Source organism: Adiantum capillus-veneris, chromosome 23 (assembly GCF_014529385.1).
Source record: "Adiantum capillus-veneris isolate H3 chromosome 23, ASM1452938v2, whole genome shotgun sequence".
NCBI lineage: Eukaryota > Viridiplantae > Streptophyta > Polypodiopsida > Polypodiales > Pteridaceae > Adiantum > Adiantum capillus-veneris.
The window spans coordinates 128,567,980-128,640,068 of record NC_140953.1 but is presented as its reverse complement, the minus strand read 5'-3'; the positions used below and the strand labels follow the sequence as shown (position 1 = coordinate 128,640,068).

General features: G+C 38.3%; 2 protein-coding genes across 4 annotated transcripts; both read left to right on the top strand.

Moving 5' to 3' along the window:
* The first annotated feature begins 24,176 nt into the window (after positions 1-24,176).
* LOC147428528 (uncharacterized) lies at positions 24,177-25,706 on the top strand. The gene has a single exon (XM_086497404.1). It carries the CDS (start codon positions 24,244-24,246, stop codon positions 25,483-25,485), a length of 1,242 nt encoding a protein of 413 aa, XP_086353530.1. The 5' UTR covers positions 24,177-24,243; the 3' UTR covers positions 25,486-25,706.
* Positions 25,707-26,015: 309 nt separating this feature from the next.
* Positions 26,016-42,258, top strand: LOC147428527 (uncharacterized). Of its 3 annotated transcripts, none has more exons than XM_086497405.1 (4): positions 26,016-27,094; positions 27,639-27,688; positions 27,827-27,867; positions 28,116-29,352. In XM_086497405.1, the coding sequence occupies exons 1-4, from the start codon at positions 27,001-27,003 to the stop codon at positions 28,639-28,641; spliced, it is 711 nt and encodes a 236-aa protein (XP_086353531.1). In that variant the 5' UTR covers positions 26,016-27,000; the 3' UTR covers positions 28,642-29,352. The 3 variants fall into 3 exon arrangements, 1 of the variants encoding a protein (XP_086353531.1); XR_015186051.1 differs by lacking the exons at positions 27,827-27,867; positions 28,116-29,352 and adding exons at positions 30,718-30,766; positions 42,172-42,258 and having other exon boundaries at positions 27,009-27,094; XR_015186050.1 differs by lacking the exons at positions 27,827-27,867; positions 28,116-29,352 and adding exons at positions 30,718-30,766; positions 36,853-37,662 and having other exon boundaries at positions 27,009-27,094.
* Positions 42,259-72,089: the final 29,831 nt, after the last annotated feature.

Sequence of the window (72,089 nt, the reverse complement as noted above, 5' to 3'; positions counted from 1 at the left end):
AACCTAACAGTCTTTTCAACCTTCGGTGATATTTGGACACCTTGACCAAATTCATGCAGGAATTTGTTGTTCAAAGAATCAATTTTAAGTTTTCCAGGTGCCTGTGCATCTTTCTCCTGATTTTGAACTTGCAATTCTTTTATTGGTGCTTGTAATGGTAATGCAGAATCATCTAATTGCATTAAAAGTGACAAGTTAGATGTACTTACATCGAAATTTGCATTTCCAATTTTCTTTGTACCTTGCTTGGCAATTGATGTGTCCTTGTTGTCTAGATTTCTTGGACAATCTTCAAAAAAATGTCCACCTTTTTGTCCACAATCTGATCAATACGCCATGATTGGTGGTATTTCATTTGGTTTTGTCATGTCAAGCTCTACTTGAGAAGTTTTTGTTTCTATGCTTGCCAAATTGTCGGCATTTTCTTTTAAAACACTGAGCATCAAGTTGTAGAATGTTCCATCTTGACCTTTGTACTGTCTTTGACTCGGTTCTCCAATTTGATTGGCTTCTATTGGTTGATCTATTGGATCTTCCATTTTTGGCTCTCGAAAATAGATTTGACCACTGTAATCCATGTACAATGACCCTGATTGCATATGCACCAACTGTATGTTTTGCTGGCTTGTACGGATTTTTGGATAACCACTTTGATCTTTTTTTTGCACTTCTATCTGCACTTCATCTTTGAGCTTGCAATACCTGGCTCTAGTGAAATCAGTGAACATCTGGGAGTTTTTTGAATCCGACTTTACTCTGATCAATAGGATCATGGCTCCTATGCTGCTTTTGCCACTCAGAAGATATCTATGGCCTTCCGGATCTGTATACAAAACCTTATCTCCAATGTATCCATAAAGCTATAAAATTTGGTCCATTGAAGATGTGCATGTGTTGCTACTGCTATTGGCTTGCTTTGCTGTACTTGAACTCTCGACTCGACTTGAGTCCATGTTGATTGGTTCTGTAGAAGCTGTCTCTTAGCAGATCTTGGTGTTGATTAGCAGAATTACTCCTGCAAAATAGATTGTTATCCATTTTTCCACTTGACTTGAATTAAGCTCTTGTCAAGCTCCCAATTCTTTGCCTGCAGTCTTGTTCTTCAATCTAAGCTAAGTGAGTCAGCAAATGAGATTTCCAAATTCTATCCTTGCAAGGAGCTAAAGGACTAATTTGCAACTTGAAACCTGAGTTATCATGTATTAAGTTTGATCCAATGGAACCCAAACTTGTTGACCAGTGGATTTGTATTATGTTGTTCTAACACTGTACAAGCTCAAAAGTCCAAAAAATTGTTTATGGGGCTTAAAAGTAAATAATCGTGATTATTTACTTCTCTCAATTTTTAGACTTTTTAAGCTTGTTTTGCCAAGTAATCACCTTGTTGTGGTCTCTCGACAAGTTTGGTTGAGTTTGAACAAGATTTGTCCAAGTTATCAAGTGTTTAGTGTCCGGAGACTCTGATTCCAAGAATCTGGCTTAAGTCTCAATTTTGTGATCCAAAGTTTAGCAAATTTGATTTGTGGAGTCTTCTTGATGTGATTGACCTTGTGGTATACTCAATTGTGCAAAATTTCTCAGTTCTTGAGCAAATGTAAATAATCGCGATTATTTACTAATGGTTTTTTTGCAACTTTTGCCAAAATGTTGATACCAACTGGTTAAGCAACTAAACTTAAGCTCCCTAGCCAAGTTTTACCAAGTTTGGATAATTACTGCTCAATTTGTCAACAGTTGTCTATTCACAGACTGCCTTTATAAATCTGGCCACAATTTTCACTTAAGAGATCCAAATCTTACCAAATTTGATATGAGTGTTCAATATAACATGATAAAACTGGTGGTATTCTTAGTTGGTAAAAAAAATTGAGCTAAATGCAAAAAATATCGAGCCAAATAAAAAAAATGCGATTACTTACTTTTGACCTAAAATGAACACTTTTTGTAATTTTTCACTCGACAGTCTTTTTATGACCTGTTTTAAGCCTTTGAGTCAAGTCAAAACTTAATTTGAACAAGATTCATCAAGTCAGATACAATTTCTCGACAATCAGTACGGATTTCAGTTTTTGGTCTATTTTGTGATCCAAACTCTATGAGCCTTCACAAAAGATGTTGAAATCATGCATAGAGTCTCTGGTATCAACCTTGATCCATCCTGAGTCAAATGCAAAAATATGATTATTTACTTTTGACCTAAAATGAATTTTTTTTGTAATTTTTTCACTGGACAGTCTTTTTATGACCTGCTTTAAGCCTTTGAGTGAAGTCAAAACTTAATTTAAACAAGATTCATCAAGTCAGACACAATTTCTCGACAATCAGTACAAATTTTAATTTTTATCAAGGTTTTGGTCTGTTTTGTGATCCAAATTCTATGAGCCTTCACAAAAGATGTTTGTAATGATGCATAGAGCCTGTGGTATCAACCTTGATCCATTTTGAGCCAAATGCAAATAATGCGATTATTTACTTTTGACCTAAAATGAACACTTTTTGCGATTTTTTCAGTGGACAGTCTTGTTATGACTTGTTTTGAGCCTCTGAGTCAAGTCAAAACTTAATTTGAAGAAGATTCATCAAGTCAGACACAATTTTTCAACAATCAGTACAAATTTCAATTTTTGTCAAGTTTTTGGTCTGTTTTGTGATTTAAACTCTATGAGCCTTCACAAAAGATGTTTGTAATCATGCATAGAGTCTGTGGTATCAACCTTGATCCATTTTGAGCCAAATGCAAAAAATACAATTATTTACCTTTTGACCTAAAATGAACACTTTTTGTAATTTTTTGAGTGGACAGTCTTTTTATGACTTGTTTTAAGCCTTTGAGTCAAGTCAAAACTTAATTTGAAGAAGATTCATCAAGTCAGACACAATTTCTCGTCAGTCAGTACAGATTTTAGTTTTTGTCAAGTTTTTGGTCTGTTTTGTGATTTGAGCTCTATGAGCCTTCACAAAAGATGTTTGTAATCATGCATAGAATCTGTGGTATCAACCTTGATCCATTTTGAGCCAAATGCAAAAAATACGATTATTTACTTTTGACCTAAAATGAACACTTTTTGCAATTTTTTCATTGGACAGTCTTTTTATGACATGTTTTAAGCCTTTGAGTCAAGTCAAAACTTAATTTGAACAAGATTCATCAAGTTATATACAATTTTTTGACAATTAGTACATGTTTCAGTATTTGTCAAGTTTTTGGTCTATTTTGTGATCCAAAATCTATGAGCCTTCACAAAGGATGTTTGTAATCATTCATAGAATCTGTGGTATCAACCTTGATCATTTTTGAGCTAAAAGTAAATAAACGCGATTATTTACTTTTGGTCTAAAATGAAAACTTTTTTCAACTTTTTCAGTGGTGGACAATCTTTTTATGATCTTTTTTAAGCCTTTGAGTCAAGTCAAAACTTAATTTGGCCTAAAATCTCAAGAAAAAGTAAATAATCTGAGTTTTTGTAAACTTTTAAAATTTTATCTCAAATGCATCCTTAAGCTTACCCACTGGTTCATACAACTTTTATGAGCATAATCTCCAGCCAGTTCAATGATTGACAGACTTTTGGTGCTGTTTCAAGCCGTAGATCTGAAGCTCTGCAACTTCACATAAACAACTCACAGATGATTCCTTTGGAGTGAGCAATGATTTGAGATCTCACCTTGGATTCTACTTACCTTACTCCTAGGTTCTACTGCACTGGGTTTTGGAAAGTGTCCACAAAAACTTGTTTTCTTGTTTTTTATGGTTTCTTGAGCATTGATCTTAAGACTTGTCTTGTCCATCAATCATTCTCAAAATCCTAATCTAATCCTACAATCCAACAATCCTACAATCCTATAAGGTACTTAGTAAGTACAATCTACTCCCAAGCTATCTCTACACAACAAAAGACGACACTCTTAATCTATGTGGTTTTTAAGAGAAAGTTTAACTCTAGGTGAACCTAGAGGAAGTTAATGGACAACTACATAAGACGTTGTGTTTACCCTAGTTTAGGTCTATTCATCCCCCGCAACAGCGCCAAATATGGGACGGGTGTCTAACCTCACTCCTATCTTATTGCAGACGTAACGAGAACGACGATTAAATTGTCAATCCATGGGACGAACTTGACTTAACTAGTGCATAGAGGCTACAAGAGGTTGTCAATCTCTTGGAAAACAACAAACAACTCGCTTCTAACTTAAGCTACACTTAAGTGATTGAAATCACCAAAAGCTAATCGCTCATTGGCAAACAAATCACATCCGTTATAGTATCAAATGACATCCAAACATAATGAAACTTCTAGGACATGTTTATAAGACCTAAGCACACATGCTTATGGTCTCAAATCTCACTTTACGTCAAGTGTAAAAATCACGATTATTAACAGCAGTGGATTTTTGACCTAGTCGTTTTCGACCTAGAATGCATCTAAATGCTTAGCAATGATGCCCCAATACCCCGCCTATGCTTAGTTTTTTATTTTGAAGTGTAAATTCCTACCTATGATGAAAATAGACCGCGGGTCGGTGATGCTAAAAGCTACAAAATATCGTGAAATGCTTACGTCAATGCGTAGAGCTCTTACCTGCGATTGCAACGCAACAGACGTGACTGCAATGTAATAATTGGGGAGGGAGTAGGAAGCGCGAGAAGGAGAGAAGTGAGCGGTTTTATCTCACACTATGTATTTCATTATCCAAAAGTTAATCACAAACTTTACAAAGTTGGCTTTTACACCTTAGCCAAGGTCTAAAATGTGTAATGTCCGGCACCCAAGACCTTTGAAGCTCCACACTTATTGTTTCTACAACCCAGGTACACTAAGTGACCTATGCTTTACATCTTGGAACTCTTATTGAGCCCGTAACACGTTACAATTATCACAATGGCTAAATAAATCAGAAAATTACAATACATGACCATTTTGGAAAAATGTGAAAAATATGTAACTCCAATCTTTACTTCTTCTTGTTGTTGGTATTCGATGTGCATTCATATGTCTTCGGTCTTTTGTAGATTCTGTTAACTGAATTTGACTCAGTTAACATCAAGTATCTATCTCTTACAATTCTCTTACACACTCTTACAATCTTGTCTATGTCAATTCCATGCTCTTTGTGTGTGTGTGTCATAGTCTAGGTATGTGTGTGTGCTTGGATATTGGAAAAAGAGATTGACAGGTTGATGGTGATGTTTGTGAGCAAGGTTGAATTGTTTTAAGCAACCGGTCTCCCCCTTTCTCTGCACATTGGGACCATAGGGTGCAAGCAATAGGTGTCGTGTGGCGGATATATAAACATGAGGCCATAGGGTGCTAGCTACAGGTGTTTTGTGGCAGGGTATATGTACATCCTATGACCTTGGGACCATAGGGTGCTAGCAATAGGTGTTGTGTGGTGGATATATGTTCCACCGTCTACTTCTCTCTTCTCACGTGCTTCGCCGAGTCTCATCTCTCTCCATCGCTTGTCTGTTCTCAATTGGCACTCAAGCTCACAAGTAATTGCATTCTAGTTACTATCTAATTACATTCTGGTCGCATCTTAATTTACTTCTAATTAATCTCTAATTAGATTCAAGTAATCCTCACTCTAATTACATTTTGATGGCATCTTGTTTCACTTCTAATTAAGATCTAATTATACATGGCACTTCTACTTTGCAATTCACTTTACCATGGACAATCAAGTGCATTGAAAAGAATTTGGAAGGGATTGAGCTTCTTCGTGCAGTGAGAATAGCTCTACAATTCATGTTGGTGTCTATATCATAGATACAACACACAAAAGTCTAATATCTAGTGTTTGGAGTGCTATCCAATTTGCTAAAGTAATTGATGGAGTATGTGGTGTGGCACATCAACCATCAAAGTTTGTAATCGTTGGTTAGTTTGTTCTTTTTCTCAATTTATTTGAAAAATGTTAGCTTTTGAGTTTGAGTTTTTCCACAATAAATGTATTGAGGCAAATAGCACCTTACATATATATGGTCATAAGATATATTGTGTAATACTTTAAAGCTAAGTGAACATATACTTTAAAGCTAAGTGAACATAAGATGTTTATTATAATCTATTTATAGTGTGTCAGATAAAGCTATGGGTTTGGTTAGAGCGCCCTATGACTTGAGGATCATAGAGTTCTTTGTAGACATGTCCCCTTATATGGACTTAGGGTCATAGGATCTCCCAAAAGCGTTTGGACTATTCTACAACCTTAAGGCCATAGGGTGATGACATAGAATCTCTAGAAGGGTACTTGACCATTTGGGATACCCTATGACCTTAGGGCCATAGGGTGCAAATCACTTGGCTCTCTATGGAGACACCTTATAACATATCACATGACACCCTATGGCCTGGTTATTCTAGCTCACCTAAAAACTATTTCAGAGTCTAAAAAAAATGTCCTTTGGCCTAACTATCTTGTTAAAGATCTTAGGGTATTACTGTGTTGATTCTAAACCAAACTTATGGAAGAAGATATGTGAATTTATTGCCTTGGAATCATAGGGGTCATATACAATAGGGACATGGATTCTCTAGCTTGTCATTAAGGTTTTAATATTCTTGTGAGAATAAAAATGAGCTAAAAACTCTAACAAGGTTTTTTACTATAAAATTACAGAATGAGAGTGTGAATAGCTAATTTATAATCATCTTAAATCATATTTTAGGTTGAGTTTAATTTCTTCTATTGTGACTTGATGGTGTAAACATCTCAAATAATTATCTTTGTATCACAAATAGCTAGATTAAATGTATATTCAACATTCATTAGAGATGTCAATACTTGCTTAGATAATGAACATCAAGTATCAAAACGCACATGGTTTATAAAACATTTGTTTGTTGGTTTATGTGAAGATCTAATTCTTCAATTGCAATAGGGTTTTATTCAAAGAAAGAAATGGTCAGTATCTTGGTCAGAATTATGGTTTTGTTTTTCTTATGGATGATGTATAGAATTAAATGGATATCTTGAATTTATTTAATAGAGAGAAGCTAGGACTAACATAGTTTTTTATCTTGTCTTACAACAATTAGAACATTGTATCAATGTGTATTAAAAAACAATGGTTGTATAATGTATAAAAATTGTTTAAGTTTGTAAACTGGATTGTATATTTAGTGGGGTTAAATCGAAGACAAGCAAATGCATTGAATTGCAAAGCTTAAACCTACCAGTGAACTTTGTGGATGTGTTTGCACTTTAAAAAGGTTCCTATTTAATTTTGTGACCTTGATTAGTTTCTTGAGGATGCTTTTCTAGCATATTAAAGATGTTCCACCCTTTTAATCCTTTTATAATTCTAGCATCCAATACTTTTGATGATTTTGTCAGACAACCAAATCTATATAATTTATGAGAACATTCAGAAAAGTAAATGTGTTATCAAATTTAATAAAATACAAAAGAATTTTTTGTGATAATGTGACTTTCAATTCAAGAAAAACATGAAGATCAAGACTTGGCAATCTATCTATTGTTTAGAACGAGCACCTACAAAGCTATTGTTGATTCTCTTTTCAATGCTCCCCTTTGCACTTTAAAAACTATTGTTAGTATTATTTGTACTCTTCCCTTTTTATAAGTACATAGGTCATTGTTCAATTTCAAATTCCTTTTATAGTATACACTTGCCAAAGGACCCTATGGTTTTGAGGACATAAGAGTAGCATAATTTAGCTTTTTTTGTAGTCTTCAGCATGTGTATTAATAGCATCATATTTTTTTAGCTTCTTTGGGTGTCTTGTGTGATGGTCCAAGTGACACTTAAGAAGCAAAGAGAAATAGGATCTATGTAATACTACACGGTCTACCATGTTCAAAGATTTCCATGTTATGGTCATAAAAGCATACAATGGATACCCAATTGCCCTTGTCCATAAAGTCTCAATATAGATAATCTACAAATATAGTTCGGTCACCAATGGCCTTGGGGCCATTGAGTATTCTTCACTTGTAGTATATTAGGATGTTAAAGGGCACCTTTGTCAACCTATGACCATAAGTCCATAAGGTTGTCTAGCTATGATTCATGTTATTATGAACCCTTATGGCCCTTGGTCCTTAGGGTTCTCATATACCAATACATAAAAATAAAGCTACAATACGTTAGGCTCAAAACAAAGCATGTTATAGTCATAAAAATCATATAGAGGGTACCCTCTATGGTTCCACAACTAAAGGGTGTTAACATGGATTCTCTAGAAGGACACTTAGTCCACCATTATCCTTGGGTCCATTGGATACTTTTCATAGGTATTATATTATTCTCTTGATGGGCACCTTTGCCACCCTATATTCTTAGGGCAATAAGGCTCCAACAAAAATAGAAGGTACCCTTTGTCATTAGGATCTACATAATGCTAAGTAAATAGGCAAAGGAGTTGTTTCTCTAAACTATATCATATGTCCAAAGGCTATAGATTAGTTCTCTTCATGTATAAAGTAATCCATAAGTGCTATGTGGCCTTAGTGCCATATAGCGGTACATACAAAAACCACCCTATGGCCTTAGGGCCATAGGGTGCTACATGCAAAAAGTACCCTATAATGTTGAGGTTATAGAGTTCTCTCTTTTTTATGCCTGCAAAAGTTACCCTACAATACTAAGGTTTTAACGTACTCCATATATGTCCTATGGCCTTAGGACCATAGGGTGACACATTCAAAAATTACCCTACTACAATCCTAAGGTTATAGACTTCTCTCTATATTATATGTTCAAAAAATCCTATCCCTATGGCCCTAAAGACAAAGATAGACATATTTTAAGCTCTTATAAATTCTTAAAGATACCAACACAGAGCCATAGGATGAAATATGGTTTTCTTAAAGAAACTTATTATCAACACTCTCTGCTCAAAGAAATCCTATGGCCCTTGGGCCACATGGTGCAAATATAGAGGTGTATTCTATAGGTTCTAAGGCTATAAAGTTTTCTCCATTTTAAACCTATAAAAAATATTATCCATATATAGTCCTAAGACCATGAAAAGTTGTATTCTAAGCTCTTGTAAAGTCTTCAAAACATATAAATAGAGTACCTATGTAGTTTTCTTTTGGAAACATATGATTAATGTCATGTGTCCCGAAAAAAACATAGAGTGTCAATGTAAAATCTCTCCAAGAGTATTTAGACCATTCAAGGGCACCTATATGGGCACCATGGTAGCCCTATGGTCCTAGGGCCATAAGAACTCTCAACCTATGGTGCTTGAGTTTATACATTGGTACACTTTGATCCTAGGACCATATTCATGTCTCTCTTTTGACTAGAGGGAAACCTAAGGCTCTTGAGTTCTATGGCTCTTGGGCCATAGGATCTCTCATTACAATGGACTACAATATATGGTCCTTGAGCTTATACATTAACACCCTATGGCCCTAGGCCCATATGATCTCTTATTAGAATAGAGGAAAACGTACATCCCTAGTAGTAGAGAGCAGCTTAGGTGTCAATGTAAAAGCTCTCAAAAAGCATTTAGGTTATTCTAGGGAGCCTACATGGTCATCACAGTAGCCCTATGGTCCTAAGGCTACATGATCTCTCATTAGATTAGAGGGAAACTTATGGCCCTTGAGCTTGTACATAGGAACCCTAAGGCCCTATTACCATATGATCTCTCATTAAAATAGAGAACAACCTATGGCCCTAGGGCCATAGAATCTCTCATTACAATAGAGAGTAAGCTATGGCCCTTTAGCTTATACATTGGCATCCTATGGAACATAGGATCTCTCATTACAATAGAGGTCAACTTATGGACTTAGGGCTAGAGAGTGACCTAGGTGAGAATGTAAAAGGTATACAAGAGCATCTAGGCCATTCAAGGGTACCCACACGAGCACCATGGCATCCCTATGGACCTAGGTCCATAGGATGTCTCATTATAATAAAGGTAAACCCATAGCCCTTGAGATTATACATTCACACTCTATGGCCCTAGGGGTAGAGGTTGGCCTAATTGTTGTAAAATCTCTCAAATAGCATCCAGGCCATTAAAGGGCACCTACATGGACACCATGGCAGACCTATGTCCCTAGGGCCATAAAATCTCTCATTGGAAGAGAGGGCAACCTTTGGCCCTTAGGTTACACATTCACATCTTATGGATCTAACTCCATATGATCTCTCATTAGAATAGAGAGAAACCTATGGCTCTAGGGCCATAGGGTGGCCTAGGTATCAATGTAAAAGCTCTCAAAGAGCATTTATGCCATTCAAGGTCACCTACATGAGTATCATGGTAGACCTATGGCCATAATACCATAGGATCCTTCATCAAAATAGAGCGCGACTTGTGGCCCTTGAATTTCTACATTGGCACCCTATGGCCCTAGGGCCATTGGATCCCTCTCATAAGAATAGAAGAAAACCTAAGGCCCTAGGGCCTGAGGGTGGCCTAGGTGTCAATGTATATAATATCAAAAATCATTTATACCATTCAAGGGCACCTAAATATGCACCATGGTAGTCCTATGGCCCTAGGGCCATAAGACCTATAATTGGAATAGAGGACAACCTATGGCCCTTGAGCTTATGGAGTGTCACCCTATGGCCCTAGGGCCATAATATCTCTCATCAAAATAGAGGACAACCTATGGCCCTAGCACGATGTCACCTATGTGTCAATGTAAAATCTCACAAGGAGCATTTAGACCATCCAAGGGTACCTACATGGACACCATGGTAGCCCTATGGCCCTAGGGCCATAGGATCTCCTATTACAATATGGGGAAACCTATACATTGGCACTCTATGACATAGGCCCATATGATTGCTCATTTAGAATAGAGGGAAATATATGGCTCTAGGGCTAGAGGGTGACCTAGGTTCAAAATCTCTAAATGAGAATTTAGGCCGTTTCATGGCACTTACATGGGCATCTTGGGAGTCCTATAGCCCTAGGACCATAGGATCTCTCATTAGAATAGAGGACAACATATGGCCCTTGGGCTTGTACATTGGTACCCTATGGCCCTGTGTACTATAATAGACTGGACCGGTGCTACATGTACTGGTACTGGGGCCACTAGTGTACTAGTACTATACTGATACTAGTAATGGTATTGCATTATACTGGACTAGTGCTACTGGTGTAAAAATGGGGGGATACTATAAGGATAGTGTGTAAATGTCCTTGGGCATTATTTACTGGGACTAATTGCGCTATGGAGTCCTATGTGTATTATAGTAGGTAATTCAATAATTGATATTTTGGAGGTGCCTTAAATGACACCTAACTATTCATTAATATCTAAGTAACATGAAGAAGCATCGGCGGTCTGGCTTTGCCCTCTTCTGTGTTAAACCATACTGACCCACCTGCAGTCTATGTTAATGTGTTTTCTAATGATCCTATTTATTTCCTTTTTTGCTCTTTCACAACTTCCCCTCCCCCCCCCCCCCCCCCCCCCCCCCCCCTCTCTCTCTCTCTTTCCATTTCACCCACTCTCTATACACGACTTTGGAGCCGCTGAAGCAGGGCCTGCCTCACCACTGTGAAGGAGTGCACTAATAAATGTAGTGGCAGTACCATATCATCGTCCTCTTGAAACTTGGTCTGCCAAACTGTTGTAAAAGGAAAGTGGCCTCAAGCTCTCAACCGTATAAAGGTGAGATTTCATGCTCACTTAGCATTGGTACTGTGTGCCCTAGGTGAGTGTAAGATCTCGTATGCTTTAAGATTGGAATTTTTGCAAAGGGTATCATTTAGTAATCGGCTATATGGAAAAAGACAAGGATAAGCATGCTATTGTGGAGTTGGTTGCTCCGACTCCTTCTCAGGTGACTTATGGAATTACAGTGGTTTATTGTCCATATGGTGTATGTGACTCATTTAATGTTATGTTACCTTCTGCAAATACTAGAGTGTTACTTCTACTATGTCAATTTAAGCTATAGCATGCTTGGTTTAATTATCGTTAGAAAAAACTTTCAATTTATTGTTGATTCATAACGAAATGAAACCGACTGTAGCTACGGCTTAGGGTAGTGGTGTCGATTCAAAAATAGGGTTTCTCTGGTGTTGAATATATATGGTCCTATCAAAGGCTTGGTTTGTTTAAAATAGAAAGAAGATAACCTCATACAATACTGGATGATTGGGGCTGGAAAATGCTTCACAGTATGATTAAAGGTCTCCTACTTGGTCTATATCGTCTGAATATTCTTCTAGAGGGTGATTTTGGTTTGGAAACCGAGATTTCCACTCATGTTCAATTCAGGTCTATATTGAAAACCCTTGCACACTTTGCCATGATAAGGTGGTTGTTGACTAGCTTATGAATGATGGTAGTGGTTATTCTACTGTTCCTAGATAGAGGGGTTGATTGATGGTTTCAGCAAGGTAACCCACTTAGGGAATATTAAACATCGGCATGTAAGGTCTGGTAATGCTCCCATGGTAGTTATACTAAGGGATGTATACTCTCTTTATTTATTATCGAGGGTTTTAATCTGGTTTAGTTAAGGTCCATACTATTGCGTCTTTGGTGATTAAGCATAACTGATTAAATGCACAATATGACTGGTTGGTTATGATGATGGTGGCCGAATATTGTTATGGTTAAGATGGGTGTGAACTATAGTAAATTTGGTTAAGGTGCTCCAAAAGCAGCATGTGGCTGGGAATTACATTAAGAATATGGGCATTTGTGGAACATCCCTGGCTTTTTTGAACAAATATTGAAATATTGAATAATGTAACCTTGGAAGGCGTGTATTGAATAGCTGGTGTATGACCCTATATAGTGGGGTGGTTTGGCCTTATATCATGAGAGCTTGCAAAGCTAAAGGGGATCCAAATGGTGTAACTTCACATTTCTTATTATTTATCTTTGAAAACAATTTAGTTGGGTGACATCTATAACATGTGGGATACCCATGCATCACTTGCATACGGTGTCAATGCTAACTGAAAGTTGTGTTGTTTCCATGGGTGCAGGTGAGGGTTACCTTCTCAACTATGGTTTTCAAAGTTCTTTGGAGTGAATATGGTGGAATAATACATCTTCAGGCTCTTACTCTATTGTACTTATGTATAAGTCCATTCTGTACCATGAGTGGGAATTATACCACCTTATCACTGACATAGTTTCTAGTGTCTTTTGTAATTTGAAAGAATTCTTTGGTGTTTATGTTATATTGTTATTGGAATACACACACACACACACACACACACACCCATGTGTTGGGTGGATAGCAACTTTCCTAGCACTAGTCTCGTAACCTAACAAGACATAAAAGTGTCCTTTTAGGGTTTTGAAAAAAAAATCCAAAACCATAAGCTTATAGTTCAAGAACTTCTACATATGGCAAAAATGAGCAACTTGTAAAGTTTCTCATCTCTTGGTCACAACAAGCCTCCGAAGTTGATGGGCCATTGCATTTTGCCCAAAATAGCCATTTCTTATGGTTGATTGCATATAAATAAGAGTGGAGATTTTTGTAGGACATGAGATAAAATGCCCCGTTAACTTCAATGGATTGGTGATCAAAACATATGGTTTATTTTGCTTCACTAATTATTTTTGGGGCAAAAAAAGGTACAAAAAAGTTACATTTTTGCCATTCTGCAGAGCTATCATCAAAGTTTCTATAGACACGCTCACTACTGATACTATATACATGTTTTCTTAGTTCCCTTTGGCCCTTTGTATTCAAAAGGCGCCATGGAGCATGTCAAAAGAATAATGGATCTCTTATTATAAGTGGAACCTTGGGGACAATGATGAAGTGCTAAATACAGCAAACATGACAAAATTAGGTTTAGCATTATGACCTCTATAATCCCATAAAAACTACTCAATATCTAGCCAAATTTGTAGTTTATGATTAGATATGGTTACTACCTACAAAATACACACAATTGGCCTAAGAAACTAGTGATATTGAGAAATCTATACTTGCTACACTAAATGTCTCGTATTCTTCAGCAATCAAAAAACTCAACCATCATCATATACTATGCTACATAGCGTATTAGGTCCCCCAAAACTCAAAAAAGATTAGCTTTATGCTATACATGCCACTTACACAATCAAAATTGCATGTGGATATCAAGAAAGGCACCAAAAAAATCATAAAAGTGCTAATTTTGGCCAAAAAACAGAATTATGCAATTCTTGTAAGTTGGTCATAACTTTCAATTTTAACACTTAGTTCTCCCTAGCAGCATCAAAACATATTGAGAACTATGAAGACTTATCCTTTAGCATTATAAAACTCACAAACATGAAGTTTAGAGTGGTATAGTTGCAAAAAATTGAGAAAAAGGCAAAAGCAGGACCCGTTTTTTCACACAATTTAGGTTCAAAAATGTTGTGCAAGAGTAAGGTTAATGGTGAGATCGATATTCCAAAAAAAATGTCAAGTTTTTTTCAGCGCATAAGACAACTTTGTGGATATAGAGCACCTAGAAATTCATTTTCATACTCTTCAAACAATTCAAGCACAATGGTCACTTAACAGGATACAAAAGTGTCTAAGGACATAAAAGTGTCGTGTTACCATTCTAGTGCTAGAGCTCATATATGCATGCACATACAACTTGTTTTTTTTGTATATTAGCTGACAAATTGGCATTGCAGTTGAAGAGATGGCCCCAAGTTGATGCGTGGATGGGAGAAGTGATCTTCTTTTTCTCAATATCGTTAAAGAAAAGTATAGATGGCTATGATTGGTCTTCTCTCTCTCTTCTCTCTCTCTCTCTCTCTCTCTCTCACACACACACACACACACACACACACACACACACACACACACACACAGGTCTTGAACTTAAGATCATCAAATAGATCTTGAGATACCATCAAATTCCTACAATATTTTAAATATTTCTCTTATCATGACTTGTGCAGGTCTTGAACTTAAGATCATCAAATAGATCTTGAGATACCATCAAATTGTTCCTACAATAGTTTAAATATTTCTCTTATCAAGACTTGTGCGAGAGAGAGAGAGAGAGAGAGAGAGAGAGAGAGTCAAAAGATAAAACATGAATAACTTCATTCTCACCCAAGTTGTCAGACATATTTTTTGGGATGGTTCCTATAGCATTATAAATTCTCTTCTTCTTCTTCTTCTTCTTCTTCTTCTTCTTCTTCTTCTCTCTCTCTCTCTCTCTCTCTCTCTCTCTATCTATATATATATATATATATATATATATATATATATATATATATATATATATATATATCGCTCTCTCGGGTTGATTTTTGATAGAAGCCATTGCTTGTAAAAATTCAAAGAACTTTTATATTTTTAAGCATGGCCCATAGTTTAACTCTTAAAAATAAAAAGGACGGAAGATCACAAAACTGATGAAAGGCCCGTCAACTGGGCAATATCTCTCCCCATTCGGGGTGCCAATGTCCAGGTTTGTTTTTGCTGCACATTTTACCCATTTCAAGCCATTTTGCTCGTTTTTTATGGATGAAAAATGTTAGTTACCCTTTTATGAATGCATTGTAATACCAAGAAAATAATAGTATTTTGAAAATTTGAAGAGCAAGGGTCCTGCTGGTGAGACAAAGTCCCTACGAGCTCGATGGTAAAGTCTCTCTCTCTCTCTCTCTCTCTCTCTCTCTCTCTCTCTCATGGTCAATAACGTGGATAATAAACCCTTCATTTGCATGCATGTCCTTAAGCAAAACAATCCATCTCTCCTAAAATTATCTTTTTTTAATATGTGGATTTAAATTGGTACATTTATTCTATATAAAGTAAAACATTTATCAACTTTACATTGTCAAAAGGCTTTTCATTTCCTATAAATTTCCCCTTCACTTTTGTATTTTTTTATGTTACCCTTCAATTTTGCATTTTAGATTAGATGTTTTGTAAGCTTTTCTTTGAAGTGACCCTCCGTTCCTTGAAAATTTTAAGTTCCATTTTGTATAGTTATAAAGGTATCTCCTAGACTTTCAAGAGGAAGAGGAAGGCAGAGAGTATAAAGGTTATTGGTAGTCAAATATAGATGTCATTCATATGACTACTACACATGATCAATCAAACTTGTCTATTTTCTAACTGAATGTTGGTGATTGGTAGCATATGAGAAGGTGCAATCTATCATTCTTGGTTTTTGGCGGTAGCTAAGAAAAAGTTCTCAAGAGCCAAGCTTTCAAACAATTTCATTTAAGGTTCAGTAATAGAGTAGGTGTACATTTATTGTGTTTGAAAGTTTCATGACTGGACATTGAGGTGATAGATTCTACAAAGGTGCAAAATCTTTTGTGTCTTTCATGTGAAATTTCTTGGAACGTGTTGTTGTTTCATTTGTTCCTTTTGTAACTTGAAAAATCATGTATAGTAGCCTTGTACAAGCTCAGAAATAGAGCTATCAATCAAAGTGAGCAAAGATGGCCATTGTTATTTGCAAAAAAAGAAAGAGCTCTCTTTTTTGTGAGAAAGCTTTCCAAAATGATTAATCTAGTCTCGTAGAAATCTTTCTAGGATGATTAAGCTAGCTCGGCCTTGTACCAGATAAGGACAGTAGCTGTGAATCAAAACAATGCAAGGTGTCATTGTTATTTGCCAAAACAAGGTGAGGAGTCATGAAGGTATGCTGAAGTTAAGGGTATTGGGAGTAAATCTTAATGAGGTGCTAAAACTATATATCATTTTTTTTGTGTTTCAATATAAAATGTATCATTCAAATACACACACAATCACAAATACTGTAACATAATATGTTACAGTGGGCCCACTTAAACAACAAGGTGAAAGGATCACATTGGCATTCTAAAATAAAATAAAATTGAAAAGAAGTCAAACAAAAACAATAAAATAAAAGAGACTCATTGACAAAGTAAACCGGAACAATATTTTAATGCTTTCATAAGAAAAGGTAGGTCTAGTAAGCATAAGAAATACTAAAACAATTTAATGAAATGGACTTCTAGGAGGTCCTTAAATGAAAATATTCTTTCACAAATAAAAATAATGTGATATCTCACATCATAGGACCGAGCTTCTATGAATGCATTCCCTAATGCCTTTTTTAGGAAGCCAAAAATAGAGTCTCGCTTTTTGCAAGAAAGGTTTCTTTCTAGGATGATTGAGCAGCTCTCTCTCTCTCTCTCTCTCTCTCTCTCTCTCTCTCTCTCTGTCTGCATGTGCGTGTGCGTGTGCGTCTGTGTGAAAACACTAGGCATAAAGGTATTGTAGCATAAAACAAAGTTACTATTGTAGTGGCAAGGCCTTCAAGATTTTTTGGACTCCTACCAAGAAACATCGTACTAGAGAATTTAGGGATGTCCCAACTCCAAATTTTACATCCTAGGAGGCTAATATTTGATAATGTGGCTAAACTTTGATTAATTTTTTGAAGGTATGACTTGAAATTACTACCTAATACAACCTTAAGAAGGTTTCCTCTTCCATAAAAGTAGTTAATATTTGACCATATTGCCAAATCTTAAAGTAATCATGGATTCTCAAACAAGTTGGAATGGCCAAACTCTCGAATATGGTGCAAAGAAGGATTTATTCTTTACAATAGTTGGAAGAAGTTACTTCTATGCATACACACAATTAAGCTTTTTTAGAGGGTTTACATAACAATGGTAGCACCATTGGGTATAAAAATCCCCCCATTGGGAAGAAGTGTTAAGTATCGTGATGAGTGAGACACAATTTTGGATTTGAATGCACTGAAATTTGCAATTTTACTTGGTATAGTAGGATTTTGTGATCAAAATGATATGTGACTTAGTGAGCATGCGCATGGTGGGAAGACCTTGAAGGAAGAATCTGTGACTGCCCAATATGTGTAAAGTTTTAGTGTCATGATATCAAACATTGGTGTAATAGTCACCACATTATGCACTTATAATCTGTGACTTGCCCCACACATTAGACCACATTATGCACTTATAATCAAACTTGAAATTGGAAACTTGCCCTAATATAGTCTTTTGGTCCAAAAAAATATGAATTGCAAATATCTTTACCCTATGAAGTACCCTTGTGTCCAAAGCAACCCCATATGGTGTCAATGAACCATTATCAATGTGCATAAACCCCTGGATGAAGAAAAAGCTGAAAAGCTTAGCATCACGATACAAACATTCCCCTCCTCCTCTCCTTTGGAGGAGTTGGATTAAGGCCTTTCTTTGATTTTTGATGCACCTCCTTTGCACTCATTCCATCCTCGTATGCCATAATAGTAGCAGACACAAACGGAAGATTTTGCTCTACCCTAGAGGGACTCGACATTGAATAACCCAGTATCCACCTTGCTCTTTTGTCAAAAAAAGCAAGTGAGCTTACAAGTAGAGGTGGAGCACCTTCAAGGCACCACTTTTATTTGCAAGATAATCGGCACCCAACCTAACTGAGGAGAGGTGTTTGATCTCCTCCAAGATCACCTTTTAGCGGAGGTGGGAAAGATCATCGACGTTTAGATTCTCCAGCACTGCTACTACCATATCAATTTTGAGACTTTTGAGATGGCATTCAAGGTCATTGTAATGAGCCCCCTGGCCATCCGAGCAACTAGAGCTCACTTTCGACAGTGGTGCCATGGCTTCGATCCAGCTATCGATGTTCTTATGGAGGAGGCAGACTGCTCATTTTGGTCTTCTTCCTCGGCTTAAGGAGAGATTACCTTTCGATACTTTCCAAGATAGGTTCTAAGATTGGGATTGTGTTGAAGACATCGTGCATGGCAGCTTTTGTTGCTGTCAGGGCAACAAACATACCTACTATACATGTTCTAGTTTGAGATGCCCACACCCTCTTGAAGGTTGTTCTACTATCTCGGTTGAGTGGTTATTGGCCCTGTTAGAGCGTGGAGTATTTGGGGCTCCCAAATTGGTGTTTCATTTGTAGACAGATGGGCCATCCTGCAAAGGCCTGTCCATAGGCCTCGACCCGTGACACAGACCCAACCTACTAAGGCTTGATAGGCTCAACACATAGAGATGTAGGGAGCACAAGCGGGTACCTCATCTTATACAAGTGTCCAGGAAGAGGAGGGTTGGTAGCATATTTGTGGCCATCATTGCCAGGGAAGGACATGCATGTTTGGCACCCCTGGTGGTGGACCTGCACCAAACGAGTAGTAGTGGATTCCCACAAGGAATTTTTTTGACTCTCTATCATAGGATGAGCCGGTGGATACCCCTTCCACCTCAGCTTTGCCTCCGATATCCCTTCCCCTTCGCCTACTGTCCCCACTTCTCTACCTCCACCTTCACCTCCTCCACTTGCCCCCTCCGCCTCTCCCACCCCTCCCACTAGTCCCCCCTCTCTGTCACTTGTTCCCTCCCATACCCTATCGCCGGCCTAGGGGATAGGTCAATCTTCAATAGCTCAGAGGTCTCTTGGTAGTGCATTTGCCACAAGCTACTTGGCCTGAAAGGAGCAACCTGTGGACGCCCCTGTTGGTGCAAGCATCCCCTTTTTCAGAAGTCCTTCGTAGGCTAACCAGTTTTGACATACATTGCCTATGGGACTTCTTCAACTACAACTTTACATGTTTTCTCGACGAATCTTCTCCCAACCTTGAGGGGGCTTGCTTCACAGTCCATGTACTACTATTTCTAGCTAGAGGCCATGGATAGAGCGGTTGGTTTCTCTTTTCCATTGTGTGGTAGGGATCAACTGAGGGGACTATCCATACAGTGTTGGAATGTCTCCATGTTCAGGCTCTCAGTTATCTCACCGCACGAGAGACTTGGGTGTGACAGACTTGATACAAACTCTGTGGCTCTTGGCCAATTTCTTTGTGACACCACCATATATAGTAGGATGTAGACATATTGTGGTACATTTTTTTGTAGACACTTAGAGTGCACCCTGCTATGTATATGTTCATGAGGACACTTGGATAGAGGATGTCGTTCTACAGACTCCATTCCCTGCTTGGGTAACATTGCGCGATTGGCAACGATGGTAGCATTGGATTTCTCTCACTAACCCCATGATGATAGTCTCATGGAATGTGCAAGGCCTAGGTTGACCCCAATTTCTACGTTAGAGGGGTTGACTTAGACAGGAGCTCTAGAGATTCCTTGTGGGTGGAGAGACTCAAATCACAAGATTAGACATAAGCATAAAAAGTTTGATTAAAGTAATGAATCAACCTCTAATTAGAAGATAAATTATACATTACACACCAAAAATTAATGGTTAGGTTAACAAAATTAGTCAAATGTTAAAAAAATTAGTGAAAGTTAACATGAAATTAGCATGGAGTTAATCAAATTAGCATGAAAATGAAGCAGAACTAGTAAGGGTTAGTGTTGAAACTAGTGCTAACTCGGTAGACATACTTGCGATGGATTTTATTCCAAGCACCAAGTTGATTGGTCACTTACTTTGGAATGATGTCCAATGTGCTAAAAGTGGATCCTGAGCAAAAGGCCAATGGACCAAAGATACCTCTCTTGAATAGAAGCATAGTCGAGGATGACTATGATTTCGAGGACGGGGTAATTCACCAAATATCAATTTTAGTTTACTTAAATGAATTTTCTTTCTTTAAAATCAACCATTCTAGTGAGAGAAAATAAAATCGTAGAGGGGCCAATCATGTACAATGGGCAAAGGAATGTGTTCATGAACTAGAGAGTGCTAGAGAAGGTTGTGCCATTGGAAGGTTGTGCCATTGGAAGGTTGTGCCTGATTTTTGTGCTCTTGGCTCGTGCAATCGCAAATGTAAAGCTAAGCTGTGTTTGATCAACTTGTTGATGTATGTCTTGATGGTCTTTACATAGAGCCAGATATTCACAAAGATATAAAAAAATAAATAGGCTAAAAATGGTGGGCTTATAATGTCAGAAACTTATGTCTGCTAAAAATACTAAGGAGTCGGAGTACTGTTATTTACATGAGCTGACCTCAGACTGAATAGACTCAGATTACAGGTATCGAATTTTGGAATAAAGAATTTTGGAATAAATTAAAGGATGTTTTCTGATTTGCTTTCTTGTTTCAAACCGAAATTATCTCTAGAGTCTGGCATGTGTTATCCGTTTGACGGATGGTGTTTGTTTTCATAAAATAAACAAAAAAATACATAGATATAACCTAGCTCTGGAATCTGACTCTTACTGGTAAAGGAAGAAGCGTGGATGGCTCAAGTTAAACTTAGAATTACCTCCTGAATCTTCAGGTTAACAAGATTTTTTTATGATTATGATACTTTGGGTTAAAAAAAACCAGGTAGGTAGACGGCTTTTTTTGCTCCGATGACTGTTCTTAAATTTAGAGGGAGAAAAGTATATGGAATGGGGTTTTTTTGCTTCGACTAAAGATGTTTTTTGCTTTGTAAAAGTACTGGGAGACTGGCTCCGAAACATGGCTCTTCTTGGCATGAAGAATGCGGTAAAATAAACCAGTATCTACTAGGTAATGTTTTGATGGAAATAAAATTATAAAAATGAAGGGAGACTGTCTAACTGGTTTTTTTCTGTATGTCCTATATATATATATTTTGGAAAAAAGCAGATTACCAGGTGTATGTCTTATCCTTTGACTGCATAAAAATGAGGATAATGGACATGAAAGGTATATAGTGTTGACTCGGGTAATATTGTTACTCGAATGGGTAAGGAACTCATGAATGGTGTACTGCAGATCTGAAAATAACATGTCTTACACTAAATGAATGAGATTTATGTAAGTGGTTGGATTAGTTTGGTGACTTTGCTGAGGTAATTTCGGAAATAAGGACTTACCCGGAATTGAATCTGTTACTAAAATCTGGTGTTTTTTTTATAAAAAACCTACTTGAGAGGATTCAAAGGACATTCAAAACTGTTTTTTCTGGAAATAATGGCCAGGCATATTACTTTACAGTAGGGTAAGATAGGTTTCGCATACACGACTATAAAGATTAAATAAAGTTTTTTTAACTCAACTTTCTTTACCGGTAGCCTAGTGTACTGAAGCGGCTAAAAAGGTTATTCTGTGTGCTGGCTTCGGGTATGGTGCCCTTGATGCTGACTTCATATACCGGACTAATGTTAAATAAAAAGCAAGTTTTCTAACTGGTTTTTTTCAGCATTGTCATAGAGGTAGGTTCTGATTAACCTATCACTTAGTTCAAAGAAGTGACAGATTTCTGATGGCAGAAGTTCGATCGAATCTTGGCTTCTCAATTCCTTTTTTAACTTCTTCTGCTGGCTTCTTTTTCTCATTTAAAGTATATAGGCACTTAGCCTTACCTAACATCTTACTAGTAAGTTTGATCTCAATACCACAAGGTAAAACATATAGTGACCTTCCAATTACATTTGTTAGCTGGAATATGGCAGCAGTAGGAATGACATAACATAAAAAAAAGGAACTTTGGGAATAAGGGTTATGTTTGAGAAAAAATAAAACAAAATTTATGGCTGCTCTATGGGATTGGGTACTGTCTGTATCAGATTGGCTGAGAAGCCAAGGATCTTCACTCTTACCAAGTTTTTTTTTTAAAAATCAATTATTCAAGTTAAGAACTATGTTTTTTTTATGGTGACATGGATAACAACTGGGATGCCCAGCATCACCTGCGTACAATCACGTGCTAACGAACTGTTTTCTTGTGGCTATGGGTGCAGGTGAGGGCTACCTTCCTTGATTAAAACGTCCAGTTCTTAACAAATGGTGGATCTCGTAGTGTGATACAAGATTTCCCAGACATTGGGTTTAAGGATACTTGAGCTGTATTTTGTTATCTTCATTACCTTGTACATAATTTATTTTCAACTGCAAATAAATTACTGTGCAAAGCCACTATACTTTTCTAGAATTGTTGTCTGTGAACAGTTAGTGTTCGCTTGCGTATAATTTTATATATTTAGAACTGCTACACACACACACACAGACGCTCAATATAACATTTCATTTCATTTCATTTCATGCCCACTGCCGGCCAGAGTTTGAAGTTGAACGTTTCCTGCTTGGAGTCTTGGACTCTGAACGCACTCCCCCGCATGACCCTGCACCACCCCTCCACGTGCCCCAACACCACCAGCAAACAGTTCATTTCTCTCTCTCTCTCTCTCAGATGCTAAATAAAATATTTCATTTCATTTCTCTCTCTCTCTCTCTCTCTCACACACACACACACACACACACACACACAGACGTTCGATATAACATTTCATTTCATCATCTCTCTCTCTCTCTCTCTCTCTCTCTCTCTCTCTCTCTCTCTCTCTCTCTCTCTCTCTCTCTCTGACTCTGAGACGTTCTGGACACAGGGTAGTCGTCGGCAAAGAAGGCTCTCTCTCTCTCTCTTCCTCTCTCTCTCTCTCTCTCTCTCTCTCTCTCTTCCTCTCTCTCTCTCTCTCTCTCTCTCTCTCTCTCTCTCTCTCTCTCTCAGAACGCTCTATCCACCTGAGGCAGTGCAGGGCTTTAGCAAAGAGAGAGAGAGAGAGAGAGAGAGAGAGAGAGCTGCGCACTACCTGCAGCCCATGAGGTGAGGAGCCGCAGATGTCCGTGAGGAGCCGATGCGCAGGTGAGGAGCCGCAGACGTCCGTGAGGTGAGGAGCAGATGTACAGTACCTGCAGTCGGTGAGGAGCAGATGTCGCAACGTCCAGGTGAGGAGCTGATGCGCAGGTGAGGAGCCGCAGACGTCCGTGAGGTGAGGAGCAGATGCGCAGTACCTGCACAGCCAGTGAGGAGCAGATGTCGCAACGTCCAGGTGAGGAGTCGTAGACGTCCGTGAGTTGAGGAGCAGATGCGCAGTACCTGCAGCCGGTGAGGTGAGGAGCAGAGCCGCAGTCACCGCAAGTGTTGAGGATAGCAGTAGCTGCCCGCAGGCATTGAGGAGTGCAGCCGGTGTGGAGGAGCAGCAGTAGCCGCAAGTGATGAGGACCTCTCTCTCTCTCTCTCTTGAGGATGACGAAGGTGATGGAGCAGGACCTCCCCTCTCTCTCTCTCTCTTGAGGATGACGAAGGTGATGGAGCAGGACCTCCTCTCTCTCTCTCTCTCTCTCTCTCTCTCTCGCTTGCCCGCTTTGATCACCTCCTCGCCAAGCGCGCCTACTCAAGAGGCGGCTGGCGGTGAATTTTTTAAACTTTTTTTTGAACCTTCTCAGCATGAGCCCGCCTGAGATCTCACAATTTGACAAGTGGCAGAGAGGGGGGGGGAGGGGCGGGGGCGGGGGGACCGGAATTCCCTCCCCCATTATCATTTATAGTATAGATTTCCGGTTTGCATCTGTAGGAGGAGGAAGTAGTTAGGAAAAAAAGACTTTCCCCGAAACCCTCTTAGGTGAGCAAAAATGTGAAGGGGATGATCAGGCGTGCTACAGCTCTCTGTTCGTTCGCGCGGGCACTCTCATCAACAAGGTCGCATTTGCCTGCATTTTCGCCATCGCCCTCATCACGGCTTTCTAGTTCCGATGAGGAGATCAACCACAGGGTAAGGGGTTCCCTTCTGCATAACTTGAGCAAGCGCAATCAAAGTGCTCAGCAGAATGCTTTTTCGAACTTGCCTTCTCCCTCTTCATCGTCTCTTGTCTCTGAGGATGAGGACATCCCTACACAGAGTAGGGTTTTGCGACCCCTTCCTCCCACTAACACCATCTCTGTGTTTTGGGATCTTGATAATAAGCCCCCGCATTCAGTCCCTCCTTTTGAAGCTGCCATCCGCCTCCGGGAGGTCGCATGCAGCTTCGGTCGCCTGGTTGACATGGTGGCATATGCAAACAGACATGCGTTCTCTTACCTCCCTGCTTGGGTCAAAGAAGAGAGGCGCAATCGTAAGGAATTGGACAGACTGGAGGTAAGTGGTCTTGTTGTACCTGGGGAACCATATGTATGTAGCTATTGTGGGCGCCGATGCAAAACCAATATAGCTTTGAAAAAGCACTTCAAGCAGCTTCATGAGAGAGAAAGGAACAAGAGGCTCAGCCGCCTTGACTCCTTGAAAGGAAATAAGAAGTTAAAATACAAACAGAGCATGATAGAGAAAGAGACCAAGTATAGAGAGGCTTCACGGGACATAATTGCCCCAAAGGTGGGATATGGCCTTATGCAAGAGCTGAAGAGGGCTGGTGTTTGGGTTAAAATGGTATCTGACAGGCCTCAAGCTGCTGATGAAGCGCTTATGCGACACATATCACAATCTATTAACACAGGCATCAAATGCATATGTCTTGTTTCGGATGATTCTGACTTTCTCCCTGTGTTGCATGAGGCAAAAGCCCAGCACCTTCACACTGTAGTTGTGGGTGACAGGCCAAGGCTGAAGATGTTTGCTGATGTTCAATTTTCTTGGTCAGAGCTTGCAAATGGGAGTGCCTTCGACAAGGCGACTGAGCTAGCAAGCATTTGGTATGGAAAAGAAGGAAAAAGTGATTATGGCTTACACATGCAATCTTGTTTGCAAGAAAAACCAATTGCAGTAGAAGCCAAGTACTTTCCAGTGCGAGCACATGACTTTCAAGATTGGGACGTTTCCGATGAATCCGACAGGGAGAGTCCAGACCAATCCGATGCAGATAGTGGGCTTGAAGGGAGCTCTGACTCGTAGGCGATTGAAGATGATGAGGCAGACGGTTTGGATGATGTTGAGAGTGGTGACACTGGTTCTTGGAATACGACTATGAACAAGTTTTGGGTATCATGCACACCCAAACATTCGTGTCGTCCCTAGAGAGCGAGCTTGTGCCTTAATTGGGCTTTGGGTGTTAATTATACATAAGATTGTCTACATAATATACCAAGGCCGGACAATCCTTGTCATGTTGTGCTCATTTTTTCAGCTGATTTAGGTTCGGTAGAGATTATGTGTGACTTGGTTGGTGTCTCAACTTAGGGGCTCCTATTGTTAGACTTCAGCAGTTTATGCTTGGGTTTGTAAAATCTCTGTTTGATGTCTGGTCAGCTTTGGAAAATGTCTTTTATTTGGCTATATGAAGGCTTTAGTAAAGCATGGAACGCTTGGCAGCAATCGTGGAGACCGTTGGATAAAGCCTCAGTCTTGTAGGGGGGCATTGACGAAGCATCTTCTTACGTACATGTAGGCCTTTGTGTGAGAGAGAGATAGTTGTCATTTATTTGAGGGGGTGATGCACACTCTTTCTTATTCTCTTTCTGTAGGCCATTGTGACTTTTCACCTTGCTTAGATGTGGAGGTTTTGTTTTCTTTTCCATACCTTGTTCTATAAGCCCAAGTGTCTGTGTTATCTTTTCCCCCCTCTTCCCTCTTTTCTCACCGTGCCGGCGTAGCACTCCCGCTCTAGGAGGTGCAGTTGCATGTGCTCTTTTACTCTCCCTAGTTGCATGTGCTCTTTTACTCTCCCTCGCTCACGTCTCTCTTTATTCATGTATAGCTTTAATTATGTCTTTGCAACTTGCTAGGTATGCGGATTTGTCATTTTATGGCCCGTGTTGTGTTATATTTGATATTTTGTAGGGCACTATACGCTCCCGGTTGTAGAAGTTGTATCAGAGCTTTGGAAAGGCTCCTCTTAATACACGCATGGTGCAAAAATGTATATACAAAGATAAGTGTAAATTATGATCTAAATTTGCATAATTTTGCTTAAGAAGTTGCTTAATGCTTTCACTTAATTATCAACATATTTTCTAATCAACTCTTAATTGTATGTCTTGCCACATATTAGGCATACGATAGTAGGTCAAATATGCCTATGCAATTGAAACTCCTCAACTTGTTTAGAGATCATGCCTCTTAATCTTAGAGGCATACTCGGTGTTGATATTGCTATTAGGAAGCTAGTTATAGTAAAGTAGATTGTAGCAAGTGAGACGAGCTTCATGCAAACAATTGCATGAAGGAGAAGATGAATTGAAGTACCTTTCATACGAGAGGAACATGTACATATAGTAAATTAGTAGAAGGAAGAAGCAGAGAGAAGAAATCTTCTATCTAAGGGGACTTCACGGATATACTTGACTAGTTGTGAACCTAAGAACCCTTACTCAAGAAGGCGTTGATGTAACGCAGTGGGAAACGATCCCAAGAGAACTTCAAAGTAAGAGAAGAATTAGGATTTTTCTCTGTTTGTTCATTCTTGCACAGATGATGAAGGAAGACTCACTACAACAAAGGAAATCTAGGTGTGTCACGAAACCTGGAGCCATGGCCGTCGTCATCAAGAGCAGAGCACTTGCAGGTATGCCATGTCTAGAGACTCTCTCTACAGCCACCGAATCCTGCTCAACTTCCTCTCTCTCTCTCTCTCTCTCTCTCTCACAGCTCCAATCATTGTTACCGCTCCCAACCATCACTTGCATGCAACAGTCACAACTACTTCGGCTACCAACTATCATGTAGTTGGTAGTGGCAGTGAACGCAGCCTTACGATCAACTGTAGACCGTCAACACCCCTCTGCACCCCATCCACCACATTTGCAAATTTAGACGGGCTGCATGCAGCCGTTATGCAAGAGAAGCAAAAAACTGGTGGAGTCTCTTTTTCTCTCCTTTCTGCGTGGCTGATTGTGGTGTGGGCACCGTTTGTTTTGGCACTGCAGTAAGGCAGGGTCGCATGGCCATAGGGGATTACGCCAATGGGGTGTGGCTCAGTAACGTTTTTTTTTTTTTTTTTTTGGGTGGAGGGCATGCGTGAAATTTCTATTTTTGTTTGGTGGTTCGGGTGCATTTTGGGCGTGGAAATTTGATTGTGTGTGTGTGTGTACACTTTTTCTCTGTTGCAGTTGATAGCGAGGTTGTGAGAGGGAGGAAGGGATCGTGCGATTTTGAACAGGTCTCTCTCTCTCTCTCTCTCTCTCTCTCTCTCTCTCTCATCATCTTTGTTATTTACAGCTTCGATTACTTGGTCTAGAAGTGTGTGTGTGTGGGAGAGAGGTGGGATTTATTTTGTTTGGGTTTTGTGCTTGTTCAGAATTTTGATGAGGTTTGGATCTATGCCATACTTTGCGCAAGGTATTAAGCAGCGTTTAATTAGGGGGTTAATCATGTCATCAATGCAGAGTTAATATTAAGATTATGATGGAAATGTTTCATTTGTTGACAGTGTAAATATTCAAATTAATATCGTGTTTTTATGTCTGTGTACGTGTTGATTATTTTTTTTGTGCATTTGTGTAAAATGGTGCTCCATTTTTAGTGTTTTGAGTTTTTGAAAGACCCGAACAATAGTCCTTTTCTGTTGTCTTCATTTAATATTGTAGAGACTTAAATCGGAGTGTGTCTAGAGGTATCGCATCTACGTTGGCGGGACTTGATAATGAGGCAGCAACAAGGAATTTAGAAGAGCAACTCAACATGGCAATAGAGCCAGACTCATTCGAAGAGTCGAAGCCAGATCATTTCAATATTGGATACATTGAGGGTAATATTGGATACATTGAGGGTGGTGGAATGCAGGTGGTTTCGGAGAGTCGATATCTAGGAGCTGAGAGCATGCAGCTAGGCTATGTTTCTAGTGAGACGCAGCCAATCAATAGTGAAGATTTTGACGACATGGTGGTGCTACATAACGACACACTTACAACCTCTAGTATGCCAATGTTGGATGAAAAAGGAGGCGAACCTTCTTTTGACGAGGCAGAGCCCAATTCTGTTAGTCGTGATGGACGAAATGAAAGTGTATTAGATACGGAAGGTCCCATTAATGGAGGGCAAGCACACAAGGAAGAAGGCCTTGATACTATTGACAGTTGGTGTTGCAAGCCTCGTAGACACTTCTCCACATGACTATGAGATTCATGTTCTGCATATCCTGCAATCATCGAATCCCACATTGCAATATCTCTAAATGGGCACTTCTCAGATACATGGCATGCCTCCACTATACATCCGCATCTATTATGCATGTCCACAAGGCTACTACTAATAGTGATGTCTAATTCGAGTCTGCTCATCGCAATCATCCTGTGTGTCCACCTGTCTTCTACTGTTGTGCATGTGTAGGCACATGCTCTCAAGCGGGCCAAGAAGATTACTTTATTAGGGAAAGTGACCTCCCTGGCCATCTTCTTGTAAAACTTGAGGGTAGCCAGACAACTCCCATTTTCTACACTGCTAGTTATGATTACATCTTAGGAAACAACATCATGGGCGGTCATTTTATGAAAAATGGAACATGCTTCCCATAAATACCGATACTTTGCATAAAAATCAATTAATGCATTTCCAATTTGAATGTCTGATTCGAACATTCTTTTGATGATCGAATCACCCGAGCTTTCAATCTCGTGAATATTCTTACTCACTTCATACTTGCCCAACACATTCAGCCTCTGGAGCTTTTGACTGGCTGAGCCAGACGGCCTGTCTTTTGCTTGCTGGACATGTTAAAGAGGCGGCGAATACATTGCAAAGCTCATATGCGAACTCCGGTTGCAATCATGCATGATTGTAGAATGAGAGAGTCCATCACTTTGCATTGATAAAACAGTCCATAACTTTTTTCACACATTTCTTGCGAATGGAAAACCATGCAAGCCCACTTCCAACACAAGCCTCTTAGAAGCTTGAGCAGCAGCATCGTCTTTTCACTTCTCGAAAACTCATGCAGGAAATTCCTTCCTTGAAAGCCTTGGAAGGAAAGACTTCCCTTCATCGGAATGCAATCAATGAGATTACGACTGGTAGATACTCAGCTTGTTCAAACCATCTTCTCGAAAATTCTGTCACGCATATAAACGTCTTGTGCAAGTCCACAGACCTTCAAGTGAGAGCAATCACCTCTGAAAGCAACATAGAACGAAAGGACTTCCCTTGTTAGGTGATTGCATGTCGTGAAAGGCTTTCTCTTATTAGGTAATTGTGTCTTGTGAAAGATCTTCAAATCTGCGATTCGTCGCTGCTTTGTGGACAGAGAACGGATGAGGCAGAAAGTGTCTATGCACACACTACCTCGAGGAAAGTGTCTATGCACACACTACCTCGAGGAAAGTTAAGGAGCTCCCGAATACAAGTTGCGAGGGAGAGTGTGTGTTAGTGTGTGCATGTGTGTGCCTCTATGTGTGCGTGCGTGCGGTTTATTTGTTGTTCATGAGCATCTAGTTTCACACGGAAAAATTGATTGAGCTTCATTGTGCCGTGCAAAAGGGATTTTAGTTGTTTGACCTCACTTCCTGAATCATAGACAAAAACTTTGGTTGCAGCCTCATCCAAGTGTGACAGCTGCGATATCAATTGCATCATCTCAACCATGACTGTAGACGTCAGTCAATAGGAAACTTGAAGAAAAATATGATGCTACATGTGACTGTGTGGGAGATGGGCGTGTCCTACGTAAGTGTATCATTTTAGATTCATGGCAATGGCTGTTTCAAAGTCTCATCTTAGAGGTTTTTTGGAATCTAGATTTGATTGTTTTGTTGTCATCTTGTGTGTATGATTTTTTATGCTGGTAATGGGAGGGCAAATGATGAGCTCTTGAAATTTTATTATGCATTCTGATTTATTTAGTTGATGCTTAATTAGTTCCGACGAACAGATGCCACTCTAGAAGATTTATGCAAATGTAATGACGATGTAAGATCTACCAAATTCAGAAAACTTTGTGGCACGAATCTTGAATCAGAGTTTTCTTCGGGTGTAGGGTAAGTATTGAAAAAAGAATGATTGCTCTGACTAGAATGGAAAGGCATCTCCATTTCCACTCTTAACTTATTATGGTAAAGCAAAAGATTTCCACTAAACCTAGGGTTTTTTGGGCACTGGGGCTATTTTAAACTATAGATCTTCCTATCAAAGCAATGTCTTTTTTCGTTATTGGAAGAAGTCAAATTTGTTTACATTGTTTAACTATTTTCTATGCAGCTCTTTGCAAGTATCTGAAAGGGAAGCGGACGAGGTTATTTGCAGTAAGGTGCGTAATTATGCTCTTGGTGTGATTGTTGATCACATGTTTTGGGAATTCGGGGTGTGGTCAACGTTTCGAATTTGTTGTGCGTGCATGACACTCATATGTCACCTGTCTAATAATGTGAAGTGAAGTTAATGGAGTTTATGCTTGTAATGTGTGGCAGTGTATGGGATTGAAATATATCTACCAATATTTTGGGCTAGTATGTGTCAGCCCTTCAGCCTTAGTATTCAGCCCTCAAATCAGTCTAATTTCAACTGATCTCTACTAGTATCATCATCCACATCAGTCCTAGAAGTAGAACGAGATTAGCCATCAGATTTCATCCTTTAGTACCCTCAATTTTCAACCATTAGCAAGTCCTAGAAGTTGTCCTATAGGTTGTTGTCATTCCCCTTCAATTTTGTCACTTTGAGGGCACTTGCCATGTATCAACATTTGGTACGAAGCTATACTATCGAGGTATGCAATAAGAAGTAAATACCACTCTGGCAATGATAGTGCAAGGCCCTTGAAGTCTTTATTGTCTTATATCATCATACTATGCCTTGTGATAACAATGCACCATTAGATATGCCATAACTTGCTTGTGTTTCGTTTGCAAGCAGCCAAGAGCAGTGTTTTTTGTCGGCTTCCCTTCCTCGCATGGGGACATCATATGATCCTTTGTATCAGTGTTTTCAGTCTATGTGCATGCTAGCATTTTTGCACCAGGATCAGTTGGTCTCAGCAACAATTCTGCACTATATTTAGCCCATCACTTACCTTGTGTTTTGCAAGTGCTTCAGCCCTAGAATGAAAACCAATATTTGACCATCAGAAGCTGCCCTTCAGCCTCAGTATTTGGCCCTTAGATCAGCCTATTTTCAGTAATCCCTTACATAATCATCACCTGGATCAATCCCAGAAGTAGCATCAGATCAACCATCAGATTTTAGCCTTTAGTACCCTCAGTTTTCAGATATCAGCAAGTCCTAGAAGCAGTCCTGCAGGTTGCTATTATTTCCCTTCAGTTTTGTCATTTATTGTCCAAAGACCATTCCAAAACGGAGAGTCCTACCTCATTTTGCGATCTAAAATCTGATGTAAACATGCCATTATTTGTTCAAACAACGGAGCAAATCTTCAACCCTAACCACGTAAAGCTGGGTATGCATGCAGATTATGCCTAGTGTTGTCTCATTTGGCAAGTCTGAACTTTGTGAAAATGGTTGATTCTCATGAGTACGCTGCCTCATTTGGAGATCTGTCTACTTGTGACCAAGGGACTATGAGAGGGTTTAAGTGCCAGTGTGTGTAAGTATGAACTACCATATAGTGCTTATGATGATGCAAGGAGATGAGAACTTGGGAAGACATGTATAAAAAAATGTCTTTGGAGAAGACAATAGGGGAATTGAGTTGCAAGGTTCTGTGTCTTCAATGGTAGTTTTATTGCTATAGAATAGAGATGTGGTTGACACATATATACATGTCTTTGCGAGGTGGTGTGCATTTGCCAATGGTAGTTCTATTGTTGTAGAATTGAGATGTGCTTGACACATATATACATATCTTATATTTATGCATGAGATCAACCTAGTGTGGGAGATGTGAGTGGGAGTAGATATGCATGCATGCAGGTTCAACTGGAACAATAAATTGAGTTGTTAAGTTTAGGATGTTTGACTTAAAACTGTACACCTTAGTACCACTGAAAATGATATTATCTCTTGCATCCACTGTAGCGTAGCAAGAATCTCGAGGATACTAATTGTCTTTAGGGATATAGTCGACTAACTAGGGCATGGAGGCATGCTAAGGGTTTGTCAATCCCTCCTCATCAAAGAGTCACACTAACTCTAGGCTCTAAAGTCCTATCCATACTTACTAAGACACTCAACCTTGCATTTCTAATAGTGGAGTCCTACGGGGCTTGCCTACGACTTAACCACTATTGAGTTATTAGAAGCTTGACAGGAGCCGATACTGTTTTGGTGGTGAAAGACACTCTCTTCTATTCCTTGCAAGTAATGATATTCGAGCTACGGGTACAGGAGCTTGAGTGCGATGTAGGCTTTGGTAATTTTGATGGAGGAGCAGATCAGCCCTGACATTTTGCTCTATATCAGCTAGTGTGCTATGCAGTAGCTCCTTGGCGTGCTTATTTAGATCAGCTTGAGTTTTCAGCAATAGCATTCAGTCCCGGTACTTTTCCTTTGCACCTCCAAATCAGCCCTAGCGTTTTCCATCTCTGCAAAACACAGCCCTAGCGTTTTTAGTTTTCAGCCCTTTCCTCGTCGGATTGCTTGGATCTGGCCTCGCTAGCCTCTTTGTGATGATTCGGTACTTCGTTATTTTCTATTGTCAGCCTCATTGAAACTTGCATTTTTAGCCTTGGTTTATATGATAAATCTGTTGCATTTTGTGTGCCAAATCCACGTTATGGGTGCCACCTATCAGTTTTCATTGGCTGGCTGATCTCTGATGATTCCCCTACTCTCTGGTTCTCCAATGACACCCTGCAAAACTTGTTTGGATACTTGTTTTACGCAAAGCCAAGCTTTCTGTCTTTACTTTGTCGAAAAACGCAGACAATGGGCTAGCTCAAAAAATTCCACTCCAAATGCAACCAAAATCTTTAGATGATCTTTCCTAATGTATATGCAAGTACACAAAGCAAAACTCTTGAATTCCCCGCTCTGAATCTCTAGACATGACTGAAATTGTGTCGTAGACAATTTCCGGCATCAAAGCGTTATGGACATTGCGATGGTCATTCGTTGGTAAACTGAGTAGGGCTCAATTCCTAGATGCTACTGCGAGTGTGAGAACCGAAATTTCCAACTTTCGTACTTCCAAGCACTCCTGAAGCTCTGTGTGTGCTCTAGGCGGTTTTCTGCAAAAAAAAAAGCTAAAAACGCCGATATGGTCAACATGATAACGAAATGGTAACCGAATGAGCACAAGTCAACCTACTCGTGATGACGGAAGTATGGAAGCAAGATTTCTCAAGTTCCACTTCTCAAATCACAACCTGTGACCTGTAATCTGCTCTAGGCCGAATCTGTCTCTGAAACCTGAACGTAAGCATGAGACATCACCAAAACCATAAGCTAATTATACTATTACTAAACAAAAACAAGAACAAAATGCGAACTAGGAACAAAGAAAACGCAAAAGAAGATGACAAAGACGGGTAGTCGAACCTAACTAAAATCCGCTCGCTCTCTGATCACCTAGTCTATTCTAAGTCTATCTCTTGTGTGTGGACTCGATGTTGAGCACCAAAACCACTACTTGAGTCTCCTAACCTAGTTGGAAGGTCGAAGTGTGCACCGGACTCTCGAACCGACTATACATGAGCAATATCGTTCAACAACTTCTATTCTATAATCTGTCCTTGCACTAATGCATGGACATCTTCATTGCCACCTTTTTTGTAGCGAGATCTTACAGCAGGTCACCCCATAAATACCATAGTATACCTCAATGTTCCCTACAGCCTATAATGAATTGGCAAAGCATTGGATCACAATGAAGAGGTTGGCAAGGCGAGGCCAAGCCCGAGCCAACTCCTCAGGAGAAGGGCCAAAAACTGAAAAATGCCAAGAGTGACCTAGAGTAATGCATAGTACTAGAACACAATTGATCTTTATCTGCTTCAATATCTTTATCACTGAGTATAACCATCAAGAGTTTTAAAATCAAGATCAGTATTAGCGCCAAAATTTGTTGCAGGCAACAGGTCATAGATGGCATTTTCGAGGGGATTTTGTCTACTTCTTGTAGGTTTGTGGAACTATGTATTGCTTGCTCTTTTGTGATTCTCAGCTTCTACGAGGTTTGTGTTGGAAGTGGGCTTGCATGGTTTTCCATTCGCAAGAAATGTGTGAAAAAGATGTGGACTGTTTTATCAATGCAAAGTGATGGACTCTCTCATGCTACAAAGATGTATGATTGCAACCGAAGTTCGCATCTGAGCTTTGCAATGTATTCACCGCCATAACTTGCTTGCGTTTTATTTGTAAACAGTCAGGAGCAGTTTTTTTCACTTGTTTCGTATTTTGCACCATATTTGGCTCATCACTCACCTTGCATTTTGCAAGTGCTTCAACTCTAGAATCAACACCAGTATTTGGCCATTGCAAACAATCCTTCAGTTTCAGTATTGAGTCCTCAAATCAACCTATTTTGAGCTGATCTTTAGTAGTATCATCATCCAAATCAACCCTAGAAGTAGCGTTAGATCAGCCATCAAGTTTTAGTTTTTAGTACCCTTAGATTTCAGCCATCATCAAGTCCTACGTAGAAGCTATCCCATCATTAGGAAAACTTTGAGCTCTTCTTGGGCCTTGTAAGGATCCCTAAGTTTTAGGGATTAAGTCCTAAAATGTCTGTAGTATAGGAGACGTGAGATACCACTAGTAGGGTGGGGGTGGTTTTGGAACTCTTAAATGAATCCATTTGCACAAAAATCCAAATTGAAGCTCAAACGTGGAAATAAAATATAGGGTAGTCTAATTTCTTTTTTTTTTCTTGCTGCTTTGAGGCACACAATTGGCCAAGGTATTTTGAGTTTCATCTTTTAAGCTAAAAAAGCCATTAAAAATTCTGGTTCAGCGTGTCATCATGGATGCTTGGGAAGCAGTCAAAGCAGCTACGCTGGCACGTTGCAGGTGCATGCCTCCTGCCAAGACTATGGCTGCAAGTGTCTAAATTAAGAGCCTGCCCAAGCCCTCGCACCAGCGAATGCCATGCTGAAGTGCTGGGTAGGTGTCGAGCAAGCATTGGGCATGGTTGACAGCGAGAGCTAACGCCTTTGAGGCGGCCTTTAAGTGTCTAGCGCATACGCGGCTATTACAACCAGGAAACGGCCCCGCCATATAGGCCATCAAGCGAGTGCACCGCCTGGCGATACACTTTAGCAGTTAGAGGCAGTACGTGCTCTTTTGTGATTTGCTGGGTTTGAAATAAACCTTAAGCATATATGCTTGTCTTGATTAAAAAAGCCCCGCTCCCATTTTTCTCATTTAAGGAAATAGTCTTTTAGTCCTCAATTGCGGGTCCTGGCTTTTATGAGGAGGCAGATGCTGGTTTACTTTTGGGAAAGAGAAAACCTCCTTCATTAATAGAAAACCATGCCCTACCTTTCAATTTTGTGGTTTTGACTTGAAAATACCACTAGAGGGAGGGGACAACCCATGACACACCTACATCTCCCTAGGTACTAGGTGATATCCCAGCCCTCTCCTCATTGGCTACGTTTTAATCCCTCCCTAATCAAAGAGGCCCATGGAGAGCTCAAAGTTTTCCTAATGCAAGTCAACCTTTAGTACCCTCAGATTTCAACCATCATCAAGTCCTAGAAGCTATCCCATAGGCTGGTGTTATTCCCCTCCAGTTTTGTCACTTTGAGGATACTTGCGTTCATCAAAATTTAGTGTGTTCATTAGCATTTAGTATGAAGTTGTATAGTTGTGGCATACAATTATAAGTAAATACCACTTCGGCAATGGCAAAGAGGGACTCTTGAAGTCTTCATTGTGTGATATCATCATACTATGCCTTGTGTTTTCTACCATAGCAGTCAACCATTAAATATGTCATAACTTGCTTGCGTTTCATCTTCAAGTAGCCAGGAGTAGTGTTTTCCACCTACTTCCCTTCCCTTGCCTGGGCACCATCATATGCTCCTTTGTATCTTTGTTTTTAGTCTATGTTCAGCTAGCATTTTTGCATTAGGATCATCTAGCCTTAGAGCGACAATTCAACACCGTATTTAACCCATGACTTACCTTGCGTGTTGCAAGTGCTTCAGTTGTAGAATTAGCACCAATATTCTGCCATCAAAAGCAGCCCTTCAGCCTCAGTATTCAGCCCTCAAATCAGTCTAATTTCACCTGATCTCTAGTAGTATCATCATACACATCAGTCATAGAAGTAGAACGAGATCAACCATCAGATTTCATCCTTTAGTACACTGTCTAGTTCTTGTAGGTTTGTGGAACTATGTATTGCTTGCTCTTTTGTGATACTCAGCTGTCATGTACAGATGTAGGAAAGGAAGCCTCACACACAAAAGCTGAGGCAAGAAACCGTTTTCGCAGGTCAGGTAAGAAGAAAGAGTACAAACACAAGAAAATCAAAGCAGAAGCAGAACCTGGTGGTGAGGCCTATCAATGGAGGATTATGTTATCTCTTGGCATCTTGCCAAATGAAATCCCAAGGTTCACTTGCCCAGCATATTGGCTGACTTACTTTCATGACAATGTCATTGAAGATCTCAAGTCTTTTGGTGCCGGTGTTGATTGGCGTCGATCATTCATCACCACAGACATGAATCCTTACCATGACTCTTTTGTCAAATGGCAGTTCAGAGCTTTGAAGAAGCAAGGAAAAGTGGTCAAGGAATTGCATACACTCTCCTCGTGATAGGCAGCCTTGTAGCAATCACGACAGAGTCTCTGGTAAAGGTGTCGAGCCAAAACAGTACACAATTATCAAGCTGCATGTTCAACCTCATCTTTCAGACAAGTTATGAGCCTTGGACAACAAACAAGTTTTTCTGCCAGCTGCAACCACACGACGCCATGTATGAGAAAACCAATGCATGGGTGTTTCCCGAGCTAGAGTATGGTGCTTTTAAGATAAATGAGGCTCATGTGTTTATCATGACTAGTAGAGATGTGCACAATTTGGCTTTTCAATGATTCTCGAGGGTGCTGGAGAGACCCACATGCTTACTGAAGGTGATTGGCCATGACTTGATTGGCTTACCGCTCACTGCTCCATTATGTAGCTACAAGACTGTGTACACTCTGCCGATGTCAACTATTTTTATTGACAAGCCAAATTGACATAGAGGTAAGTGTTCCTAGTAACTCACTACATGATTACATAGCGCTTTCCGAGCTAAAGACCAAACCAAATGTTAGAGATAGCCATTGATAATTAGACCTATTGAGACTTGGACCTATTGAAGATGATTGATTTGAATAATTTCCTTTGTTCTTTGTAGGTCTTTTGTTTTGTATTTTGTCCAGGTGTTGTTGCTTGTTTGTGTTTGTTTAATGTGTTAAAGCTTAGATGATTGAAGCTTCTTCCGTTGCAAGATTCATTAGTCAAATATTTGGTGCTCTGTTCATTGGGTTTAAATTTTTTTAATAGTATGTAGAGGTATTTTTGAGAGACCAAATTAGTAGCCCTTCTAGTGTATATGTTTATTTCTAGAAAGTATTAGATTTTTCTTTATAATATGTTTGATTTCAAAAAAAAAATCTTGTAAATTTGTCTTGATATGATATTCTAAGAATATAGCTATGCAAATAAAAAAGAAATAATGTTGAAATTGAATTATAAGAAATAGATATACTAAAAAATGAAACTCCAAATCATATATGAAGCAAGTTTTGATTTAGGACATACTCAGTTCTAGTTTTTTTTTTTGCACTTTGCTATCTTCTCAGGATGTATTTGTGCAGGAAAAATAGAAAATAAGTCTATGCTTAAATACACACCATCGTCTTTTCTTAAAGACTTGGTTGTGTTCCAATAATAAAAAAGAAAAAAATTTGCATGTAAGTACACTCTTACGTCTTTCAAAGACATAGTAGTACAAAAGAAACACGAAACTCCCTGCTTGAATGCACGCTAGTGTCTTCTCTTGAAGACTTGGTAGTGTTTCTTCAAAGCAAATAAAGTATTGTACTCAACCTTATCAATAATTTATATGCTTAATACTCATGTTAAATTATATAAATTTAGAACAATCTTTTTTTAATGTTGTACATACTGGAAATAATAATAGAATTTATGGTATTGATTGTAAAGTCTCTATAATGATGATGATATTTTTGTTTAGTATTTTTTATGCTGCATTTGAAAATTCATTTAACAAGAATTATATTTTGCATTAAAAAAAAGATAGTTCATGAAGTTTTATATGTGTATTTAAGAGGTTTCTTTATCAAATTTTTATACTCATTGGTCACAATCAAGTAGTACAGTGTAAATTGTCATTTAACAGTTTTTTTGTATATTGAGAATTTAATGGTTTTGATTTTTGATAATACAATGATTGACGTATATATAATTCCTAGTCATGTTCTTTTGTTTGGATAGAAAAATATATTTCTATCTTGCTTGAATATATGCTTATGTCTTTATGTAGACTTTATTTATCTTATTCAGAAAATTGTTTTGACTGATCAAATTTTCATGTTTCTTAACCATAATTGAGAATACGGTTTGGATTGTCGTATTTAAAAGTCATTTTGTGCTTCGATAATTTAATGATTAGTCCATGTACAATTTATAGTTGTATTTTTTTCATGAGTAAAAAATATGTTTCTACTCCACTAGAATGTATGCTTATATTTCTGTGTAGGATTTGTTTATCTTGCTTAGAAAATTTTTATAATCCTTACATTACATGCATTATAAGAAATAACCCGTCCTTAAAAAAATTCATATCTATACATAAGAACAAAGTTTTCCATTGATCAGATTTCTATGCTAAATAGCCCGATTGAATAATAGGGTAGAATAATGGAGTACAAAATGATATGATCATTTTGTCTTACAACGGTTTATAATATATTTGATTTATACTTAAGAGACATATACTCCAGAAGATGAAAAAACAAGTTCTTTATTGGCTAAATTTTGATACTAATAGGTTACAGACAAGTAATGAAACACAAAACAATTCTTTTATAGATAGGAGATATATTTTCTACTATTTAACTTTTCATATTAGGTATTGTGATCAAGTGAATGAGTACAAAATAATATGTTTATTTTGTCTTCCAATGATTTGCAGTATACTTACTTCACGCTCGAGAAACTTGATCTCTATTGCTGACTTCTATGTTTGTATATGAATAATATTCTTTTATAATAATTGATTGTAAGTAATTAGTTAATCATGTATCGCAGTATGAACTACTATAATTGAAAATAATTTTATTTTACAATAATTTATTTCATTTTTATTTTTTTTGATAGATTAGTTTCTTTTAAACAATGGAATGAATTTTACATGGTTTGATATTTTGAACTACTGCCTATTTATATTGATTTGAAAATGTAGAAACATGTATATAGTTAATTTAAAAATATGAAAATATTTTCCACTAAATACTTATATAAAAATATACTAATTAACAACTTTCATTAAACTACCTATAATTTATTAGGTTCAATTATGCTTTTCTTTTAAAAATAATATTAGTAAGAGCAAAAAACTGCAAATCAATATACTAGAACATACCGTGATTTTGCATTGATTTTCTTGTTTATGATTGTTAACTAATATTCACTCTCTTCTTTAATGTTGAACATAACTATCATTATTTTAATATAGATCATGGAAATTTCAAGAGAAAAGAGGGGTTTACATAAAGATGAGTGCCGATGTTTGGTGGCTACAAATGTTAGAAAATGCTTGGCTTTCACCGACCAAGAGCTTGAAATTTATTTTGATCCTACTCGTACTGATCTACTGGAGTTATTAGCAATATTGCAAGAAGCAAGCACTGCTAGTTTGAGAGCCACATGGCCTTATTTTGAACATTGCAATAAATTTCTTTCTTCAAAACCTTTTCTTAATGAAATAAGCAAAGGCCTTGGTGAATTTAAAAGATTGTTTTTGCAATTAGAACAAAAGGATCGCGAAGATACTTCTACTGTATTGAGAGTAGAAAAAATAGACCAACTGTACAAGAAATTCAAGCAGCAAAAGGAAAACGGAAGTATGTACAGATGGACTATGTACAAACCAAAAAAATTAACCATGGTAGAGAACAATCTCAACACGTGCAGCTTACCTTGTTGCAACGTCGACAAATTCGTTTTTATGAAGACTCACAGCGGATTCGGCATGGCTATGGTACTTACTCTTGTAAGTGCAAAATTCTAGATCAGTTGTTTATGGAAAACCCGTATATAGTAAAAAAATTTACTGCCGTGGAAAATATTACTTCGCCAGAATTGCGAGCAGCCTCTGAAGCTACAAGCATATCTATAAATCATAGTGGCATTATATTACCACTTGGTCTTTGTCGTAGTGAAGAAGAGTCCATTGTGGTATACCCTTTCTGGAATGGACTTGCACTCACAAATTGGACATGGTTAGGAGCTTCAGGAAGTACTACTACACCACCTAAGCATTATGTCAGTATCTCCCAAAAGGTTGGTACAAAAGAGCGTTTCAAGGCACATATATTCGACATTATTAATGGACTCGAACAAACCATAAGCTACATACATTTGAATGGCTATTTGCACAATGACTTGTAGCTACAGAATATTTACTTGCATTTCTCAGAGAAAATAGAAGACGTTTATGTAGGCATTTTGAACTAGGAAAAAAGTACGAGCATCAGTACAAAGAAAGCGCACGAACCATTGCCAGACAACAGAAGAGATCGTTGAAGCATACAAAAAGCGTTATCCATGGGTCGCTCATGAATGTTTTAGTTCTAAACCAACAATTTATATCCTAGCAGTTGAAATTTATTCCTTTGGCAAAACTCTTCTTAGGCCTTTGAAGTTTGTTTTACGTGAGGGCAACGGACCGAAAAATGTATTTATAAGAGCTTTGTATGAATTTTCAAAACACTGTACTCGTACAAATCCACTGGAACAACCTAGATTGTACGAGCTATTAGCTATGTTGAGAAATGCTCATCAGTACAGTCTCTATATAGATGTAGATGCTGGTCTGCGATCGAACTGTGAATAGAAAAATTTTCCTTTTTTTGAAATTACCAGCTCAATCTGTATTGATTTTGACTTCTCAATAAGTAATTTTGTCTTCTTAATAATTACTTCTATAAAATAGTACACAGTGTATAGATTGTTCATTACTTGGTCTTTCTTTAAATAATAACGAATGTATATTTTTAAAGCCTTTATCTCAGTTCGTAATTTTATCAAAAAATCTTATAAAAATTTATATATTGTAATGAATTTTACATGTAGTCGTATATTAAAAACAAGCTTATATTATATATTATTAAGCACTTAAAAGTATAGGTTATAAAACGTTTTCATGGTTGATTAAAAATAAATAAAATTAGATCATCATTTGATATAATTTTGATACGTTTGTATAAGAATTGATATTTATACATACATGTAAAAAATGTGTTTTGATTATATATAATTTAATACTATGATTTTTTTAAATGTATGTGAAGTATAATAGAATAACAATAAAAAATATTTTCTCCGTATACTAAATAATATTGAATTCTTACAATATATATATCGAGTATAGTTATACTGTGTGTGTGTGTGTGTGGGTGTGTGTGTGTATCTACTATTGGTATTGAAATAAAGTCGTGCATTTCAAAAAGACCTGCTTTGTTCTTTACCTTTTTTTATATTTATTAATTAACAAACATATGCATGATGTTTTTCAGAAGATTTCCAAAAGAACAATTATAAATGGAATCAAGCAATCCGGTTGCTCCTTCGAATGACTCGACTCCAGTATTCATTTCTCCAGCTAGTAATATTTATGCACAAACAAGTACATAAACTTCATTGCTATCAACAACGAATACAAAAACTGCTTGGCAGAGTAAGAAAAGAACAGAAGGATATATTGATGTACATGATTCAGAAGAGGTAATAGTTCAAGACTTTCCTTCGGGTTTTGAACCAGAAGAACGCAGTGACCATAACACTCTTGAAGAAGCTACCAAAAACTATTCCAAAAAAACAAAATAATTGTTGTTTATAATTGATATTTAGATAGTTTGTACTATGGAACCCATGTTCCAAATAATATATAAATTATACAACTGACACATTTTCTAGAAAAGATCCGAATACTTTAGACCAACTTCTCCTATTTTTGTATGTAGGTAATTTGTAAAAGACAGAATATATGAAATTATCGATACGACAATTGTTTATTTTAATAACTTTTATGACGTTCGATAACATAGCGATTTTTTGAAAGAACCTGGTATGGTATGCTTTATATTTTTGCGCTTAACATTAATATCATGTTTGTATTTATTTGTTGATTCTTTTTTTACTAGTTTGTATTTATAAAAATTAGAAAAAGATATTGTTTGGTCTTTCTATATGGGCTTTTATCTCTATGACTCGTATTCATCTAAAAAAGTATTTTTATGATATTATTAAATTGATCTTTTATATTTTAAGCTTTCATTTTTATAATTAGTATTTGTTGATAGAATATCTATACAATATTATTAAATCAATCATTTTCTAGATTTGGCTAGTATATCTCATGGTTATATTTTATAATAATATACGATTACAACTTTAATAAAAAATATACATATACATATATATATCCAAAGCTATAACACATTCTTGGTTATGAGCGTACAGAATCTTACTTGAAATTACACATTTAGAAAATCAATACTCTAGTACGTATATGTATCTTTCAAATCAGTTTATACTTTGAAATTAAAAAAGTACCATTTTCTATGCATTCTTTTATCTTTGTTCTCATCATAGAAATGATTATAATTAATAAAATATAGCAAATAATTCTCTTTCAATCATTTAACTCAACTAAATTAGACTATATTTAAGTAATTCTTGAAATTTAAGAGATTTTTTAAAATTGGTATATAGCATTGAGCTTGATTTTTTCTTTCTTTGTTACAGATAGATTTAATGGCATATTTACGTAAGTTGCCTCGTGAATGTGCAAAGAAAATATTTTTCGATACACAACGGCAACATCCTGTTTGCTGCGAAGTTGAAGTCATTTGAAAATTAGTAAAGAGAATAACAACTAAGAATTTGGTACCAAATACGTTTCTCGCGTGGGAAACTTACGTGGATGGTCAACTAGAATTCCGTACTGAACCTTCAACTAACTTCTATCAGAATATTCAATGGGCACAAGAACAAACTACTCAGGGGAATATTATAATAGGGCGTGATATATTATATATTGATGCCAATGAATTACTGATACACCCTTCAAGGGATACTATGCGTGCAAAAAAATCCTTGATGATGAATCAAAAGCTTCGAATCTGCTCAATCGTGATCTTCAAGATTTTGGAGAAAGATGCATTTTGACTCAACTCTACTTGTGCGCCATAACATTTATTTCTTGAGCATTTTGGAAAGATCACTGACAATAATCCCTTGGGTTTGGATATACGATTTGATCATTATTATAAACCAAGATGTGTATGGGACAATGCTCGAATATCGAAAGCAATGGTTGATCAAGATTCTATTTTTTTCATGGAACGTCTCACAGAAAGATAAGCTTACGTCAATAAGATGCGCCGCCTTCCACTCTCTGATACAACCAATACTAAAGAATGGTATGAAAAACATGATAGGCTTACCGATGCAGAGCTAAGTACACAAAAATTCAGCGATTTTGTACACAGATTTCAGAACATGGAACCCATAGCTAGTTGCAAAATGGAACCCATAGCTAGTTGCAAAAATTGGGAAGCTTCTCCTTACCCTATATTTCTTCCTTGTTAAAAGATTCCTTTCACAATCATCTTGAATATGCATCTAAATAATATATATATATACATACACACACACATATACATATATATATATATATATATATATATATATATATATATATATATATATATATATATACCTGAACAGCTTGAAGTGAAACTTTTAAGTTTTTTTCATTTGCAGCACTTTGCTTTTTATTACGTAACAGTAATATGGTCTGCATAATATTATATGCTTTCAAATTGTAAGCATCGAAGAGAGAGAGAGACAGAGAGAGAGAGAGAGAGAGAGAGAGAGAGAGAGAGAGAGAGAGAGAGAGAAGAAGAAGAAGAAGAAGAAGAAGAAGAAGAAGGAGAATTCTTAACATCATAGGAACAATGTCAAAAAAAACTCAAAAACCTATCTGGGACTTGAACTTTGGACTAATTCACAATAATAGAACATTATAATGGAGGCATACCATCTTGTTTTTATCCAGCCAACACGGGCGTCCTGCTTCACTTATACTTCAGCGCTCCTAAATTTATTTGTATATCCATTTGTACTAAAAAGCCACAGGATGCCCATGTATGATGCATCACATAGCAAATTTACTAGAGACCCGACACTTTTATTCTATATGTCGGTATAGTATAATATAGTTGTATCTTAAAAAAATAAAAATAAAATTCATTTGATAGAAAAAAAGGTGCATAATAGAGTGTATCAATAGAAAAAAGAAAATTAGATTACAACAATCCAAGAATTTGTTTTGAACTCTAAGTTAGGAAACCATGGTGATCGATACGTTATTAATGAGTATTGCTTCAAATTATTATAAAATAACAAAGTAAATAATATTATAATATAATATAAATAATATATATCTAATATTGTTTATTTAATTTGAATAATATATGTTTAATACTTTACATTATAAATACTACATAAACTATAAGCATAATAAATTTTGTTATAAATAATTATAATTTCCAAAATAACTTTTGACAATTTGTATATAGACATCTTCATTGTATTGTATTTTGTCCAGTGACTTATGCGTATACTACAAATTCCTCTCACACGTATATCACATATATATATTCAATCCATTGCTAATTACAAAAGAATGGGAAACTTCTTTTTACAATATATTTCTTCCTTGCTGACAATTTTCTTTTGAGACCATCTTGAATATGTATCTAAATTATATATATATATATATATATATATATATATATATATATATATATATATATACACAATTTGAAGTGAATCTTTGAAATTCTTTTATTTACAGTACTTTACTTTTTAGTAAATAATAGTAGTATAGTTTACATAATGTTATATGCTTTCAAAATGTGTGTGTGTGTGTGTGTGTGTGTGTGTGTGTGTGTGTGTGTGTGTGAGAGAGAGAGAGAGAGAGAGAGAGAGAGAGAGAGAGAGAGAGAATAGAAACAATTCAAGAGATCCAAGACTTAAACTATAGATAGTAATAAAACATTATACATATTTAAATATATGTCTTTTTTTTGCAAGAACATCCATAAACGATTAATTTCTTAAATGTTAGTCATATTTAATCAACCCATATACTTAGTTCTATTATATATAACAATAAAATAACTATTTAAAAAAATGATTAATTATTTATATTACCATGCATGAATTAATACACAATTAGCATCCAACTAAAATATTATACTAACACTATTTATAATTGTAATAAGTATAAACATAAACCTTATTTCAAACAATATACAAAAGTAGACAAATTATATTTTGAAACTACTCTTTTAGCGTATGAGTAGTATAATACATGCTTTACATAAATATACCCGAGCCATAAGTTATTTGCATACCGGTTATAGTTAATGATTATGTATATTTACAAGAAAAAAAGAATTTCTGCTACACAAATACTATGTTCAATATTATGCTTAACAAAATAATATGGTCCACATGCACTCTTTATAATCAATAATGCAGAATGCATTATACTATCATTTAAAAAAATGTATGTAAAGTATTTATTGAAATAAGAAATGTAACAAACATGGATTAACCTACACAGCTTTGTCACGTGTACGCACACTAGAATACTTATATTTATTGGATCCTCTGCACGAGAAAAACTTTGCTTCAGACAAGGATATCGAAAATGAAACCCACAGACTTTCTACAAAAGCAAAATGGAATACGATAATTCCAAAATTGAACTCTCCAAACAAAGATAGCATCATGGTAACAATATTAAACACTAAATCATTCTTTAAATATTACGATGATATACAATTACATCCTCTGCTACAATCAAGTGATATAATTTGTTTTCAAGAAGTCAATACAATGAATCTTGCTTTGTCATTTTGGAGCAAAAAAATTAACTTGACCTCAACTGAAACTTTGCACAATACAACAATTATACATGATTCATCTATCATACTCATTTCAAAAACTATATACACATCTACTTTTTATGACATTATCAAAGCAATATTTACAGCTAATGAAATAAGACACCTACAAATAATACAGTTTATCGATTTCCAAATACAAATATACAGTCATTTCTTGACACTCTTGAGACAATTTTACTTACATTCTCTCATGATACACAATTACTTATTCTCAGTGATTTCAACATTGACATGCTTAGACCATCTCATCAACAACTAAGCTTACAACAAATTAATGAACAAGAATAACTTACAGCTTGTAAACAAATTACCAACAACTACATAGGTAAGTTTGCTTGATCACATATGGACTAAAAGAACACAAACAATACTCGAAACAAATAACTATCATGTATATTGGTCGGATCATGATGTTGTCTATGTATCAATATAACAACAAATTGCTTTACACCAATTAAAATAATACAACAAAACAAAAAATATATTTTTCATATTCTAGCAACACAACATTCTTGAGAACAAAAATTCTTAATACATATCAGAATCACAAACATTTAACAATATGTATTCTGCCATATTATTATTAAAAAAAAAACAAGATCTTAGACTATCTTATCAATAGTCAAACTTACAACAGCTTGTAATAAAAAAGCAAATTACTAATAACTATATACATAAATTCAGTCAATCACATATAGATTAAAAAATTTACAAGATCGCTGAAACAGTGACTACAAATTATAGTACTATATACTATCAATACAAAAAGAAGACCGTATTTTAATACTACTTAAAAAGATACAGAAGAAAAAGAATAATCCTTCTTTGCTCTATGAGAAATTGTATTTTTGCTTTTTTTAAGTGTCTTTGATCAACTTACTGAACATATACAAAAGTTTTTGAAAAACAATGAGTAAGTCTTTTAAATATAATATAGACTAAGACAAATAACAATAATACTCTTTTAAGCTACTACACAATAAACTTCCCGAGGTAAATACACTATCACTATTATTAAAAAAAAAACTTTGAAATAAACTAGAAGAAAAAACCAAACAGCTTCAATCAAAGTACAACGAAACAACGAGTAGTACTCCATTTCTCTTACTGTATCGCTAGACAACCTGTCCATGACAAAAAAACTCAAAAAACCATACATACTGCCTTATTCACTGATACAATATGTACAAATACTGCTCGTATCCCATCCTTACTTGTCTTATTACTTCCATCCCAAGGTAAAATTACTTACTACTCTATATTTTATTTCTTCATTTGGATTCCAGATATCTCAATGCTACGATACTCACTATCATGTCTTTGCTATTTTAAAAATATTGCAGATGGATTCTTCTCAACTATGCATAGAGCCATGCAAAACCCAAAGTATACATTGCCCTCAGAAATATAAACAAAGACTCTCAAAGTGACATGTCGATATGGTTATACAAGTGGCTCCACCATTGAAATGAGAACAACTATCTTCGTAATGTAGCAATTATGAAGAGACAACAAAACGTAAGTATCAAAGAGAATCCCTTTCTCTTTTTTAAACATTCTCTCGTGCTTTAAGGTGTTTACTACAATTCTCATGTAGAGTCTAATAACAAAATCCATTTGTCTCGTAATGCAAGGCTCGACTATCAAAACATAGTTGTCAACGTTGATTAAATCACTACCCAAGTAAAAACTTAATGGAGAAGGCACAAGTGTTGATATTTGGCATGACAACTCGCCCCCAACAAAAATCCATCTGCCATTTGAAATTGTACAGCCCAATTTCACAAAGCCGCCACGACCAAAAAATCTTCCTCAAGAGATTACTGATCTTACCATTGGGTCCATCCTCAGAATCAAACTATCATCTGAAGTACAAAGTCTTGGAGATTGGTGCCCCAAAAAAAAACTTAGCTACTACAGCTCACTTTTTTCTCTACAGAAACATAGAAATGGTATATGCAGAAAAGTCCCCGGACTTGAAAGATGTATCACTTTTGAGGCGCTTTCTTTGTCGCCAAAGAGAACAAACTACAAATAGCTTATGTATAGATGTCTGATTTCCAAGTTCCCTGTATCCTATTGAAGCGGAATTTTAAATATGCTATTTTTGTCAATTGATTTGCTACAATGCTTTTTGACACTGTCTTTTTGTTCATATCATTTAAAAAATAATTATGGGAAAAATGTAGTAATTGGTTATATAATTTGTATTTTGAACTCTTTTCATGAAAATTTTACGTAATTAGTAAGATAGTCTGATGTCACAATTGACTATGTCGCAGGCTCTATATGTCTAATTTTCCACAATATTGGAGATACATGACACATATTCTACAAAGTACAGCCTTCATATTGACCACTCCTAGATATATCAACCGATTCTGCGCTTGTAATATACTCAAGCCTATAGCTATTCTTCTCTAATATTCCCTTAGCATTCACAAATATTGATTCAGATCTTTGAATACTTTTTCTCTTGCATCACACTTTTCAATAAGTTACTATTATAAACCACATATGTTTCATAGCCCAAAATTTAGTATTTTCCTAGATCACCATTTATATTAATTACTATTGTAACCTATCGAGCATAATTCAATGACATTTTGAACCAACAATTTTAATTTTACTTTTAGGCAGTGCCCTCGTCTACTGTAGACGACCTTTTTTTTCAGTTTCTCATACTCACACAATTGAGAGAGACTATCTCTCGCTCATGTCTCTCTTTGTTCATGTATAGCTTTCATTATGCATCTGAGGAACTTGCCAGGTGTGTGGATTTGACATTTTTTTGCATGTTTTGTGTTATATTTGATATTTTGCAGGGCACTCTACGCTCCCAATTGTAGGAGAGACCATTGACAATATAAAAAAGTCATTTTGAAACAAAAAAAATGAAAAAGAAAATTATGATGCCCTAAAATGAAGAGACCCATTTACAAACTAAAAGAAGGCATTCAAAAATGTGTATGACTTTCTCTCTTCTCCTCCACCTCCTACCTTCTCCCCTCCTCCAGTTACCACCACCCCATTCTCGACTACCTCCTTCTCTTCTCTTGCTACCATCACCCCAACAATGGCCTCCTCATCCCCTCCTCTAGATCACCACTCCTCCTCCAGTGTCATCTACTCATCCTCCATCTTCTCTTTACCTTCCTCTCTAGTGGCCACATCTACCCCTTCAACCATCCACCTAGGACCTTCGCCACCTATTCCCCCACCTACTACGACCTCTACCACAACACCCACTCTAGATACAATCTCCTGTCCTCTTTTCCCTCGACTTGACCAAACACAATTTCCCTCTCCATCTCGCCCTTTTCTGCCTCTTCATCTACCCTACAGACCAACTCTACACAGCATGTAGCACCCTTCTCCTCAATGGCACTCCCGTTGTTCCTTACCTCCCTTAGCATCTTTGTATTGTCTCTGCCTACCCCTCCCTACTTCCTCATAATGTCCTACTCTTGTTCCGTTTCCCACCCAAATGTATGGTTATCCTTAGATCACCAACTCTAGCTACTAGTTATGGGTGACTTTTTTGGGGACTCCTCTCAAGCGTACTACCAAGGTCCCTTTGATGGTATGGCCCTTGAGGGAGTACACTACAAAAATCTATAGCCATTAGCAAGAGTAGTATGCTTATCAAGAGCAAGGGTATGACTATGCATAGGAGGGTTATGATCCTCACTATGAGTACCTACAAGCAAGGCACTCAGCAATGATACTAGAGCTTTGCATTCAGATTTTGATAGCTATGACTTTATTTCTAGATTTTCTCATCTTTACATGGGTTTGATGGTCTTTGAGTTTTGTGCTTAATTGGAATTTGAGGCTCCATCAACAAGTGCTAGAGGATTTCAACATTCAATTCCACTGTGTTATTTTGAGCAAATTGTTGTACTTGATAGTTTATTCAAGTTTAGTTCTCTTACATCTTTCAAGTCCTAGTTTAATAAGATGTTTGGTATGTATGAACTCGTGAATTCCTTCTACTATGATCATATTGCAAGATATTGGAAATATAGCTTCTCAGATAGGTTTCACTATTCTCTCATTGCAATTAAGCTCTTAGTACGTTCTATTAAGATAAATACAAGCTACACATTATCAAGTATATTACTGCATAAATGAGGTTGCAGGCTACATGTGTATTATTAAATTGATTTATGCTAATTATTTATGTGGTACTGGTACGAAGATGTGTATGGTCAATATGTTGTGACTAATTGTATACTCTGGCTAGTTACTATGGTGCAATAGTATACGATTCTTTCTACAAATGTTCTCATTGATTCCTTCTCATCTCCATCACGAGTACTTTCTCCCTACATCGGCTCTCCAAGTTACCTTCTCTCTACATACATGCTCCCATTCTATTCCATAACATTCCTCTTCGCACTCCCCAAGGATGGGGAGTGGAATTTCCGCAAGCAATCTGTAGCCCCGCTATAGGCTCCAAGATAATATGCCACATTGGGCTTCTCCAAAGCTTACAAGGCTCTTAAACAAATGCATGGGCAAGACTAGAGGGAAGTTTCTAGTTGAGATTCCATGCTTGGTTTAAACCTAGAGACGGGGAGATCCTGTAGTTGGTCACCTCCTTGGTAGGCCATTGACTGTGGAGGAGTTTCTCTCGAGGATTTTACCTTTTACACATAGACATGTCCTAGGGTGAAGACCCCCCTAGGGGATCACATTAGATATATACATGGTCACTTGGGATACCTTTCCCCATAGGTACCACCACCCTATAATAGGGTTACCCACCCTATATTGATAGAATTATTTCCCTTCTCTATCACATGATTTTGAGAGTGTTGGACTAGATGTAGGGGAATGGTAGGCAAGTCTCCACGTAGGCTTGTTGACCACTCTTCTCTACTACTCTTCCCTCCCTAGGATATTTCCAAATATTTTTGGTGCATACTCCACTCATTGCATACCCACTACTCACTTGAGAGCATGATGCAATTTTTCCTGCTACATGCAGACAATTTTACAGAGATCGAATCATGCATAGAAAAAGGAAGATTGTTGTGGGGGCAAGTCTATCACTAGAGAGCAAGGCCTCTAACTAGTGGATGAGAATATAGACTCAACCCATTTCATGAGCGAAATTTTTTGAGTAAGATTTATTGCTTGAGATAATAGGACATTGGAAATATGGGATAGTTTAGCTTACTAAAGACTATGAAAAAGAAACCTATGTTCCATGATGACAATGTGCATGAGCACAACAAGGACATGATGGGCTTATTTCTTAAGAATGAGCTACATGATATTGGGATGGATTGAGACGCATGTCACATGCTTGGTCTCACATTATCTCAATCATTCAAAGTGTTGGGGTTAAAGGCAAATGTGTATTTGCCCCAGGCCAAATGTGATTTGCATGTAGGACCTAGTGTGGATATGCACATTTCCCAATTACTAGAACCAATACGGTTGCATGTAGGTCAAGTGAGTGAGCCAATAGTGTATGCAAAGAATCTCTTGCCTATATTTCTTGTATATACTAGTAGGACTCACTTATCGGCACATAGCCTTTAAGTGGGAGGTTGTTGGGATTAAAATTGGATGTGCCTTTCTCTCGATTGGACGTCTAGTGTCCGATCTCCCAATGAGTAATCCTTATTCTTTATATATATGCATAGAAGAATAAGGAAAGAGAGCTTCTTGCCCTCTACTCCACCCCGCCCCACAAAGACTCTTCTTCTTTCGCTTCACCACACATACAAATCCTTGGTGGAAGCATCTGAGTAATAATAAATTTGATTTGATTTGCATGAAAAAGGTTTAGGTTTTGTAATGTTAGAAGCTAACTTTCTATTGACATTACATGTGAATTACAATTATTGTGCTTATAAGCTTGCAATTGATGTAATCATAAATCTCTTGATCTTTCTATTTCAATGGAATTATAGGTTATTAGTAGACTCCACAAAGATTAATATGTTCCTCTCCTTCCAATACATCTCTATCTCTTCTCTTTCTCCCTTCCCCTCCCCTCTCAAGTGATTTATATCCCATCCCCCTACTTTTATAAATTGAGAAGGGGATATTACCCTAACTTATATGCGTATCTAGATTTTTCAGTAACCCCTCTCTCTTGCACTTATATGTTACGGTAAGTTCTCCATGGTAAGTCTCCCGGGAAGGAAGGTGACAAGGTATGTCTAAGGGCGAAATCTAAGAAGAGAAATTCTATCTTTTGGCAAGCACAAGAGGCTTAGCTATCACTACTGTGGACTGTAAAAAATTACCAATGTCATAATCAATCAAGCTAACAAGTTAAACCTTCATTATCATTTCAAAGTTTACGATGTATTCCATGTAAGTCTCTTACAGCTTAATGTGCCCAACCCTGCTCATGTCCTTTGAGCATGACCAAATCATCTTGACCGCTCAATATGTTGTTTGACTTCAAAGTGAATCTATCTTGGAAACTTGAGAAAGAAAGCAACCCTATAGAAGATGCTAATTGGGAATACAAAAGCACGCTCCTTAACACGAGAATGGTAATAGGACACTTTTATGTCCTTGGACACTTTTGTGTCCTGTTAAGTGACCACTTTGCTTAAATTATTTGAAGAGTATGAAAATGAATTTCTAGGTGCTATATATCCACAAAGTTGCCTTATGAGCTGAAAAAAACTTGACATTTTTTTTTGGATTATCGATCTCACCATTAACCTTACTCTTGCACAACATTTTTGAACCTAAACTGTCTGAAAAAACGGGTCCTGTTTTTGGCTTTTTTTCAATGTTTTGCAACTATACAACTCTAAACTTCATGTTTGTGAGGTTTAGATTGCTAGAGGATAAGCCTTCATAGTTCTCAACATGTTTTGATGCTTTTAGAGAGAGCTAAGTGTTAAAATTGAAAGTTATGATCAACTTACAAGAATTACATAATCCTTTTTTTGGCCAAAAATAGCACTTTTATGATTTTTTTGGTGGCTTTCTTGATATCCAAATTCAATTTTGATTGTGTAAGTGTAATGTATAACATAAAGCTAATTTTCCTAGAGTTTTGGGATGTCTCGTGATGAGAAATCTTACAAGTTTCTCATTTTTTCCATATGTAGTAGTCCTTGAACTATAAGCTCATGAAAGGATTTTTCAAAATGAGTGGATCTACTATGGTTTTGGAATTTTTTCCAAAACCTTGAAAGGACAGTTTTATGTCTTGTTAGGTTACCAGTCTAGTGTTAAGAACTATCTTACCCTATTTGTGGTGTGAGGGCATTTTCAAATCCTAAGATCGGGTGGTTGTAAGGTATCCACTTCTTTCTTAGTAGACATTTCTCTTTTATTTTGTGTTATGTACCCTACTAGTAGATTTGAGCATTGTTTATTGCCGGTATAGTAGAATCAATATATGTTTGGAATCTTAAGCAAAGGTTTTTTAGGGGTAGTACTTTTTAGATATAAAATCAAACTCACTTAGACTCTATAGCATATCTTTAAAGATTACACAGTATCTTCTAAATCTTAGAATCACATTAAGATGCATGTGGTATTCACATGGGGCATTGTGACACTTATGAAATTAGAAAAGCATCTCTAGTTGCTCGGTGTCTAGAGAAGGCTACATATAAAACTTAGCAGTGAGAGGGAAATCCTAGCTAGTTGTGGGCTGTTTGTAGCTATGACCCCTTATGTGTACGGATATGTGTTGCATGCACGCACACTGGTGCGGCTAAAGTTGGTCCGTGCAATGAAGAGGGAAAAGTAGTGCTATGAGAATCTAGAGGTGCATGCCAACGCAATAAAGCATATATGAAGGTCCAGGGTAAGCAAGTGTTTGAAGATGTGTATGCATGATGAGGTTTTTTGGGACAAGGTGCTTTGTCATGATGCCTCTCAAAGGTGGTTGATCGGAGGGTCCAAAGTGTTGAAACTAGAGTGCCAAGTGTGGTCCTCAAAGTGTTCTCTAGGCTGGTTTAGACGGCTCCTCGATGGAAGCTACTAGGTGCAAGGTATTGTAGTTTGAAGGTGGAGGTGGTTTGCAAATCCCCGTCAAGGTGGACAAGTACGACAAGGACTTGAAGCGTATGTGAGTGGATAGATATAATGTGCATGAGTTAAGGAGCATGTTGATATTTTTCGATCGACAATTGGAGTCCTAACAATAACGTTATGAGTAGTCAAAGTATTCTCGGGGGCTAGTTTTGTGCCATTTTGGTCACCTCGGTAAGAGTGCCATCATAGGTTTTTGAGCTCGCCCGAATGTGCAGTGTATGAAGCTAGTCAAAAGTGATAAGACACAGATCAAAGCTCTGAGTGTGGAGATATACCTAGTTGAAGTTGGTGGATAGCAACGGCGGAGGGGAGTCGATTGGTTTTTTACATTTTGGGGCTCGTTGTTCAAGGGCGTGGGAGATTCTGAATGCAGAGCAGAAATTGGGAGTTGAAGCCATAACTTGAGCTACTAGGGAGAGTTTACAAGTGTTTTATCTTATAGGTGGAAGATAGATAGAAAATTGCCAAATTGGGGACATAAAAAGTGGGAATTTTTTGAAGTTCGAGGGTGGAGAGTCTTGGGATCGCCACATAGTAGCCAGTATATCCCACATGGGGAATGTAGAGGCCATGGAAAATAGTATATATACTATGTGAGAGCATTGGTATAAGTAAAGAGAGAGAGAGAGAGAGAGAGAGAGAGAGAGAGAGAGAGAGAGAGGAGCAATGGAGATCTCTCCTTGTTTTGTGGCACATATGGTGGTGGAGCGGGGTTTTTGTGATGGCATTGGTGGCCTGTTGGGCATCAACATTTGCTGGTGACATGGCAGCAAACATCGAAGGGGTGTTTTATGCAATGGAAACATGTCAGGTGGTGCATGGTTGTTGATTCTAAAGGGTATGTTTGTGTTTGTCGGTGTACAATTGTGTGTGTGTTTTTCAAGAAAGTGTGTCGTATTGAAGGTGATTTTGAAAGGAGTGGATGTTGTGAATGCCATGGACTATAGAGAGGCGATTTGAAGTGTTTTTGGGTGTGTTCTCATTCCTCTTCTGGTGGCCCCATTAAGGAGAATTTGATTGCTCGTTGGTTCAATAAAAGAAGGTTTGTTTTGTCAAAGAAGTGATGGGAGCATGAAGCTACAGGCCGCCAATCTTCATAGGCGAGGAGAATTTGGAGGAATGGATGGATGATTTTGAGTTGTATATATTGTTGTTGCATATGCCAAATAAGGATAGCAAGATGCAAACAATTCCATTTCTGATGTGAGGTAAAGTAAAGGTATGGTTTGATGCTTTAGAAGGTGAACCAAGGAAAGTATTGCAGGCCTTCTAGGCTCGCTTCTTGCAGGAATTTTGCATGGAGGTTTCACCCATCGACTTGCAAGGTTGAAGGCTTTAAAGCAAGACGTAAATGAAGAGTTTGGTATTTTTCTTAATCATTTTGAAGAGCGTTGGGTGGAGTTTATAGCAGCTATGCAATTATCCAATGGGGAGTACTTCAAATTGGAGAAATTCTTGGCATGTTTCCATCCCAAGGTGCCAAAGAAGGTTGACTTTGAGAGTCCAAAAAATGACAATGGTGCCCGCAGTCAATGCATTCCAAGAGATGACATCCCGGATAGGAAGCTCCTCAAGCACTTTTTGTGCGTTATGAAGTGTGCATATCAGCATCTTGTGTAATGCCACATGCCTTCCAGGTGAAAGCGTGCGTGATCGCATTTGAAGAGATGCCCTCTATCTGCATCTGTTGAAAACAGCCCGGAGTTTCTTCGCCAAATTGGGCATATCCAAGAGATGACATCCCAGATAGGAAGCTTCTCAAGCACTTTTTGTGCTTTATGAAGTGCGCATATCAGCATCTTGCATAATGCCACATGCCTTGAAGGTGAAAGCGTGCGTGATCGCATTTGGAGAGATGCCCTCTCTCTACAGCTGTTGAAATGCATATGAAGAAACACCCTTGCTTTGCATCCGTCGAAAACCCCCCAGAGCTTGTTGGGCGTGCATATCCTGCAGTCATTGCATTCCAAGAGACGACATCCCGGATAGGAAGCTCCTCAAGCACTTTTTGTGCGTTATGAAGTGTGCATATCAGCATCTTGTGTAATGCCACATGCCTTCAAGGTGAAAGTGTGCGTGATCGCATTTGAAGAGATGCTCTCTATCTACAGCTGCAGCTGTTGAAAACAGCCCGGAGTTTCTTCGCCAAATTGGGCATATCCCAATTTGATCAATTCTCTCTCTCTCTCTCTCTCTCTCTCTCTCTCTCTCTCTCTCTCTCTCTCTCTCTCTCTCTCTCTCTCTCTCTCTCTCTCTCTCTCTCTCTCTCTCTCTCTCTCTCGCGCGCGCGCATTCTTGCTTGATTGTAGACGCAGTCGACACAGGTCCATTGCTGATAGCCGACACAGGCCCATTGACGGAGGCTCCATTATTGGATCAGGACGTCCAATACGACTATTCACGGAGGCGGACATTGACGATGCTCTTCAGTGATCGATGTAGTACTTTCTTGGGCAATGCCTAATGCCGACCATCCTCCGACATTGATCACAAAGATTTTAGTTTTTCACCTTGTTTTTTTTTTTTGCACCCAAACATTGTATTAGATTCACAAAGATTGTATCAATTTGGTCTCATAGGTCATTTTGGCCTTCCGAAGACGTTTAATAAAACATTTCATTTCATTTAATTCTCGGTGCAATACTTTCTCAAGCAACGCCCAATGCCAACCTTCCTCCGACATTGATCACAAAGATTTTAATTTTTCACCTTGTTTTTTTTTTGCACCTAGACATTGTATTAGATTCACAAAGATTGTATCAATTTGGTCTCATAGGTCATTTTGGCCTTCCGAAGACGTTTAATATAACATTTCATTTCATTTCTTGGTGCAATACTTTCTCGAGCAACGTCCAATGACGATGATTTTAGTAGATGACGATGCATCCAGACATTGTAGATTGTATCAATTTTGGCCTTCCGAAGACGTTTAATATAACATTTCATTTCATCTCTCTCTCTCTCTCTCTCTCTCTCTCTCTCTCTCTCTCTCTCTCTCTCTCTCTCACACACACACACACACACACACACACACACACACACACACACACACACACACGAATATAGACAATCGGGCTTCTTATCAAAACCTACCAATTTCTTTATCTTTGGAGATATTTAATCTCACAACCAGGGCTATTTTGGTAATTTTGATAATTTTCCCCTTTTCTTTTTGTACACGGCATGATTTTCTTTTCTTTTTGTTTATTTCATCTCTCTCTCTCTCTCTCTCTCTCTCTCTCTCTCTCTCACACACACACACACACACACACACACACACAAAAGATGTCACGGGACAAAAGAAAGCTTAGCTAATGAGCTTTACTGCTACATCTCTATTATGCCGCCCATCACATGATCACACAAACAACTATCACAGTAGAAGCAAGTATTTGGCCGCTCTGCCAAAGGCACGATACGAGTCGCCAAGGCTACCCCATACTCGCGAGTGTGGTGAGTACAGTTAAAATATCCTCGTAACTGATGACCATAACTACGGTATAGGAAAATCTTCTGAGGAGGTAGAAACTGGGCTAGCAGATATAGCCGATCTGAAAAACCAGGCTTTATGGAATGCTCGATATAATAATATTTAGGCCCTAGACCCACTGCTTCAGTAAACATTGCCAATCGGACATTATTTTTGAAATGTTCATGACCCCAAAGTGTCACTCTGGTCACTTGATCCTGATATGTCCACCACTTTGTTTGAGAAACAGAAGTTCCTAGCTGCGGGAATAGATGTTGTTCATAACGGAGTAATGTTGCTCGACGTATTGATTCATTTGACATAAAGAGATGAGTTGTTGCTATAAAAAGAACCTGGTCATGACAGTTGGCCATAATACACCAAGGCTGCAAAATAGATGAAGAATGCCAAACTCTGGAATGATACTCTATACTTGGGGCTTTATATTTGACCAACCATCTTTAATAAAAAACTTTTTTAGGAAAGTGTGCCTAATATGGTGGTGTTTCTCACATTTTAAAAGGTTTTTTTCACATTATTGTGCAGGTGGAAGCCTTACAGAGGGCATGGATAGCATGTATAAATACCTACTATATACCCGAGACCTGATACTGCTTACTAAATATGGGTCTAGTGACCTGGGTATGAATACGGGAATCATTGCTATTTAAATTTTACGTTGGGGTGATGTAGTCTGCCTGACCGGGCTTTACAAATAAATTGGTGAAAACCACTTACTTCTAAAAGTCATGCTAGGATAGCAGGTAAAAAATACCTAATGGGGTGTTTATACCCGACACCGTATTTAATCATGTCTAGTGAATAAAACCGGGCCTTTTATGGGAATATAGGCTATACCATTGTGGAGGTGACTGTTCGACTTGGATTCACAATATTTGGTCTCAGTACTAATCCTTAAATTTCTGTAAGTGTGGCTTATGGTCCTTCTTGCATCCTCTGCACGCCACCGCGTAGGGTTTTTTGGAAAGGCCGGCGATGACAGACTTCCCCGCCATGTTTTCTTGACCAGTAGGGCTGATATTGTGGAAACTTACCCTCTAAACCTCTGGATTCTTCCTCCGGGCCTTAGGCTATGAGGATATTGGTGTACGTGCCTGGACTGACATCCTCGATTGTGGGCTTAACCGGTCCAACTCAACTGTCGCGTCTGCTGCAGAGGAGCATCAACTATTTAAACTTGAATTCTAAGGTGAGTTATCATACTCACATAGCTACGTCTCTGTTATCATTTTCCTGCGTGTGTTATTTCAAAAACTTTGCGTATTCCATCTACTGGTGGTTGTGGCTCAAGCATGCCGAAAAAATTGGAGAAAGCTAGTGTGGAGGCGTCATCGTCTCCTAATCTTCAGGTTAACAGAAAATTTTTGTCTTGCTCTAAGGAATTTCTTTATACACTAAGTTGCTTTGCTGAGACTGTTTTCTGGAAATTTCTTAAAATAAACTTGTTTAATTATCTCCGGATACTGAGCTTTCATGTGAATGGTGTATGAGGAGATTATACGATTGGCTTGCTTTGTCATCAATGCAAGTTATGGTTTTGCTTTGACTAATGTGTATGTCCGTGAAATCAGCGGATGGGGAAAGAAAAATCTGGTTTTTTATCATTTCTTGAGTGGTTGAGTCTGACTCTGTCGAAAATGGAATAAAATGACTTGAGCGTGTCTAAAGGCATGTTTTGGGATGTCGTCTCTTGGAATGCAATGACTGCGGGATATGCAAGCCCAAGAAGCTATAGGGTTTTCGGTGGATGCAAAGCAAGGGTGTCTCTTTAGATGCATTTCAACAGTTGCAGAGAGAGGGCATCTCCTCAAATGTGATCACACACGCTTTCACACAGATGGCCCAATTTGGCAATGAACCTGTGGGCTGTTTTCGACGAATGCGAAGCGAGGGTGTCTCGAGATGCAATCACATACGCTTACATGTGCTCTAGGCTATTTTCAACAGATATAGAGAGAGGAAATCTCCTCTGGCAGTGCCTACATACTAGGGCAAAGAAGGTTTGGGCTATTTTCGGCGGCTGCTATGTACTTCTTCATAAAGCACAAAAAGTTCTTGAGGTGCTTCCTTTATGGGATGCCATCTCTTGGAATGCACTGAGTGTGGGATATGCCCAACTTGGGCCACACCAAGAAGCGAGGGTGCCTCTCTTGATGCAATCACATATGCTTAAAATAACAAGAGGTAAAGAGATATAGCTATATAGGTGTGTGCATGCGCGTGCACGCTCGGTTTCACATTATGCCCATAGGATGCCACCTTACGCCATAGAGAGGGAGGTATAGAGAGGTGGATAATGTTGAAAAATAGAGAGGGAGAAATAGATAGAGAGAAAAACATGTATAACCCAGTGCTAAATATATATCTTATCTTACAATAATGGAGTAGGCGCTTACCTCTGGAGGAAATTATTTGGAGGTGATATTTTCTACCCCAGAAAGAGACCCAAGAAACAATTTATGAAATGCCAAGCATGTTGCCCGAGGTGGGGATGGACCTTCAAAGAAGAAAATTGTAGATGGACTAGGTATCATCCACACAATATGCTCCAAAATTCAAGCCTCATGTGAGGGATCGGAGGCATCGCAGGTTTCCTACAGAGAGAGCATTCACAGGTTGAGCCATTCACAACATGAGCAAGGGGTTTATCTTCATCGTCTATAGGAGCGGATACAAATCAATGGTATTTTGCAGCAACAGAGCTCAGTGCAAGAACAACTTTCTCGCATAGAAAGAAACCGGGAAAAAATCATGAGTCTCTTGGAGAGGTCTCTTCTTGACAAGGATAGCATGGATTTCAAGAGCATTGGGAATGAATTACGAAGCACTAGCAACAAATTGACCTCCGTACCAATACAACATACTACCGGTGTCTCCGAAGTTAGATCTATCTCAAACAAGCTCAATGCATTGGTAACGACCCATTGGCCCAAGAAGGGGATTAATGCCGTTGGAGATGTTCCATCCAGTTCAAAGCAGGGCAACCCTTGCAAGAAGTGAATTATGTAATCAATAGTAATAATCACTTCTTTCTCATTTATAGGCTTAGCGGATCTATATTTTGGTGGCTTTGCAGATATTGACTACATTTTTGGGGAGGCTTATGTATGTAGTGGATACCAATTTGCTCACGACTCTTGGTTGTTTTCTTTGGATACTACATTTTCAGAGGATCTCCATGATTGTATTACTTTTGTTTCCAATATGTCTTTTGAGTCACACCTCCGGTTCCCCCCTCGCCCTCTCTCTCTCTCTCTCTCTCTCTCTCACACACACACACACACACACACACACACACACACACACAAAGTAGTGTACATGATCATTTTTTGCACAAACTCCCTCTCTCCCCCCATTATACTTAGTAAGTAAGATATAGATAGCATAGATATAAATATCTATACCTTTGGAGAGCTCTTCCATGTGGGTTTTTAGACTTTTGCTTCTCGCTTAAGCCACAATGGTAGCCCCTATCTACACTGATTCTCCCTCTCTCACTTAAGCCACAATGGTAGCCCGATTCTCCCTCTCTCCAAAGTTGTTTTATTCACTAGCACATCTGCATCGACTGTGAGAATCTGGTTGACGTGCAGACTGGCCCGTTGTAACCGCAGTGGGAAATTTCCGGCAGAAACTCAGGCCTTAACCGATAATCATCAATGGGCTAATCTAATGGACTCGCTCCCCCAATTATATCCTTAGTAGTAGTTAGATAAGCTGAGGTAATAAAAGATAAGATATAGAGAGACAAATATAGAAGTATATAGACATTTACCATGTGGGTTGGCAAGCTTCTCTCACTGACTCCCTTAAACAAAGATAGACATAGTTGGGAAATCCTTTCTTCTCCATATTGTCTTCTTAATTCTCTAGATACTAACCTGTATATATCTGTGAGTACTTATAAGAGTTCTTTTTTGGACAGATGGCTATTGGTCCAAAGGTATGGTCTCCTATACATGCAAGACGTAGTAGGATATGTCAAGCCTCTCGAGCTACGCGATGTGCAGCAGTGCGAGATAGAGTTCGACATTCTCTGGGGGAGATTAATGTGCCTCGCTTGGAAGATTTCCAGCATTTGATAAACGTGAAATAAATGTGAACTGATGCAGTGAATTTCCTCAAGGAAGTATTGCAATGGATGTAGATATCGAGTCAATGCTCCCTCAAAGTTATGTAGGGATTGAAGTGGAAGGCAATTTGGAATCCAATAATGGAGATGTTCCTGAGGAGCCTGTAATTGTCTACAGAGAGGGAGATTACTCCAAAGTTGAGACACATTGTTTATCTATCACCTACTTATATTCTGAGACCACTTCCTTGATGCATAACTCTATGTTGTCTCTTTCTCATGAAAAGTGTATTCTTCACAACATAGGCAACTTGGATTTTGCATGTTCCTTTTGTGGTGCTTTAGCTTGGAAAATAGAAGCAAAGACCATTCGCACATTTGTGGGGGAAGAGTTGTTGCAACTCAGGCAATATTTCTTTGCCTCCATTAAGTAAACCTCCTTTAGAATAAAGAGAATTAATGCACGGGGGTAATACTAGAAGTAGAAAATTCTTGAAACATATTAGAGCATACAATAGTGTGTTGGCATTTGCTTCTTTGGGAGCTCATTTGCTTCTTCAAAGTGCATGGATCTATTTATCGTAACATTGGTCCTTTGATGCCAGAAGAACGATCAGGTCAAATCCCTCGCTTTGCTCAGTTGTATTTTTTTGACACTAAGAATGAGCTACAAAACAGGATGAATCATGTTTCTAAACTCAAACCAGATGTTTTGGAAAGCTTGCAATCAATGATGCATCGAGTAAATCCGTATATTCAAGCTTTTATGGGGTTTGCTACAATGGTTCAAACTTCCAATATTCCGAAGATTAGGATGGTCATTACTGAGAAGCGTACAAATGGCTGGCAGTATGTTGCTCCAACAAGTGTGGAAGTTGCTGCAATCATGCCTAGTCAGGGTGAAGAGAGCAACATTGGCCATCGTGATATTGTGTTGAATCTTTTGGGTGGTGGTCTAAAAAGAATCTCAAATTGCCATAGGTCATACATGCCTCTATTATACGTGTTGCTATCTCCAAATGGTGAAGAAGGTTGGAATCCTTACATACCGCAAGTGAATAAGCGGAAGTAAGCAGGGAGCGAGTAAATGAAACTACAAAGTGTATTTCTACAATGGATTTCTACAAGTATAGATTGCAAAATTAAAGATGACACGACACAATGTCTTTTACATGGTGGTAGGCTACTGCAACAATATATTATTGATGCATATAGTTGTATGGAGGAGTTGAGGCTTTTGTGGGTTCGCAATCATCAAAGTGATCTTCGCAGTGAGGTGTATCAGGGCTTGACAGATATGGTTGGAGCAAGAGATGGAACAAGGTGTTGGGGTATAAAGCCCAACGTGGTCGCCCAGGTAAGTGGGCGGGCCGCCAGGTATGTACACATATTCTTTTGTAAAAACCTAATAAGAACTCACTATGCTCTACACATTACAGTAGAGCGAGTTCACCATATCGTCGTGCTCTTCTTCTCGCATCGCACTTCTGCTCGTACTCCTTCAACTGGTATCACAGCTCAGATCGAGGCTCGGGGCAGCACTGCGGGAGGCTAGAGTCACCAGCTCATATTGGAGTGAAATTCGACAGGCAAAGACACGGCCCCAAATCTTTTGGGGGAACCCGAAGGGCTAGGTGTGCTCAGAATTTCATTCTGAGGTCATCTCGGTTACCATTCGGCTTCGACAAAGTTCTGCGCAGGCCATTTTCGACTACGTGGTCTCAGCGGGTGCAGATCCGACTCTGCAAATTTGGGATTTTTCGGCCTACGACTGCAGGTGCTGAGGATATCGACACTCCCAGAGTGTTGATTTTTGGTTGTCTACACATCGAAGCACGGCTCACAGTTCTTGGAGGCGTGTCACATATGACACGGCCGTATCTACACACAAACTGTAGGCGACATCCACTAGTTCATCAGGTAGCTTGTGTTTGCTGCTTGATATTCCAGATTTCATCCTTACATTGCAAGTACTTCCACATGGGATGTATTTTCAGAGATGATTTATGTCTGTTGAGGGTTTGCTGGCTGTGAGTCATGCAGCAAACAACCGCCGCAGCGGTTACAGCATACAGTGGGAAATTTGTGGATGTATGACTTTGTGGGAAGTCTATGTACTGTCAGATTTACTGCAGCCTTTGTTGAGGGTCGAGTGAGGTTTTATTGAGTTGGGGGATTCTCGAATGTTGAGATCCTTTCGGTGATACAGGTCTTGGAGCGATCCCTCGAGCACCCTTAGATAGGCAGCTAGGATGTATTGACTGTGAGTTAGACAGTTGGGATTGCATCTTTGCTTTACTTCCGTTGAGGCATTGTCGCAGTCTATGCTTATAGGACAGTGACAGGATAGTGAGAGACAGTACAGGTGCAGGACAGGTTTACCCACAGCTTACAGTGTCAGAGAGACAGTGTTTTTTGAGCTGTTTTTTGGTTTGTTTTTTGAGTACACCAGAGCCATTTTACAAAGGAGACTCTACCGAAATTTATGCAGAATCTGAAGCTTTCTTGGTTCATTTGACAGGTTGATATTGGTTCAGAGGTCAGTTTACAGGGGAAACTCTGCCGAATTTTTCCCAGGAAAGTAAACCACTGTGAAGCGTAGCTATGGCTGGATCACAGGACACTGCTCTTTACAATATCAAGAAGCTGGATGGAACCAATTTCCCATTGTGGAAGAAGCAGATTTGGCACGTGTTGGTACAAAAGAAGCAGATAAAACCTATAAAGCTCAAGGGGATAAAACCAGAAGATATGGACGAAGATGAATGGAGCCAAATGGATGAATTGGCACTTTCTACCATTATGCTGACTTTGGCAAAAAGCGTTTACTTCAATGTAGCAGACGAGATGTCGGCTTATCAAGCATGGTTAAAGCTGAGTGATCTTTATGAGAAGCAAAGTGCAGCTTCACAGGTATACTGGCTTAAGAAGCTTGTTGACTTGAAGATGAAAGAAGGGACACCTATGTCCAATCATCTGAATGAATTCAACACAATCTACAGTCAGTTGTCAGCTCAAGGTGTCAAGTTTGAGAACCTGTTAGAGCTATGTTCCTGTTGATCACATTGCCGGAAAGTTGGGACACTTTTCGCACAGCTTTGAGTAATTCTACACCTCCAGATGGTTTGAACATAGCAGGTGTAGAAGGAAGTCTGCTTACTGAAGAAACCAATAGAAAGACAATGGACAAAGGCAAAGGAACAGCCTTAGTTGTCAGGGGAAGGACCAAAGAAAAGTACAAAGGTGGAAAGAGGAATCAGTCTCGTAGCAAGTCCCGCAGTGCTGAAGGCAAGAGTGACATAGAATGCTACCATTGTGGCAAGAAGGGTCACATGAAAAGAGACTGCAGAGAATCGAAAGCAGAAAAAGGCAAAGAGAAACCTGAAGACCATGGTGAGAAGAACAAGTCCTCATTGAAGATTCAAGAAATAAATGTGACAAACACTGTTGCAGAGGATGACAGTCTAGTGTCAGGAGACATCTACTTCTTGAAGAATAGAATGGACTCAGCTCTTCTTACAGCATCGGATGGAAATGCACTGAGTGACTGGATTATAGACTCAGGGGCATCACTTCATGTGTCTCCAAACAAGGAGTGGTTTACCTCTTATGTGACCACTAAAGATCATGTTCGGCTAGGCAATGGGCAGACATGTGAGATCTTAGGTGTTGGAGATGTTCAATTGAAGTTTCAGAATGGCTCTTCTTTCACGCTGAAAAATGTGAGACATGTTCCCGCAATTACAAAGAGCTTGATCAGCACAGGTTTACTTGATGATGCTGGCTACGTCACCACTTTTGGACAGAACATGTGGAAGATATCCAAGGGTTCTATGACAGTAGCACATGGAGTAAAGTCTGGAGGACTTTACATGATTTATGTATCAAATGTCTCTAAAAATGTAATCAATGTAACCGAGCATCCGAACGTTTCTTTGTGGCATAGCCGGTTAGGACATATGTCCAAGAAGGGAATGGAAATCTTGTCTCGTTCTGGTTATTTGCCTGGATTTTCATTTAATGATTTTGAATTCTGTGAACATTGTCTGTATGGTAAGCAAACACAGCAGCCACATAAGCATAGAAGCAGTAGAAGAGATACACAGTTGGCACTTGTTCATAGTGATTTGTGTGGACCTATGCCTAACCTATCTCTAGGGGGAGCTTCTTACTTTATGACATTTATAGATGATTACTCGAGGAAAGTATGGGTTTACTTTCTCAAGCACAAGGATGAAGCGTTTAGTGTTTTCAAAACGTTTGTGACACTTGTGGAGAATCAGAGTGGAAAGAAGCTTAAATGCTTACGCACCGACAATGGTGGAGAGTATGTTTCAAAGGCCTTTCAGGACTTTTGTGAGTCAAAAGGTATAAAACGTGAACTTACTGCTCCTTACAATCCTCCTCAAAATGGTGTTGCTGAGAGGATGAATAGGACCATACAAGAGAAGGTCAGAAGTATGTTGTTGTCTAATGCACAGCTGCCAAATGGGTTTTGGGCTGAAGCTGTATCAATAGCTGTTCATCTTGTAAATAGATCTCCTGGCAAGGTTTTGCACAAGGATTCAGTGCCAGAGATGGTATGGTCAGGCAAAATGCCCTCATACAAGCATCTCAGAGTCTTTGGCTGTGAGGCATATACTCACGTTCCAAAGGAATTTAGGAACAAACTTGAGCCAAAGAGTAGAAAGTGCATCTTTCTAGGCTATGGTAATTCTAGTGAGATGGGGTACAGACTTTGGGATCCTGAATCCAGAAAGGTTGTCCGCAGCAATGATGCTCACTTTAATGAATCCAAATATCATTCTAAACCAGAGAGGGTTGAGGAGATTAGAAGAGTTGTCTTCCAAGAAGATGGACCTGCACGTGCAAGACAAAATGTCAGGGCTCAACAGGAGCAAGGACATGATAGATTGGAACCACAAGTTGTGGCTGAGCCTGAGCCACCTATTGTGTGTAGATCTGGACGTGTCACGCGACCTCCTAATAGGTTTGTTCCATCTATGAACTATGTCACGTTGACTGATTTCAATGAGCCTTCATGTTACAAGGAAGCAGTGCAAATGAAGGACTCCGGGAATTGGCAATTGGCCATGCAGTCAGAGATGACAGCTCTGCATAAAAACCAGACATGGAAGCTAGTTAAATTACCACGGGGCAAAAAGGCTCTACCCTGTAAATGGGTTTACAGGTATAAGATCACCGCTCATGATAGTCAACCAAAGTACAAAGCAAGGCTTGTTGCCAAGGGCTTTAAGCAAGAACAAGGCATTGACTTTGATGAAGTCTTCTCTCTGGTGGTCAAGATGACTACATTGAGATGCTTTCTTGCATTGGTTGCCATATTAGATTTGGTGTTGCACCAAATGGATGTCAAGACAGCGTTCTTGCATGGTGATTTAGATGTGGAAATTTACATGCAACAGCCAGAAGGGTTTGTTGAGAAAGGCAAGGAAGATTGGGTATGTCAGTTGTTAAAGAGTCTTTATGGCTTAAAACAATCACTGAGGGCATGGTACCATAAATTCCACAAGTTTATGCTTTCTCAAGGCTACAAACATAGTGAGTTCGATCACTGTCTATATACAAAGAAGGCTAAGGATGGTAGTTGGCTGATCCTTATTTTTTATGTGGATGACATGTTGATTGCTGGCAAGCACTTGGAAGAAATTTCAGCTTTGAAGTCCAAGATGGAAAAATTGTTTGACATGAAAGACATGGGTGAGGCAAGTCATATACTTGGTATGCGCATTGAGAGAGACAGATCAAAGAAGTTGATTTGGTTATCTCAAATAGAGTATATTGACAAGGTTTTGCAACGTTTCAATATGGAGAAGGGAAAGGCACTGAGTGTTCCATTGCCACCATATGTGAAACTTAGCAAACAAGATTGTCCTGTGTCTGAGGAAGAACAGGCTGAAATGGATAAGATTCCATATGCGTCTGCAGTGGGTAGTTTGATGTATGCAATGATTGCTACTCGCCCAGACATTGCATTTGCAGTGGGAGTAGTAAGTCGATACATGTCAAACCCAGGCAAGAAACATTGGGAGGCAGTGAAAGGAATATTGAGATACCTGAAAGCTACAAAGAGTATGCGTATATGTTATGGGAGTCAGGAGCTAAGTGTAAAGGGTTTTACAGACTCAGATTATGCAGGTGACTTAGACAACTGAAGGTCTACGTCAGGGTATGTCTTTACATTGGCTGGTGGAGCAGTATCATGGCGTTCTAGATTACAAGATTGTGTTACTCAGTCTACTACAGAGGCTGAATATGTTGCAGCATCAGAGGCATGCACAGAATCAATTTGGCTTAATCGAATAGTAACAGACTTGGGAATCAAAGAAGAGATGCCTGTGTTATATTGTGATAGTCAAAGTGCTATACAATTGGCTCGCAATCCAGTTTATCACTCAAAGACAAAGCATGTGGATGTGAAGTATCATTTCATCAGGGAAATGCTCGAGGATAAGCAACTTCAGCTTGTCAAAGTTCACACCACAGAAAATCCTGCTGATCTGCTTACAAAAGGACTTCCCTCAGAGAGCTTTGCGCATTTTCGCAAGCAGTTAGGTGTAGGGTAGTACATCGCTTCTCTACATCTCTTGTATATTAGCTTGTATAGTAGCTTCTCTCACACTTAAAGTACCACATTGGACTTTAAGTGAGAGGTTGTTGGGGTATAAAGCCCAATGGGGTCGCCTAGGTAAGTGGGCGGGCCGCCAGGTATGTACACATATTCTTTTGTAAAAACCTAATAAGAACTCACTATGCTCTACACATTACAGTAGAGCGAGTTCACCATATCGTCGTGCTCTTCTTCTCGCACTCTCTCTCGTGTCGCACTTCCGCTCGTACTCCTTCACAAGGGATGGTAGAGAACTGTTATTGGGTGCTAATGTTGGAAGAAGGGTTGTATTTCCTTCTTCATATGTTGGTGGCCCTCGCTATATGCACCAGCTGTATCAGGATGCCATGGCAATTGTACGCAAGAGAGGAAAACCTGATCTCTTCATTACATTCACATGCAGTCCTGGATGGAAGGAGATACATGATGCATTACTGCCTGGACAGACATCCAATGATCGTCCTGATCTTACTGCCCGTGTTTTCTACCATAAGTTCAGGGATTTGATGGTCTTGCTGATTAAGAGGGCTATTTTTGGTAAGGTCATTGGACACATTTCTGTGATTGAGTTCCAAAAGAGAGGCCTTCCTCATGATCACATTATATTGATACTTGCATCTGAGCATAAGCCAATAGAGACATTGCATTATGATAATATTGTGTGTGCGGAGCTTCCTGATAAGGTAATGTTTCCACAGTTTTATGATGTTATCAGTCATTGTAATGTGCATGGCCCATGTGGAAACTTGAATAAGAATGCTCCATGTATGCTCGAATGGGATCATCTTTCAATGTTGGACAAAGGGAAGCTTACAATCGGGTTTTACAAGCAGTTGACATGAGCAGAGGGACTATTTTTTTCTTGGATGGGCGAGGTGGAGCAGGAAAGACTTATCTCTACAATGTATTGCTCTCTCGGATACGTGGAGAGTCCAAAGTTGCTTTGGCATGTGCATCATCCGGTATTGCAGCACAACCTAGATTCAAGATCCCTATTGATATAACTTCTGAGTCCACATGTAACATTAAATTAAATAGCCAACTTGCTGCGCTGTTGTGAATAAGTTCACTGATCATATGGGATGAAGCCCCCATGGCTCATAGACACGCTTTGAGGCTCTTGATAAGACACTAAGGGATGTCATGCAAATTAACATGTTGTTTGGTGGAAAGGTTCTCCTCCTAGGTGGTGATTTGAGACAGATATTACCTGTTGTGCATAAAGGAGGAAGAGCAGACATTGTTAATGCATCTTTGTGCCACTCATACATTTGGCAAAGTACAGAAATCATGCATCTAACACAAAATATGCGAGTGGTCAATTGTTTCAGTAATGTTATTGAAAGAGAGTTTGTGCAATGGACACTTGATATTGGTAATGGCGATGTTTGTGATGGGGACATACTTGATAATGTGGCTTTGCCGGCCTGCATGATGCTACCACAAAATAATTTTCAAGCATTGATTGCTTGCATATATGGAGACCTTGAAACACTCTCTTGCCATGCAACCTTTTTCAAGGATAGAGCAATTTTGGCTCCACGGAACAAGGAGGTGGATGCTATAAACAATTTGGGCTTGCAGCAATTTCCTGGCACTTATAAGGAATATGTCAGTGCAAACTCAGTGTGTGAATCAAATTGTGATAGCATTTTATTCACAAGTGAGTTTGTAAATAGTTTAGATCTTGGGGGAGGTTTTCCACTGCATGTTTTACAATTGAAATAGAATGCTCCAGTTATGTTGCTTCACAATTTGGATCCAAAAAGTGGTCTTTGTAATGGGACACGCTTGATTTGTAAGCAATTCCACAGCAAAGTGATTGAAGCGGAAATCATTACAGGGTCACATGCAGGAAATGCAGTGTTCATTCCAAGGATTGATTTTCTCATGGGATCTAGAGAAGGTCTCCCTTTTGATTTGAAACGCCACCAATTTCCCCTACGCCGTGCTTTTGGGATGACAATCAACAAGGCACAAGGCCAAACATTGGGAGTTCTTGGATTGTATATCCCAACACCTGTTTTCACCCATGGTCAATTGTATGTGGCAATGTCTTGCGTGAGATCTTCTTCTGCCATCAAGGTTGTGGTTGGCGATAGTCACTTAAGAAGCATTAGTAGACATGGAGATCAAAGAACATACACTTCTAACATTGTCTACAAAGAGGTGTTGCATTTGACCTTATGAAGTTAAGTGCATTGATAACAACGATCCATTGCCCCCTGCCACTCCCTTGCCATGGGGCTTAATGTGGTTGGATATGTTCCATCCAATAAAAAAGCAGGGTGACTCTCGCAAGAAGCGATAGAGAGACTATTTCTTTGTCATTTATAAGCTTAGTATCTTCTTATGAATTATAAATGAAACATGGTATAGCCTCAAGCAAGGTATATTGGCTGAGAAGCAAAGGACTAAGATTTATTAGTGTTGTTAGATTTATGATTCATGTGCTTTTTTATGAATTTCTAATCCTTTATTATGTATGAATGAAGATGGATCCTAACGCCTCTGAGACTTACACACTAGGAAGACGACCTCGCCACGTCCGAGGTAAAATATTGTATATGTGTGTTTGTGACATTTTGACACTTTAAAGAATTTAATTTAAATCTCACAGTCAACAATTATGTATTAGATCCACCATTACGGAGGGGTCCAATCACAACCATACAGGTGATTCATCTACTTGAAGACTTGGATGTAGCAAGATTTTCACACGGTGGGTTTGGAAAAGAAAAGTGGAAGGTTTTTTGCTAAATCTTACCTTCATGTAGTGAGTTTGGGAAAGAATCCCAAGAATGTATGCAAGGGTGTTCCTTTAAATAAACTTTTACAAAATAGCAAAAACTTTTGCAAAATAGCAAAAGTTTAGCACCACATGGAATAGTTTCACTCTTGGTACTTGTAATAAAAGGTAAACACCTTATTTTTAGTTCCCTTTTCCCAATCATCCCACACAAAATTTGTTGTACCGCTCACAATCTTTTGAAAACTATTTAGTGTGAAGGTACTCCTATTATCAAAAGGGTACCTTTTAGGAATAGTTTTTGAGTTTGAAGGTGAGTTTTCAAACCCACCGTGTGTAGGCCCTCTAAGCTGAGGCAGACCTTTCTCGTTTGCAATTGGCTAATCTTAATTTTCATCTGCCTCAAGGCTAAGTTGAGGTAGACCTTTACCAAACACTTTTTTTTTTTTTTTTTTTTTGGGGGTGTTTTTGGGGGGGGGGG

Bases quoted from the DNA above. Each gene is read 5' to 3' on its own strand.
- LOC147428528 (XM_086497404.1), top strand. From the start codon at position 24,244: ATGATCAGGCGTGCTACAGCTCTCTGTTCGTTCGCGCGGGCACTCTCA.
- LOC147428527 (XM_086497405.1), top strand. From the start codon at position 27,001: ATGATGAAGGAAGACTCACTACAACAAAGGAAATCTAGGTGTGTCACG. The intron at 27,095-27,638 runs GTATGCCATGTC...TCTCTGTTGCAG, and splicing joins CAAGAGCAGAGCACTTGCAG to TTGATAGCGAGGTTGTGAGA. The intron at 27,689-27,826 runs GTCTCTCTCTCT...GTGCTTGTTCAG, and splicing joins GATCGTGCGATTTTGAACAG to AATTTTGATGAGGTTTGGAT.